Source organism: Lagenorhynchus albirostris, chromosome 2 (assembly GCF_949774975.1).
Source record: "Lagenorhynchus albirostris chromosome 2, mLagAlb1.1, whole genome shotgun sequence".
Taxonomy (NCBI): Eukaryota; Metazoa; Chordata; class Mammalia; order Artiodactyla; family Delphinidae; genus Lagenorhynchus; species Lagenorhynchus albirostris.
The window spans coordinates 78,879,913-78,951,039 of record NC_083096.1 but is presented as its reverse complement, the minus strand read 5'-3'; the positions used below and the strand labels follow the sequence as shown (position 1 = coordinate 78,951,039).

Below are 71,127 nucleotides of genomic sequence, written 5' to 3'. Positions count from 1 at the left end.
CTTCACACACTTTCCCACACAGCTTCCTCCTTACCCAAGCCTTGCAGCCGGTCTCATCTTCTCTGCCAGCTCCCCCTCCTCAAACAGCACTTCCTCCTCCAGCACAGATTCAATGAGGTCTTTGTACTCTTCACACTCTGGGGAAACAGAGACGCTGCCTCAGGGGAAAGCTGGACAGGCTGCTGGGTCACTGTCTTCAAGGGAGGAGGCAGGGTCCATCCCGGGGACTGATGTAACATCGGTAGCAGGCTCTACGCAGGGATTTCCACATCTGATTCCTCAGCCTCCCAACTACTTGGCATTTGATTCCTCCCCATGTTAGAGCTGAGGAAAGAGAAGCTCACAGGCAGGTATAATAACTTTCTCAAGATGATTCAACTGGAATGAAGCAAAGTCAGAATTCACATACCCTGAGTTCTAACTCCAAAGCTTTACCAAGCCTTGCAGCCTCTTAAGTAGAATATTAACCTGGGGCATGGAGTAGGAATTTCCCGTGTTTTGGGGAAGGCTCCAAGGACTGTAGGGCTGACAGTTGTCCCACACTGAGAGTTTCCGTAATCCCCCAATATTTCAAAGATTTTAAAAAAAATTATTTATTCATTTATTTTTGGCTGTGTTGGGTCTTCGTCACTGTGTGCGGGGTTTCTTAGTTGTAGTGAGCGGGAGCTACGCTTCATTGCGCGGGCTTCTCATTGCGGTGGCTTCTCTCATTGCTGAACATGGGCTCTAGGCCAACGGGCTCAGTAGTTGTGACACACGAGCTTAGTTGCTCCGCAGCATGTGGGATCTTCCTGGACGAGCGCTCGAACCTGTTCTTAACCACTGCGCCACCAGGGAAGTCCCTCAAAGATTTTAAAGTTTATCTGGAGACAAACTCTGTAAAAATGTGTATGAAGGGAAAAAGTCTGAAAGACATATGCTCAAAAGCTAACGGTGCTGTGTGTTAGTCTGGAGGCAGAACTAATACACAGTGTTTGCCGAGGCCTTGTTCTAGTAGATTTTAGAGAATTATCATCCTGTAATCATCACCACTACCTGAGGAGGTAGACACTAGTCCTATTACCATTACAGATGTGGAAATTGAGGCAGAGAGAAGATAAACAACTTGGGTTTAAATCCAGGAAGTCTGGCGCCAGGGTACATGCTCTTAATCACTGCACTGTGTTACCTTTACAAGAAGACGTTGGATGATATCTTTCTTCTGCAGTTTCAAAAAAAGCTGCGTTATGATTATAATAACTGATACTAAAAAACCTAACATTCCCAAACCCCAAAGCTTGTCTTTTCACATCGTTGACAAGTAGGCTTTAATTTCTACTTTTCAGCCCATGTTAAAGTTGGATAGAAAATTTTATCCCCCATTGGTTTATTGAAAAATAATGGTAGAAATTTGAAAGCAAACTCAATTTCAGGGTCAGTAAGAATCCTCCCCTTATATCCCTGTCCCTCTCGTGCCCTCGCTCCCCTGTTCCTCAGTCACTACAGCTCCATCCCTCCACTCTCTGTTATTGATGTTCTCATCTCCAGATATCTGTGGTTCACTTGGGAACAGAGAGCTTTAAACTCCTTTAAGGTAGGTGGGGTCTCCTATCACTTCTTTCTCCCTGAGTGCAGCTAGAACTGTGCTTTGCAAATGGGTGCTCATAAAAGTTTGAATTAAATCCTGACATGTTTAAGCCAACAAGGATCTGACATGTATTCCTGGCAGAGAAAAGAAAGTTTAGCGCCTGAACCGAGATCTCAGCCTCTATTCCTCCATACACTCCCACTGCAAACTTTACTCCTTTGTGCCTCAGTGTTTCCATCCTCTGCAAAATGAGGGTAAACTACCCACTTCCACCATTCTAGGAGTATAGTAAGGATGAGATTTATTTGATTTGATTGGATGATGAAGAGAAAAGAAAGTCTGGAGGGTGTTTAGGTGCTTAGAGGGAAGATGGACAATCATTTATCACTTTGGTGACTGTGAACACATAGGACTTACTGTATTTCTGCAGCTGTTTGGCCAGGGAGTAGGCAGTAGCTTGGGACATGAGGAATTTCTCTGTGAGGTCTTGAAAGTCCTGTTTGCTTTTTTCCAGCTGGGAGCGCAAGTACTGGTTGGTTTCCAGGATGCTCATTTCACTTCTCTCACCAGAGAAAGTGGTGAGAGATACTGCCATGCTGAAGCTTATGGTGGAAGAAGTAGAGCCAAAACCTGGGGAGAAGAAACCCAAACAAATAATAAATTAAAAACAAGTGATGGATTCTGGTGATGGCCGCACTGCCTGGTAAATTACTAAAATCACTGAAGCATACAATTATATTGGGTGAGTTTTATAGTATGTAAATTATACCTCAATAAGATTTCATTAAGTGAAAAAATGTATTTAAACAGGTGCAAAGAATGCAAATGTAATTCATTACTTAGTTCAGGCCAGACTTTGTCAGCATTCCACAACTGAGAATCCTTAACCACAAAAATAAGGCACAAGATGCCAAAGCTCAGAGGTCAGGCTCTGACAAGAGTGCCCGAGGGAGGACCCAGTGTGCAGGTAACCATGCGGCGTCACAGTAACAGAAATGGAAGGTGGCGCTGTCATGGAACCTTGGGAGCCCCTGTCTTCTAGTTGCCTAGGCCACACTGAGACTCAAGGACACCGGGTCTGTTCTGAAAGTCACCCCTGATGCGGACACCCGCTCAGCAGCTACTCTCAGTATCTTGTACTGAAACCACAGGTCTGTCTCTTTCAAAACTTTAATACAATTTTGTACTGTTTATTCTTGCAAGCATAGAAAACACCAAGGAATCGAGATTTTCCCAAATTCTTTCATTGTCTTAAGGACTGTCATGAAGACACTTTTCTTACAGAAAAATTGAAAACTTTTAGTTATATTAAGGGGGTAAATACACAGTCAAAATTATATTATTATTTTTAAAGGAATAAAAATGAAGTATTAGCCTAACTATCAAGGAAAGGAACAAAAATGTGCAACTTCAAAGAAAGCAGAGAAAAGAAAATAATAAAGCAAAAAATTTTTAAATGATGAATCGAATGGTTGCAAAATGTTGTGAATATACTAAAAATCACTTAACTACATACTGTAAAATGGTGACTTTTTGGTATATGTAAATTATATCTGAAAGCTCTAATAAAAAGAAGGAGTCAGTAAAGACAAAAGCAGTAGAATGAAATACACTTTAAAATCTGGTTCTTTTGAGAAAAAAAATAATGAAATATAGTAAAATTGGCAACTTTCTGGAAAATTTAATCAAAGAAAAAGGAGAGAAAAAGAAACTTTAAAAAGGAAAAGGGATAAAATAAATATGAAAACAACTTAAATTATAAATGAATACTACATGTCAACCCTTACACAAATTTTAAAATTTCAAAAAAAGAAAAAGGAAAATTGACAACTTTTAGATAGTCTTGGTGCTCTTCTTTGATTCTCTAGTGTTCTCCACACCATTTTAATATTGTGGGAAAAAAATCCTGAGTATAATACTGTGCTCCGTGTGTGCGTAATTAATTTATAAGGATTACCAGCCAGATTGTGTCTTATTTACCTTCTTGCTGGAGACCAATGTTATGGTGGCTTCTTTTCACTCACTAGGGAAGCATGGAGGCTTCTCATTAAACTTGAAATCAGGTTTGACCTCCCTGCCTCCAGTCCCACGCTCTTCTTCTCCTGTAGGTTGCTTTGTGTTTTAATCTGTATATAAGATGTTGTGCTTGTCACTTGTAAATGTCGTCCTAGCGCCACAGGGTTTCTTTCCAACTTGTCAAAGTCACTGAAATACTTTTTTTATGTTTCTTTGAAACACGCAGTGGCCACCTAATTTGGGATGACTTGGAAATGAATGCTGTTCCTTATGCCCAGAGCAGTTTTCATAGAACTCTGACTGATAGTTTGTGTTGACCCAAAGCTATTGACCTGTGGTTGTATTCTCAGCCAGAGCACAGTAAACATCAAGATCATGGGTCTATGGTTGTTGGTGGTGACCACAGCACTCCTGAGCAGTGGGATCTAGTGACATAGAAGCTGAGGTTTTAAAGAGGGGCACAGACAGGCAGGACAGAAAGTGATCTCCTGACCTCTGCTTACTTCCTAGGTATCAATTCGTCCCTGGTTTTGTGAGCCTGAGACTAGGGCAACTCCCCTGAAATATCTATCTCTTCTCGTCAGCTGCCTAGCTTTTCCAGGCTGATGGCCTACACATGTGGGACCACGGCCACCTCCATAAGTTCTACTGAACATTCATGACAAAGTGAAGGAAGGAGGACAGACTACCCAACCCGCTCGCCACCCTGCTTCTAGCCTGTAGTGTTGGTGTGTGAGATGTCCCAAATTTTATATGACTTCCATCCCTGTAAATGTATTTTAGCTTATTTTATGTCTTAGTGTCTAGTCTCCTGGAGAATGTTCTCAGTGCACGTGAGAGAAATTCTATTCTGCTCTTGTTGGGTGGAGTGTCTATAGGTGTCTGTTAGGTCATATTATTTAAATCTTCTGTCTCCTTCTGCTCTTCTGCCTGGTTGTTGTATCCACTGCTGAAAGTGTGGTATTGAAGTCTCCAATAATTATTGTTGAATTGTCTGTTTCTCCCTTTGATTCTGTCAGTTTCTTCTTCATGTATGTTGGGACGCTGTTAGATGCACTGTGTTTAAATCTATTACATCATCCTGATGGATTAACACTTTTATTGTTATAAAATATCCCTCTTTATCTCTGGTGACATTTTATTGTTGTAAAGTCTCCTATCTATTTTGTCTGGTGTTAGTATAGCCACTCCAGCTTCTTTATGGCTATTATTTGCAGAATTATATTACATTACATGGCAAAAGGCACTTTGCAGAGGTAATACAGTTGACCTTAAAATGGGGAGATTATCCAGGTGGACTGATCTAATCACAGGAACCCTTTAAATCTGGGTCAAGAGGTCAGAACTAGGGAGTTGGAGAGAGTCCAAGCTTGTGAGGGATTCAGTGAGGCTTTGCTGGCTTTGAAGGTTGGGGGAGCCACAGGCAAAGAAACAAATTCCTCAGTCCTACAGCTTCATAATTACTGCTACCTACATACATTCACTGACAACTTTAAAAATGCATTTAGAATGCGTGCTGTACAGATTCAGACGGATTCCCACTGCCTCTGACCACCCTTGTCTTCTTTCAGGTTACTGCATCTGTCGAAATTCGGGGACACAACTGCCAGGGCTTTGTTCAGCCTCTTCTCTTCTCTCACGTGTGTATGGCTCTCTGGAGCCAATGACACTGTTGAGGGCGGGGTGCTGAGCACAGGCTCCTGGTTTGCTTGGAAGCCACAGGCTCCTGATACATCTAGACTCTGAACACCACTAACCTGGAAAGCCCAGTACCCTCCTCAAGCTTCCTGTCAGCAATAAATAGATTAGTACATTCAAGCCTTGCCCTTCTGTACACCCCTGAGGCCATGGCCTCTAACATCTCAGCCACTTTTGGATGGATATGTCCCACCCCAGGGCTACTCTCCTTCCTGGAGGTTCACTTCCTTCATCCCTACAGCACATTGAGAAGCTACTGGTGACCAGCCCAAGGGCCAGCTTGCAAATCAGGGTTAAACAGTGACCTGAGGATGCTTTGTCTAGATCAGCCAGAGGTGTAGGTGAATATGCCAAGGAGATTAGTTCCAAATGTTCTACACTACAGAAACACCCCAGAACCGACTTCCCATGGAATATACAACCTGGAGCAGCGGTTGTTTCACCTCAGGCCAAGCACTAATCCCTCCAGGATCACAACCTGGCCCCCAAGGCTGCCAAGCTACTGTTTAGACAAACTCTTGAATATCTTTTATTCCAAAATCACGGCTGGGTTCTCCACAGTTTCTTCAGTTGACAGCGTCATTGCTCCTGGCTGCTAGATCTCTACATGGAACAGACTTACCTGTGCAATAAACAGTCCAGCAGAGGTAGTAAAAAGGGTGACTCTTCTAATCTTGTATGCACAATGAAGATTCCCACACATGCTCTGCAGAGGCAGAAAATAAACTGTGGCAGAGTGAATGGCAAACACATACCTTGGCCAGGAGTCAACACTGGGTACTGCACATGAAACCGCAGATACTGCCATTGAACTACGGATGTTCTAAATTCAAGGTTGGGTGCAAGCTCATAACACTCCCAATAGTTCACGTTCTGCAACCACCATATCTGGACTTGGGGACACCACAGCTCCCAACTACACTGACAGCCCTTGTGGTTTGGGAGCGTGGTGTGGAAAGAACCAACTGGACCAGAACTGCAACTAGGATCCAGTTTCTCCTCAAGGCTACAAATTCCCACCTGGGGTCTGGAATCCAAAGCTGTGCCTGTACAAAGGTCAGGGTGCTCCAATGACACCTCTGAGACTTGACTGCTAAGAATTCCCCAAGCCTAAGTTCCATAACGTTCCTCTAGCGAGTTTCCCTAGAGGGATCTTCAGGGGCCTCCATGCCTGCTGCTAGAGAACTGAGTTGAATGAATTCAGAATTCAGAAGTTCAGGCACATCAGAGGACTGCTGTTGGTCAGTTACTCCTTTGATTAGTGTGGTCCAGATGCTTTCAGGACCTTGGCTGATAGCTGAAAAGCAAACATTCGAGTGGTGCAAACCTTTGGAATTTTGTCTTCCAAAAAAGGAGGCAGGGGACGGGAGGCTCCCAGAGTGAGACCCAGGATCTCCAGTATCATAAAGGACGACGGATGTGGGAACGGGGACGGCCTGGGTGGAAAAGGCTTTCAAGGAAGGCCCCAGGGCTCTGAACGAAACTCCGGGTCTTTCCCCTAAAACCTGCGGCAATTGCAGCTTTCCCGCCTTAGTTGATGATCCGTATGCTCAGGCCAAACACACATCTCTTTTACGCCGGTCTTTCTCTCACACCACACTTCCAATTTGTCAGAAAATCGTATTTTTTCTTTGATTAATTGAGCACTTTGATCCACACATATTTTTCTTGGTCTGATTTTGGCCCTCGACTCTCCTGAGAAAGGCGTGGAGATCGATTCAACTCGCGACCCTCGGTCAGCCCAGGGTTCAGGGTTTGAGACCTTTAACCTCGGGAGCGTGGGGCCGGGCCGCGCTTGAGACTTTTCTTGGCTCCGCCGGTCCAAATCGGCCTCTTCCGGGCCTGTCCTCGAGGGCCGGGGGCAGGGCCGGGCCGCCTCCGCGGGGCCCCTCTCGCCGGGTCGGGAGCCCCGCACCTGGCGTGGCGCCGGAGGAGAAGCTTCCGGCGGTGTTGATTCAATTTGCCCGCGGCCCGCGAGACGCAGGGGCGCGGTGCGCGCGGGCGCACACGGCGACTTTGTGGTTCTCGGGCTCCCGCTGCCCTTCCGGCTCCTCTCGTTCTCCCTCGCGGGCAGTAACGTCCGGACAGGAAGACACAGGTAGCAGAAGGGCAGCCTCTCCTTTAAGTCCTGTCCACTCAGGATCCAAAAACGGTCTTGAAGAGACAGAGGGAGAGGTGGAAACAGATTAAGGGAAAAGAAGAAATCCTATGCGAATTCCTCATCTAAACGCCTGAAGATGAGGTCAGCGTCCGCAGGGACCCTGTCCTCCCGGCGCTGGTGAAGGTGAGTCGAGTTCCCCTGAGCAGTTGGCACCCACGCAGACAACCTTGGCCAGGCGACCAGCGAATAAGCAGCCCCTCCGCCTCCCCAGATGGGCAGCACTTGAACTTGTAGCACTTGAACGTCTCTCCGTTGGCTTTTGATGGATGACAAGGATGCAACAGATAGGTTTCTTTTTAATACACTTAGCGTTAAGACCACTTTAAAAGTTTTAGCAAAGAAAACAATTGCCCAGAGGTTTTAAAGTGAGGATTTTTGGGTGTGGGGAAACTAGACAAAACAACCATATACTGTCGAGAATGTCACACACTCAGGGGCACCTCAGCCGGCTTGGTGTGACCCCCAGATTGGGCCCATTTTACTTTCAACGCATTGTTTGTGGAACTCACTGAAATATGCGTTATATGTCGGAGGGGGACGACTGCAATGCGGTTTTGTAGTAAGACAGCGAGAGAGATCAGGCTCTACGCTGAATACAACAAAGCAAAGTGGGGAATTTATAGCCAAGAAGCACGGTGAGGGTTAGTGAATGGAACATTACTAAGAGGAAACATCAGGAGTAAGGGGAGATTATGGCTAAACCAAGCTAAGGGATTCTTGCTGAATGCCGGACAAAGTGATCAAGCATCAGCTGGGGTACCGGGGTGGAGGAGGAGGAGACTATCATGGCAGGGGTCTGTTTAAAATGACTTAGCAGGATTCTTGCTAAAATTGGACAATGCAAACACAAACCCTGAAGTCTGAGAATCAAGACCTAGTTGAGAAGAGAGTTCAGAGGAGCCTGACCTACAGTTTGGTCCAGGAGAGAATATGTGTCAACAATCAGAGCTCTCATACATGTTGATGTAACTATAAAGTGGTACAACCACTTTGGAAACTTTAGGCAGTTTCTTATAAAATTAAATCTCCACCCTGCCTCTTAGGTTCCATCAACTACTTCCTTAAGTATTCAACCAACAGAAATGGAAGTGGGGCGAGGGGGCTGGGGGGGGGGAATGTGCTCACAAAGACACGTATAATAAGAATGTTCATAGAAGCTTATTCATAACAGCCCAAACTGGAAACAACCCAAATGTCCAATAGCAGGAGAATGATAAAGAAATTGGAAAATATCTCTGCAATGGACTGCTCAGGAATAATACTATTTCTTCAGTCTTGTCTGTGCAATAGAGAAATTAGCTTTGCAAAATTCAGTAAATCTCCATTTTGGGGAACCAAAAGCAGTGTCCTGGGGATGGGACAAAAATTCGACCACTGTCCCCCAATTGCTGACATGACTGCCTTACTCTCGTCCCAGCTGCCTTCCAAAACAAGGAAATCCCTGCAGTATACAGCATAGGCGCCTGCACAGTGCTGCAGCGATAATAATCAAACGTGGAAGGAAAGGAGGAAAGCTCTACCACCTGGGTAGAGCTGTGTGACTAGCCAAGGCGGCTGAGACCCCTCTGTGGGAGAGCAGGACTGGCCGAGGCTCTTATTCCCTTGGTGAAGGTGTCGGGATCTGATGAGGAAGCAAAGTCAGCTGCACAGCCGGCCCCACCCTGGAGTACCCGCGGCTGAATTGACATTCAACTGTATCTCAGCAGAGGGAAAAAGGCATTCAGAATTGTTATTAGATGTGAGATCTTATGAAATCTGTTTATCGCTACAGGGAAATAAAGCAGATGATATTATGGTATAATGGTTATTCTCTAACCTGTGCTGTCCTGTAGTGTAGCCAATAGCCACATGAGAGTATTTAAATTGAAATTAATTACATATTATGAAGTAAAAAAAGAAATATTCAACATCTCCTCACTAGTGGCAGGCATTTCAAGCACTCAGTTGCCACGTGTGTCTAGTGGCCACTGTATTAGATAATGCAGATCAAGGTCATTCATCTAGCGAGTCAGTACACATAAGATTTTTAAATTTCAAGGTCCTGACTTCTCACTCAACATTATATTCATTCTAGTCCATTTGGTTCATCCCTAGTACCAGTAGCTTCTGGGTCTATACTGATCTCTATGTGGTCTCTGAGCTCTGATTAAGAGAAGGAACTTAATGGTTCCCAGGCTGGAAAAGAAGAAGCATTCCATACCCTAAGGGCTACTATTGGGCAGTGGTAAACCAGGCACAACCAGGGTTTTCTCACATCGGTCACTCCAGCCCCAGTGCTGCTCTAGATTGCCCTAAAGGCCGCCCCTGCCCAGACCTCCAAGGAATGTTTGTGCAAACTCACGAGCTTTGCTTATTAACTCTGCTATAAGCCATAATAACACCTGTTTTCTTTTTATTTAATTTTAGAATTACATCCTGCTTGTGGCAATTCATAGTGGTATTTCAGTTGTGGTAGTGAGAGGTAATTAGTTTTAAAAATAAATTTTCCAAATAAAAATGTGAATCAAAGCATGAAAAATGTCAGGTAATCAATGATAAAGGTACATGGATATGGCTAAATATGAAAGTGATCTGTTCATTAATGAACTTAAGAAAGCATGCTTTTGTCTGATTTCTATGGGATGTGCTCCCTACCTCTTTTCCCTCGAGGAGCGCTTCCTCTCGCCTGAAGTCAAGGAGGCAGGAATGCTTAGCTGTTCCCTCTAAACTTGAACACAGAAGGCACTGTCACCTTTTCCTGGGAGCCCCTCTGGGAACTCCCTAGTTCAGATCAGGAAAATCAAGGCCCGTAAAGTCATCTGGTTGGAGATGTGATTGCATCCTCTCCAGAGGCATAGAGTCTGTTTCTTTGGGAAGACTAAATGGTTCTGTTTAGTCTCTCTCTTCTTCTTCATTGCATTAATTGGTTCTGAGTGTTTTGTAGGCCTTCCTTTCAATCTTCTTTTTCTCTTTGAAATCTTGGAGGTTGAACAAGAAAGAGGGGATGCAAATCTCACTGAAGTTTTCTCAGTTACCCGTGAGCATGATGGCCAAGGGGAAGGGCTCTGGAGGCAAAGTGCCTGGGTCTGAGTGCTGGCTCTCACTGTCACGGGGGTGAGACACTGAAAAGGTTAGCTCAGCTTTTCAGTGCCTCAGTGCTCTCCTCTGCAACAAGCGGGTGGTGATATCCTACATTATCTTTTAGGGTTGTTATGTGGACTTAATAAGTTCTTGCACAGTAAAGCCCCGAGGAACAGTGCTGGTCACACAGTGAAGCTCCGAGAAATCTGGTATTATTTCCACTTCTACCTGTATCACTGCTGACTTTCAACATTCCCCAGATAAATTAGTGTTTAATGGTTTACCTGATCTCTTCTGCCCCATATTAGTGACCTGCATCTGGAAAAGTGGTTGGTTTTGATGTTGATCTAAGTGGTGATCTAACTGCAATGGGGGACTGGATCCAAATTCATCAATTTCTTGGACCTTGGACAGGCATGATGACTGTTTAGCTCATGGTAGACAATATTTTGCACATGCTTCCAGCAAGAATTTTCAATATACAGTTGGTTAAGTATTATAAGAAAAGTCCAAGTATGTACCAGTGACCCAGTCTTTTTGGTTGCTTTTGTTTGTTTGTTTGTATTGTTTGTAAGAAATCAAAGGAGGGAAATACAATTTATCTGGAAGTTGTAGAAGATTTCCTCTCTCGGTTATGGTGCAGTGCTTGTAGCAAAGCAGCATTGACCCTGAAAACAACCAAATGCAGGCTGGCTTAAAGAAATTCTGTTTGAGGTCGTTGGAGAAATACCTATGCACCTAGGACCCCCAGGAATAGCGAGAGAGAGAGAGAGAGAGAGAGAGAGAGAGAGAGAGAGAGAGAGAGAGAGAGAGAGAAGCTTATTGGAATGAAACTGATTCTCTACCTTTTCCTCTTAGCGCATTTGCCAGTTCTTGGCAAGGCACAAGCGACAGGGAAGCTGGGGACAGGGCAGCTGCTGAGGGTCAGGGACAACAGCAACACTCTAAGTAGTGTCAGAAATCTGGTAAAAAAAAAAAAAAAAGGAGGGGGAGGAGGGCCAGGAAGAAAGGAGGGGTGGAGGAGGGGAGGGAAGGGGAAAGGGAGGAGGAGAAGATGGGGCAGGAAGAAGGGAAGGGAGATGAGAAGAAGAAGAAGAAAGAAAGTAATGTGGGCTGTCCACGTATTCAGACTTAAGGAGCCAATATCCTGGAGTGGCTTGATGAGTGTGTTGGATGCTTTCTTCAGGATTTCCCCTTAAGACATTTGCAAATTAAGCCATGCGCATGTATGACGCTATGAGGGCAAGCAGAGTGTGGCTGAAAGAGAGTGGAATTTCCACCAGTATCATGGTACGAAGGAGATAAAAATGGAAGTTCAGAATTCCTCAAGGGGCAGGACCCAAGGAAACACCTCAGGGTCTCAGGTGGGAGCCCTAGCCGTCTAGAGCATGGCACTGTGAGAAAACTAGCCCTGGGCTGAGACTTCCCTGCAAATCAGCTCAGTCAAGGACTGGATTGAGGTGATCTTCCCCTCTGCTGCCTGCTGGGGGAGAGGGTGCACAATCTTCAGAGAAAGATAACATCATGACTCTATCATTTTTCACACAACAGGTTCATCCTTCAGTCACAATATTCTAGGATTATAAAGGAACAGAAGCCAGGAAACGTGGAAGTTGACTCAACAGATGATTGAGATATTGAAGTTAACAGGTAGGAACCTAAAGTGATATGTTTTAACTGTTCAGAAAATAGATGACAGGATCAGTCTTTTTCACCAACGGTAGAGAATCTTAAAGAACCAGTGGAAATTCCAGGAGCTGGGGCGTCAGCGGGGGCGACTCCTGCCCTCAGGTGCTTAGTTGTGGAACTGGAGACACTGCGTTGGATGCGGGATCCCGAAGTTAAGCGAGGGCCTCTCAGGAGTTCAGTCTTCTCGCTTGAGGGGTCGCTGGTGCTTCCCGGTTTATTGTGCGCTTTAAAACGTTGGTGACCAGGATACTGGTGGCAGGACCTAGGTTTTCATGGATGCAGCTTATAGCTCTCCGCACCGTTTCTGTAGTGTAGTGGTTATCACGTTCGCCTCACACGCGAAAGGTCCCCGGTTCGAAACCGGGCGGAAACAAATGTTCTTCCTTTCTGAAACTTTTACCTTCCCTTTCAAAAAAGCAAAACGGCCGAAAGGCAGGGGCTGAGGCAGCGGGCGCAGCTGCATTTTCCATCCCCAAGGTACAGGCCAGGAATTCCGTTGCTGCCTGAGAGCCTGCTCAGCGCTAGGAGCCAGCCCTCCTTTCTCCGCTCTGAGTCACTGCGGAGTCCAGGCCACAGCCAGCTGACCCAAGTGCGCAAAGGACAAGGCTGACTTCGGCTCATTTTTACATCCGGAAATCCCCTCACCTCCTAAGCAGGCGCCTAAATCTCCTCTACACGCTGACACCTATCATGTCTGAAAACCAAGGAGTTCACTCCTGCGAAGCACCCTTGGCTTTCCCACACCTCAGCACACGCGCGGAGCACGTTGCGTGACAGGCCAAAAGAGCACGAACCCGACGCCGCCCCGGGTGCTCGACCCAAAGACACGTAGATGAAGAATGTCACGCTCCACGAACTGAGCGGGTCAGGGAGGCAAAGGAGCCGGTAACGTGCAGTTATCAGGGGACCCGCCAGAGCCGGGTCACAGATCACGAAGTAGACGGATCCGCTCATCACCCGCTGAGAGCCCAAATGGGCCCCTAATTTAAAAGGAAACTGAGGTTCAGAAAGAGAGCATGTCCTTGCGTCGGCCGCACGTAGAGCTAAAGTTAGACTAGGATGAAACCCAGCCAGTTACCTTGTGGCCTGACCTCAGAGTCCAGAGTCGCCCAGGTCGGGAGAGCTGAAGGGTGATGAGCAGCGGGGCAGCGACTTGGGTGCCGCGCACTACCGCGTTCAGCCTAAGGGGCGCTGGGAATCGCCTTCTTTTCTGCTCGGCCCTTCTCAGAAATTCAAACTTTACTGTCACAATTTTCAAGTGGAGAGGCCAAATTTGAGAATCTGTCTCCTGCGCGGCTCCCTGGTGGTCTAGTGCCTAGGATTCGGCGCTTTCACCGCCGCGGGCGGGTTCAGTTCCCGCTCAGGGAAACCTCCTTTCGTGGAAGAAGAATCCGACTCTCTTTTCCTCCTTCATCTCAGAAACCTGATGGTTTCACAGAGTTTTCATCCAAAGACAACCTGCGATTTGAGTTCCAAAAACTCATTAAGACATTTGAAACATACAGAACACTTGAAATACAAACGTATATTCTGGACCTAACCGCGCAGAGTTAACATTTTCCCACGTTTGCTTTCTCACTCTCTCTCCATATATATGAACTGCGACGCCTTTGGAGTAACCTGGAATCCGTTCTCTCCAGGCTTGTAGAGAAACTTCAGGCGGTGTTTGATTCGGCTGTCCCCCAAGTGCAGGCCAGGCACGTTCTGTGCTAGTAGGAATCCCCCCGGACTGGCTGCCCTCCGGTCTCCTCCCGGTTGCCTTGGCGGGCAGTGGGGTCTTGGGTCAGCCTGAGCGCCTGAACCGCCTACCTGGGGAAAGGCCCTTCAGGGAAGTGCAGCTGCCCCTTGGCTGTTGCCTGGCTCCCCGGGCCCTGCAGAGGGCTGAAAGATGAAGGATCTTCCGTGTGGTGGGAGGATGAAGGGAGCAGGTGGGAACTGCGTTAAAGGGAGGGGGAAAGTTCTCAAGAGCTTCCCAGAATTGTCTGCACGGGTAGACAATTTTGTGTGCATCACAAGAGCTTAAGAACTTCTGTCTAAACACCACTTTATGTTGTCTTCCGGATTTCTAATGATGTGGAAAGCATTGCTGCCACAGTATTCTAGCGTGTACACGTCTTGGATTTATTTTCTCTTCAAAATGCTTATGGCACTGAACGGCCTAAATTTCCTCTTCTGGTTTTACTGATCCAATAAGCAAACTTTAATTTCAATAGCGATTGAAGTTCGTAAAATTTAGGACTATGTGTTCCAGTAAAATACATGTGCCCTAGAATATCTTTTAAATAAAGATTATGTCGCAGAATTCTGTAAAATCATAGCGACTTAATTATGTCAGTTACAATTTGGGAGTAAACCGTTTTAGGTGTCACCCAATATATGATTCTAACATGCATTTTACTATTAGGATTCGGTTCGAGTTGCCATTTTAAGATCTATTGTTCCCTTTAATTCTCTGGCTGATATTAAATTGAGTTAATTAATGTATAATCTTTGCTCGGAGAGTATCTATTAAGACAGGAAAAACAAAACACTGTCCAACTCGGTATAATGCAGCCGCATATTTTTATAGACTGCAGAGTGGTCAAAGTTTCACAGGTTAGGAGGAGTTGTGGGCATCTTTAGGGGATGATGGTGAACGCAGCCATCATGTCCCCTGAGGAAGAGTAAAACCCATGGCATAAGTGCTCCAGGAAGTAAGCAGTTGTCACTGGAGACCTGCTGTGTTCCTGAGGTGTTTGTTTACTATTATTATTTTTTAAATTCCTGGTTCTTGGTCACCTGCCTGCTAGAAATGAAGTCATCCATTTTCCCATTCCTTCCTATGCTTCCCGTGTTTCACTCACTGCTCCTGCCCTTAGGCTCTGGCAGGTGGACGAGCCTGACTGTGTTCCCACTGGACTGCCCCATTTGGATGCCTCAGGTGCAGGTGCAGTGGCGCAGGGACTTTGGGTTTGTTCACAATTCAACATCTCTCCTGGAAAGGGGCCTGGCACCTCATAAGCACCGAATTAAGTGCTTGGCAATTGAAGGCATTCTAATGCAAGGTCCTGACACGCTGAACAGCAGAAGACAGTGGGTAAGATTGGGGGCAGCCTAGAGTATGAGGGACAGAGAGAGACAGAGAGACACAGGCACACCAAGACAGAGAGTGAGTGAGAGCAAGGGGGGTGGGGAGAAAATGTCCTATCAGATTTAGCATGTAGAAGCTGAAGAGCTCGGATTTTTGCTCATGAGCTTCAACAGAACAACCATGGGAAGGGAAGGGAAGGCAAAAACACTAAGAACCCAGGTCTGCACAAGATGCATTACCAGGAGCAAGATCCTGTGTTCCAACAGTTTGTCTCAAATAGGATAATTTTTGTACAAATAGCCCAACACTGTCCAGGAATCATACAGAGACAGTCACGGTCATGTTCATGCACGCTGGTGATATAGCAGGGAGGCCAGTCATTAGATTGTGTGCATCCAACAAAAGCAAAAATACAATTCAGAAGATAAGGGAAGAGGAAGAAATGTCTGGGACCAGCGGCTTCTCCCCGCTCCAGTCCATAAGCTGCTTGGCAGGAAGATATCTGGGGTCATTCTCGCCAGTCTACTCTGGACCCCATTAAGTAGGTCACCACCGGAAACAATTACAGTTGTTGGAAGACCTTCTAAACATCTTGGTAGTTTAGGTGCTGAACGTATGCAATAGGGTATCTCTGGGCAGTGCCCACATCATCCTTCTACTGTACCTCTGGTTTACGTGAGTCAGGAGGGCAGCACTCTGCTTGTGAGCGTGTCAGTTAGCGATGCAGAAACTTTGTTGTGATGGCAAGAGTATGAAGAAAAGGCTCTTACTCTGCGTTAGAAAAATACATTGGGATACAAATCAGCCCACCTCCTATTTAAGTCAAGCTAGGAACACATAAAGAATGCCTTCAGCTTCTGGCAAAGGCGGAGTGATAGAAATCAGATTTACCTCCTGCCTGAAATCTCACCGCCACCCAAACCACCATCCCCAAGAAATGAAAAAGATAAAAGACATGAAATACCAGTTTTCCAGACACTGTAAACCAGGCAGCAAAGAACAGCAACCCCGGAGAGATGAGACACAAACAAGGTGAGGCCTGCCACTGGCCCAGCTTACTGCTTTCAGAGAGTTTCCAGGCTGGGTGGGCACCAGGAGGGGCATCTGAGGCCAACTCCTTGGATGGTGGAGATGAAGCTGAGTGTTGGTAGGACAGCAAGGAAGCGAGAGTTCACAGGACAAAGATCCAGTGATAAGAGAGATAGACAGAGAATCCAGGGTTATGAAAGTGTCTCCCTGGAGCACTCCGCAGAGTAATGATTGGGGTATGCTTCTGAAGAAACGGCCTGAGGCCAAGGAAAGAAACTATTAAAAAGATCATGGAAGAGTGCCTGGTGCTCACACAGGACAGGCAATTGTACTCGCTTCCCCCAGCCAGACTGGACTTGGACTACTCATAATTCGTGGGTCATTGGGAAGGACATTCAGGAAACTCTTGTTTCAGTAGTGGGAATAATGAGCCCTAGAATGACCGACCCCCAAAATCATGAAAGCAAGATCCAAAGGGATCCAACTGTTTACAAGTCGCTTAACTGTACCCCAGAACAAAACTCAAGAAGATTTAGAGGAATACCACAATAGCCAGTGCCCAAGAAGGGAAACTCTGACAATGTCTGGCATCCAATCAAAGAATGCCAGGCATGCAAAGAGGCAGGAAAACTTGAGGTGTGAGGAGGAGACTAATCAATCAAAACTGAGCCACAACTGACCTGATGTTAAAATTAGCAGAGAGGACGTTAAGACAGTTATTATGACTGTGTCGCATATGTCCCAAGAGTTAAGTAGAAATGTAGAACACATACAAATGGCCAGAATCAAACTGTAGACATGGAAATGATAACATCTGATATTATGTAATTCACCAGATAGAATTAATAGCAGATTAGACATTGAAGGGGGAATTTTTAAAAAAAAGAAAAAAAAAAGGATCGGGGAACGTAAAGCCATGAACGACTGATGGTATCCTAAAATGAAACTACATACAAAAAAAGTTTTTTAATGAACATAGCATCACTGACTGGTGAGGTATGTTTAAAAGGCCCAATATAGGAGTAAGTTGGAGTCCCTGAAAAGACCAGAAGAGAAGGAACAATTTTTAAAGAAACATTGACAGAAAAATTTCCAAAGAGCCAAATGAACACTATGAGTGCAAGAAACATGAAGCAAAACACACTTGGCCACATCATAATTAAACTGCGCATGACTCCATTGAAATAGAACAATATCTTCAAAGCAGAGGGAAAGACACAGTATATACATAAAACAAAAATAAAGACTATGTCAGATTTCTCATCAGGAGCAGTGAGAAGACAGTGGAGCTACATCTTTAAAGAACATGGAATTCTATGCCTCCTCCCCAAGAAATGTCTTTCAAAAATGAAAGTGAATAATGACATCTACAGACAAACAAATGCTGAAAGAATTCGTCACCCGCTGACCCACACTATAAGGAATGTTAAAGGAGTCCACTGACACCAGATGGAAATCTGGAGGTACACAAAGGGGCGAAGGACAACAAAAAAGGTATCTGCCTGGGAAAATACGTAAGATTTTTCTTATTATTTAAGTCTCTTTAGAAACATGGGACCGATTTTTCTAAAGTAATAACGGTGGATTGTGGGGTTTAGGACACATGCAAAGTAAGATGCATGATGACAATAGCACAATGGCCGGCAGGGAAGAAATGCGAAGAGGTGTGGCATCGCTTGAAGGCAGACTGTGGTAAGTTACAGAAGTCTGTTATAAAGCCTCAAGCAGTCGCTAAAATAAGAAAAGAAAGAGTGAGACCTAATAAGCCAGCAAAGGAGCGGAACTGGAAGCATATACGAACCATGTCAGCACTATGTGATCGAGCAACTGCTTCTCCAGGACTCTTCCCTCTAAGAAGACCTTATACAAGGGGCCAAAGATACCTGTACAAGAAGGATGACTGCAGCATTATTTGTAACCGTGAAATCGTAGAACCAACTTAATTTCAAAAGTATATGGAAAGGGTTAAATAAATACTAGTACGTGCAAACAACGGACGGAAGAAAGTCCATCGTGAAAAGGAATTCATAAACTAACGATGATAGCCGTACTCTTTCTAGGATTTCCAGGGATCTCTTCCGATCACACCTTATGTCCTCGTGTTGTGAACACGACACCGGGGACAGGAGGGTAGTAGTGGAGGACCCTTTTTCGACCTTTACAGGAAAGGATGTGCAGAGCAGAAAGAACCACGAAGACTTTACTTTCTAAAAGAGGCGAGAGAAAGGCGTCCCTGGGTGGGCTCGAACCACCAACCTTTCGGTTAACAGCCGAACGCGCTAACCGGTTGCGCCACAGAGACACACGTGCAACTCCTCGCTGTCACCCCTGTAGTGATCAAACACCGCATCCGCGCCAGGAGGAGTCACTCGCCTTTCGCAGGACAGCGACGCCGGCTCCAAAGCCTAGGACAACCGCAGACGTGGAGTCGATGCAGCGCGTTCTTCCCGTGGAAAAGCCGAGCGTCGGGCGATTCCGAAGGCAGAAGGGCAGCCGAGTGTCCCCGCCGCAGATGCCAGCGCCCCGGAAACGCCCCCGGACCTGAGCCGAGGGGTCCCCGAGGGAAGATGAAGGCCAGGTTTGGCTCCGTGACGACTCCCCATTCGCTCCGCGCGCGCCGCCCGCCCTCCGTTCGGCCGCGGTCGCCGGGGCGCGAGCCGGAACCAGGGGCTGCGGAGGCTTGGTCCAAAGGGGCAAACGCGAAGACGCGGGAAAGAAGCCGGCGAGGTGGGCACGAGGACAGCTTGACTTCCCAGGAGGCCTTTGCAGAGGCACGTGCCGGATTTGGGGAGATGAGAATTGGGGTTTGGTTTGGTTTGGTTTGGTTTGATCATCATGTACCAGAATTGAGAGGAAGGGAGTGGAAAACGGAGAGCGGGCATGAGAGAAGACTATGAATACCGACATTTGTCCAGGCACAGCGCAGTAATTGGAATGATTTTACGTCAACATCGTAAGAGCAAGAATTCTTGCCGCCGCGGGGACCGTGGCGCGCCGTGATCGTATAGTGGTTAGTACTCTGCGTTGTGGCCGCAGCAACCTCGGTTCGAATCCGAGTCATGGCAACCTCCTCTGTCTCACGTGGCACGGCGGCTCCCCTTTTACTTTGTCTTGAAACTTGCACCGGCCTGGGGGCCAGAGAGCACTGCTTTCCCCAGGCCACCTGGCGGCAGGAGGTCAGGAGAAGGGAAGGAAACCCCACCCAGGCCACTCACCTCGTGTCTGAGCAGAAGGAAACCCAGGGCAGTGGTTTCTCTTCGGTCCTGCTCCAAAATAGGGAAGCCCGGCAAGGAGCCTCTTTTGCTGTAACTGGTGAAAAATGTTGTTTCTGTGTTACTCAAAATCTGCAGGATCTTAAAGACCAGATAAAAAATTTTATCAGATAGGCGACTCCCCCTGCCTAGACCTGTTTTGCTGGTTTAATCTTGGCTCCTGGGAATCTCTGCTCCGAGGACTTTTTCAATCCTTGGCTATTGTTCCCTTTAGAGTCACCGAAGTAACCTCTCTAGTGCCTTTCTATACTCTCAAGGATTTTAAGTGCCTGTCGGCAGCCACTCAAAAGACAAACGGTATCCATCAGGATTGGACAACTGGAAGACCTTAACAGTCACCGCAGAAATGATGATAACGGTGACTACAGCACCCTCCGCCCTGACGACACAGCTAGTGGACACCAGCGAATATGTGTGATTCTTCTGCCTGACTGCATCAATGCTGGTACCCGAGAGTACCGTTAGACTGAGAGCATGACCAAAAGCGGAGAGTTGGTAAAAATCAGACACAAATGGAGATCACACTTGAAACTTCCCTGAGCAGACAAACCCGTTTAGTCATATAAGGAAGAGCTCATTTAGCTTATTTTGCAAAACAAGTGAAACTTACCTTGGGCCACTTCTTGTTTATGCCTCTGAAAATCATAAACAAAGCCTAAAACTGTTCGCCAAAATTGATGGGAGGTAACCACTTTTAACCAATTCCCTATCACGAGTAAAACTCTAATGTTATAACCAGTCACTGCGAAGGACAAAACAGCCACCGCCCCCTCATGAGATAAGTTGCTTTCTAACAGTGTAGCACCTCTGAGCCTCCTTCCATATTCCGTTGGAGTGCTCCCAGTTCCTGAACGGTAAAGCTTTTTGTGCACAGTAAACCTTCACTAATTACTGTTTCGGTGATCACGGTTGGTTTAACGTCTGCTATATCTGAACTTTGACGGTGCCTCGACATTTTCATCCACCAGATTGGACCAACAAGGGAACTCCACATCATGCTGCTGTTGTCCCATTGCCTGGACTTAGTGACTACCAGTCAGTCTCTCAGAACCATTAAAATCATTGCCATTGTCCTCTGTTTTATTTGTTAACAGTCACTGTCCAGACTCCTTTCACTTTACCTTTGCCTCTTCTAGAATGTCATGGAAATGGGATCATAGTGCACACACTCTTGCCTGCACACCTCTTCATCCTTGCACAACGTCTCTGACTTTATCGATTGTTGAGTAAAGCAGATGTCATTCCTCGTTCATTGCTGAGTTGTATTCCATGGCAGTAACATAGCACAGTCTGTTTACCATTCACTCGATAATGAGCATTTGAGCTGTATCCAGTATTGGCTATTGTGAATAAAGCTGCTTTGAAGAGTCTTTCCACAAGAGATCTTGTGGACGTAGGTTTTCATTTCTCTCGGTGAAGAATAGCTGGTACCAGGGCGTAGTATACGCTCCACTTCATAAAAACCACCAAAGCCTTTTCCAAAGCAGTTGTACCATTTTATGTTACCACCAACAATATGACGGTTGTGGTTATTCCACAACTTTGCCAAGATTGTTGGTGTTTCCTCTCCTTATGATTTTAGCCGTGCTACTAAGAGTAGTGGTATCTCAACATGGTTTTAATGTCCGTTTCTGTGACAGCTAAAAATATTGAGGACTCCTGGTATGCTTTTTTGGCCATGTGCATTATAATGACAGGCGGTGAGGGTTGTCAGCTATGTGTTGTGAATATTTTCTCCCTGTCTCTAGCTTGCTTTTCCATTTTAGTGGCCTCCTTGGATGAGAAGATACGGCTAACATTGATGAACTCTAATTTATCATTTGTCTTTGTTTTATACATTCTTTGGGTCCTGGTTAGTAAATCTTTTCCTACCACCAAATCATGAAGAATACTCAAAATGCCTTATACCTTTAACTTTTATGTCTTGGTCTATGATGCACTTCAGATTGACTTTTGTCTCTAGTGTGAGATAGAAATACAGCTGCCCCCCCTCCCAATATGGAACCTATTTCCTTTCCGCATTGAACTGCTTTTCTTGAAAACTCATTCACTAATTGAGCTATGGGTCGGTTTCAAGTCTCTGAACTCAGTCCATTTTCCAGTTGTGTACCCTGATGCAACTTGCCCACTGCTGGTCTATGTTGGGGGGAGCGGTCACAGTAACTCGTAACGTCAGGTAGTGCAAGTCTCCCCATTCCGTTCTTTTCCACACAGAGCGATACATTTTGCAACATGTAATAACTCAGGTTACCATCCCCCAGGTCAAGATATGCATGCCATCACATCATACTTCTCATTTCCTTGGGGGACACAGGCCCTCCCTCCCATGTACTGGCTGCCCCCTTGTGGCCAAAGAGCCTCTATTTTACTCTCTGGAGATAACAAACTCCCAGTTGCCTGCAGGGCAGCTGAACCATGCCAGAAAGATCTACAAGACTCGAAACAGTCGGGATTTTCGGATGCAGGGCCGGGGGCGGGGGGTAGTGGTGAGGGGGCGGCGGGAAGTTAGCTCACTTTTCAGGCCTTTGGTCTTAGTGAAAGTTTCCTTTAGTCATTCCTAACCGTGGAAAGTACAAAGCTTTGTGCTGCTTAACATTTCCTCTTCTTTCTAGGCAGAGAGAATCCCACGGAGCATACCTAATTTGCGAAATTGTTCGCTGGGTGTGATGTTGAAAACTGGCGGCTGGGGGAGAGCTCTATCATGTTTTGTTTTGTGTGAATAAAAGAAAATGAGGAAGAAGCGGAGATACAGAGAGGGGAATAATAGGCTGGATCCTGAAAAGCGATCGTAGGGTCTGGCCCTGGATGTCAGATTTTGGAGAAAGAGAAGACATTGATGAGCATATCCAGGGAAGGACTTCGTTGGAAAGAGCAGAGACTTAAGGCTATCTTATGATGTTTTCCATTCGTTTATATGTACTTCTCCTTTCCCATTGTTGTAGGTAAGGCACAGGTGAGCTTGATTCGTTCGTTGCTTTTTGGAATGCATGCTTAAACAAAAGTGACTTCCACACTTCAAATATTCATCTGTTAACCTCCTAGACTCCTCTTAGGCGCCACCACCTGTGCATTAAAAGTAAAATGGGTCCAACCTGGGGACTCTACCTGGGAAAGTGCAATTAATATTAAGGGGGTGGGTGAGAGAGAAATGAGACAGTCTCAACAGTGGTTGCTTCCCTTACTGCAGTGGTTTTCATATATGCTCCACACCCGATCGATCAATCCTTTCCTCAAGTCCTTTCCTCCTTTTCTCAAGCAGTTGAGAAAAAGAATTCAGTGAGTTGCATCCTGGAAATGCATGGATTTATGGATTTCGTGGCTAGGGAAGTTCAAGTATTCCCAAGTGGGAAGATTGGGGACTGCCTACTCACTGGTACCCGGGCCATCGTTGTCTGCTGTGTCTACTTGGTCTGGACTGGACAAGGGGACTCCACTCGCCTTCGCCAGCCAGGGGAGGACGCGGTTCCAGAGGTGGTCAACTTCATGGTGACTCCAGATCCTGAGGCCGCATAGGATTTTTCTTCACTTTCCCTCTCATGTCTCTTCTGCCTGCCCAATAAGAGAGGATTCACTGCCTCTCTCTCTGTCAGGACCCATTTGGGTGTCCCTTGTGGACAGGACTGAAGTGGGCCTCTGGTTCCCCCTAGGTGTCCCTCCTGGCTTGGGCGTCTCCGGAGCTCAGGCTGGCCCAGTACGGAACCCCCGGCTGGTGGGACCGCGGGGAGCCCAGAAGGCTACACTAGCGGTGGTGGAGGTGCGAGCCCCAGGTGGCAGGTGCCACAGTCAAACCCTATTCTTCCCCGTGCACCTCCTCCTCGGGGATGCACGGGGCAGCTGGAATAAAGCGGCCCCTAAAACTTCTCTGCCAACTGAATCCAAAGAGGCATGAAGTCCCAGAAGCGGGGAGAGGAACCTCACTGAGCAGACTCAGACTTCTTCCCGGCTGCCTCTCCTGGGCAGGCTCAAAAGAACCTGATGTCGAGGATGGAGCCAAAGAAAAGGCTTCATGGCAGAAAACCCCGCGATCTCGAGAGACATGAAAGTCTTAAATCCTAACGTCTAGATGAGCAGGGGGCCACGTTGAAATCCACCCCGTGCCCTGATCAGGAGAGTCATCTGCATGAGTTCAGAGGCCAGGAACAGGAGCGAATGTGCACATCTCTGGTTCTCAAACGGGGGCGATTTGGGCTCCCACCCTCATCCCTGGCCCCCTCTGTGACACTGGGCCTTGTCTGGACACATTTTTTATTGTTAAGACTGGGGGAAGGGGGACGGAGAGTTTCCACTTGGCATCCAGTCAGTAGAAGCCAGGGGTGTCACTAAACATGCTTCGGTCCTCAGGCGGAGCCCTCCCCCACAAAAAAAGATCCCGTCCAAAATACCAACACTGTGGAGGTTGAGAAACCCCGGTGTAGATCAATGTCCACACACTTGAGAGACGAGAAAACATGAATTCCTGACTACTGGGATGTGGGGTCTGAGGAAAACCGTGGCATCAGAGAGAACTCTAAGATCGTTGACCTGGGTATAGAGAACGACGGAGTTGTCATGGACTAAGGCGGGCAAACTGCAGGTGCACCAGGTTGTAAGGGGGAAGATCTGTTATCAAATGGCACTCGGGTCCTCTGGCCCATCGCACAGCAAAGCCAATCAACAGACACCAGGTAGTGGTAAGGAAAGTACAGCGTTTATTGCAGGGTGCCCGAGCAAGGAGAACGGGCAAAGCTCAAAAGACCCAAAATCCTGGATGGCTTTCAGGACAGTGTATTTAAAGGCAGTGTGAGGGAGAGGGTCTCAGGGTGTGTGATCAGCTTCCACACAGTTCTCTGGCTGGTTGATGGTGAGGTAACAAGGTGAAGTTTCAGGAATCAACATCATCAATCTTCTGGCTCTAACTGGTCTGGGGTCTATGTGCTTGTGGTCAGCAGTTTCCATCTGGTGGGGAATCTGGGTTCTGTAAAAACCACTTGGGAATGTGCATCAAACAGTGTTATCTATGTTCTTCAGGGAGGAACTACAGGTCCCGTGGCTCTGCTATATGACTGATATATTGTGAAAATTCTTACCAGTTCTCCTGCCCGACTGCTGTTCTTTGTTTCTGCATGTTTTCATTCCTCTAATCATTAATTCTTGGGTCAGACTTTTTGCAACTCAGGGAAGGCTCAGGAGACTGAAGTTTTTCTTTACGGAGAGCTGGGGACACGATGGGATGGGTTAACCGACAAAGCCCATCCGGGGATTGCTCGGCTTTCGATCCGGAATCCAATTTAGCGCCTTGGAGCCTGGCTGAAAAGGGTTTTCCATCCAAGCCGTCTCCGTTGCTGCATCTGCCTGAGTCCTTTTGGACAATGGAGATGCCGGCTCTCGGTGCGTGGCCCCTTCTCACCCCGGGCACATTCCCTCCCGCCTCCTCCCGGCCACCGTGCCCCTCGCACGCTCCCCGGGCCTCGCTGACCTTCTCTCCACACGCGGCCACCTCACAAAGACGCGTCACAAGGCTAGTTCTCAAGGCGAGGTGCGGCTGGGATGAGGCAACTCGCTCGGGACTTGCGGACCCGGCAGGCCCCGCGGGCGTTCGGGCTCCTTTTTTGGAGGAAGCACGGAGGGAACGGCCTTAGGGAACGATTTCTGCAACGACGGATGACCCCTCCGGAAGGCTCAAGGCCTTCCAGAGCAAAGGGAAAAGGTCACTGTAGTCAGCAGCACGAGAAAAGCCATCCACCAGCAGCTCCCTGGTGGTCCCGTGGCTAGGATTCGGCGCTTTCACCGCCGCGACCGGCTCGGGTTCGACTCCCGGTCAGGGAAACCTTTTGGGCAGCTTTCCATCCCCTGAATTGTGTTGCGGCGTGTGCCCCACACCGAGGAAAACCAGAGTGGCCGATTCCCAGGGCACCTAGGTCGTTCTCATCTCCAGGGCAGCCCTACCCCACCCGCGCCCGCACAGCGCCACATCCCCTCATCTCCACCGCACAAGTGGCTTTCCAGGGCCTCCGAGCATCTTGCTCAGGTTTACACAGCCCTGCAGAGGTTCAACTCCCTGTGGGGTTCAAACCCACGCCCGTTGCCAGCCGGGGCGCAGGTCATGTTGAGTTCTGAATAACCGAGAGAGGCCAAGCCGAGTCTTGGTGTTAGTATCAATAGATGCCCTGGATGAAATGCTTATTAGGCGCTCGGCAGAGGTGCCTGGAGGCGATATCCACGAGGGTTGAGAGGAAGGTGAGCGCTGGGTCGGATCCTGGTGGTTGTTCCACTTGTAGATTAAGCGGCGTAGGGAGTTAACATCATTTAACTGACGTAACAATGGCAGCAGGTGAAGTATGCGCAGAATGGAAAATTGTAACACTGCTGCCGTAAGCAGAAGGTAGGAGTAAAAATCAACACCGCTACGTCAAAACGATGCTACCCACCACAATCAAGTCCCACCGTTTCTACAATGGCTGTTGCATTTATACCCTGCACACTCTCCCAGGCACTGGGTGCGTTTTCCCTTTTCCCTTCGACGCTCACTCCGAAGACCTGTTGGGATAAATGTTGCGTCCACTGTAAGGCAACAGGAGAGAGAGCGAGAGCGTGGCAGGTGCTGCGGACGGAGCCTCAGAGGCAGCAGGTGGCGTGTGTAGATGATGAGACAGCGCAATGGCTGCGGGTCGGTGGGTTGGGCGCCACTGCTGAAAGGCGGTCAGTCTTGTAGGCCGGGCAGTGGGATCTCCTGTGTGTTGGGTAGGCGGGAGTGGGCGATCGGTGGCTTTTCGGAGATCGGTTTGGAAGAACAGCGAGGGGAGGGGAGGGCAGGGTGTTGACCGTGCCTGCGGGGTGCATGCTCATAGTTACCGGGCACGGGAGAGACTGTGGTCACGAAGGTAGTTTTCCCAGGACGAGGCTCGTCTACTGCACTCGGGGCGTGCTGATGTAGGGATTTGTGCTAATGAGAGATTGCGTTCGTGCTCTCCCCTGATACCTCTCGGTTCATGACAGACGACGTCTCTTCCGTGGTGTCTCGCTGCGCTCCGCTCCCCGGGCGCAGGGCGAGAGGCGCAGCCCCGGCCAGCGCTCCACAGCTTGGGAAATCGGGTCTGCACCCGCATCTTCCGGGCTTTCCTGTTTCGTGACCTAAGTGTATGGATGGGTCCTATTCTTGAGCCACGCCTCCTGTCTGTTCACAGGTGCTGGACGTGCCTTCTCCTCCAGCCTGCTGCCGGCCACGCGCGTGTGTGTGCCCGCGCCGGGACCCGCCCACTGGGCCCTGCTCTGGTCTGGGCAGTTCCCGCAGGCTGGCCGGCAGGCATCTGTAGGAGAAAGACCACGCGGCCGCGGTGTTGCGAAAGCGTGGGTACGTTGCCCGAAGGTCTCGCGCTCCACAGTCCCCTGGGGGCCAGATCGGAAAGAGGCAACCCTTCCAGGAACAAGGAGGCCCGAGGCCTGCCTTCGCAAGGAGGCTCCCGGAGCCGGTGCGCAGTATCCTTGCCTGGGCTAGCCAGCCCTTCTGGCCTTCCACCCGGCCTCGCCTTCCTCCTTCTCCTCTTCCGCCCCAGCCGTGTTCCTGCGGAGAGTTAGCGCTCCCTCCACCCGCCCCTCGGCGCCCCCCGCCCACCCCACCCCACCCCACCCCACCCCACCTCATCCCACCCCAGCCCTCAGAAATGATCTAGCTGCCTCTCCGGTGCTTACGGCGGGAGTTGGATCAGTGTTTTCCTGCAACGGGAGGAGGGAGAACCTGCGGCTGCAGGAGGCAACCCGTTCCCTTGCTGGTTCTCTGGGCTCAGCCCATCGAGGGGACTAGCTCAGGGGCCTGGGTCTCCCGCGGCCCGAGGAGCCGGCCAGGTTGGCGTCTCTCCCACTGCTCCTCAACGGGAACAGCAGGAATATCCTGTGGGGTCCACTCTTACCCAGAAGAGGCACCCGGGAAATCATCCAACACAAGGCCGGACGCTGCGCGATGGACCACTTGGGAGCAACGCTTCCGTCGGTCTGTCCTTCCCTCCTAGGGCTTTGGGGAGCGGAGAAATCATCTAGGACGACGCGCTCTTCAGCGTCCTGTCTGAGACAAAAGAGGGAAGGAGGGTGTCTTCCAAGAAGGCAGCAGCGCCGAAGCCTGTGGTCGCAGAGAGGCCTGTGGATCAAGGGCGCCCTCTCTCGACCAGGGTTATCCAGCTGCTGCGGAAAACTCACCTGGCTGAGGCCCCCTCCTCCGCCTCCTCCCCATCTTCCGCCTCCTCTGCCCGCCCCTCCTTCGCCTTCCCCTCCCCCTCCCCCTCCCTCTTCCCCCGTCTTGTTTTCTATCCTGGGGTTCCTTGAGTGCCTACCTTCCTTTGTGCCAGAGGACCTCTCACCTCCGCCGGAGGGCTGCAAAACATACAAACAAAGAAACAAAACCAAAAACATATCCTGTTGAGGGCAATTTCTTAAAGTCTTCTTGGGAATTAACTAAATGGGCACACTTGCCATTTGCCTCCCTTTACCGCCGTCCCCTCTAGTGGAGACTAAGAACGACACAAGTTGCCCTCAACAGGATTTTTTTTTTTTTTTTTTGCAGCCATCCAATACCGTGAAGAGAGCATTTTTTTTTTCTTTTTTTCTTTTTTTTTTTTAAGAGAGCATGTTTTTGAAGCTCCAAGTGTGTCTGCTGGATCTCTGCGGTTTGGAATACTTGAAACTGAAACCATTGTTACTATTATCCTTTCTCCTATCCTATTCTTGGGCTATATCGCACTTGGAGTGGGGATGAAGAAATGAAGGTCACTGAAGGACTGTAGCTGTGACGGGAGGGGCCTCAGGGGCCCAGGGAGGGGGACGTTTCTGGGGAGGAAATCGTGTGGAGATGCAGGAAGTTGCGGAGTGGGGCCTCTGACCTTGGTACGCCTGAGTTTACCGGTCTTGGTATAATTCAGGACAAGGAACGACCTGTCTATGCCAAGGATATTGCCCATGGAAAAGGGGAGAGGCAACCGAAGAAAAGCAAGCATTGGCCTGGAATCAAACCCGGTTCTACCGCATGGGAGGTGAGAATTCTACCCTTGAGCCACCAACGTTTCCACCTGTGCAGCTCGACTAGGATTCCTCTGGAAGAGGCTCGGGAAGGACTTTGAAAAGAGTTCTGAAAACAACAGGCCTCTTTGGTAGACATGCAGAACAAACTAAAAAACGAACAAACAAGAAAATACCCAGAGCAAAAGCTTGCATAGGAGGCTTACGTCAGGCAATACCATCAAGCTGTGGCTTTCACATCAAAATACTGCGGGCTTCATTTCCTCACTGACGATGCAGTCATTCTCTTTCCTCCCCCCCCCCCATCGCTTGGTGCCTCCCAAACCTGTCGAGGCAGAGGGTGGTGTGTGATGCTGACAGGGAACTCACTGGTGTGTTGAGTTTTAGCATTTGTGACTCTGAGATGCATAGGGGGTATGGATTTGTGATTTGGGAGTTGTGAGTGGAAAGTGCAGGTTTGTAGTTTAGAAAGGGGTGTGGGAATACATGTAGATCTGGTCGATGTAGTTGGTAAATGAAAGCATGATGGCCAGAGCTGGCGTGTGTCTTTGGTGTTGGGCAGAGGGCAGATAGAGCCAAAGGTCTTCAGGGTCAAGGAGATGGTTGTTTTCCTTGTTGAGTTCAAGTTTCTGACTCAGCCTCCACCTAGCTTGGCTTCTCAGCAAGAGAAGCATGACTGCACGTCTGCAGCTCCTATCTTTCAGAAAGGCATAATGGTTCCTAAGTCCCAACATGTGGGGGAGCCCCCCCGCCAGGTTCCTTTCTTCAGTGTAATTTCCCCCAGGAAAAATTGGGAAAGAAATCTCTCTGTATTTCAATTTCATCAAAGGACCAATATGTTAACCTCGACACTATTCTAAAAATTAGTCTGCTCCTTATATAACCAAAACACCAAAGCCTACGTCCCACATGCATCTCAGAGTCACGAATGCTAAAACTCAGCACAACACAGAGTCCCGTTTGGGAGATTAGATTCTCCCATATAATCAAACATTGGTTGCAAACAATAGTAATTAACCTTTTAATAATTATGATATATCACATATCCTTCCAAATGCTTTGAACACCTTAAAAAGCAGACGCATACTATTGTTATAACGGTTACAAAAATGACTCACTATTCTTGTACAAAACAACGGTGTGTTTCTTCGTTACCTCTCTTTTGATTCTGGCCCTTTCCTTCTTCTCATTCCAGTCTAATTCTGCTTCTGTTTCTTATTTCTTGCCTGGATGAGAATTTCACTTGCCTAACCTAGCAAGTTGGATTATTTTCTCAGACTCTCTAAGGTAAGAGTTTGAGGTTGAGAGTTGCAGGTATAGGGTCATAAACAAGGGATCTGGATGAATTTCCGATGTTTTTTCGGCAGGGGTCTGTTGTACGGTTAGAAAGAGCCTTTTTCAGAGTTGTGGTGTGAGCTGACGAAGCCGATATTTTGATATTTTCATTTGAATGTTCCCACTTCATGCTGTTGCCTGCTTGTAGGCCTTTTTCGCAAGGCTTTGTTCCGAGTGCCTGTCGGTCTGTGAGCTCTGTCTTTCAAAGACAACGCTGTAGGCTCATTTTGGAACCTCTTTGTTTTGCCGCCGCGGGTCCCTCGGTCGCCCTGGAGATGCTTTCTGGAGAGCCGTCAGAGGCTTGCACGGAAAGGGGCATTGGTGGTTCAGTGGTAGAATTCTCGCCTCCCATGCGGGAGACCCGGGTTCGATTCCCGGCCAGTGCAGAGTGTCTCCTCTCGATCCCTTTTCCGGCCCAGACTTTTCACCCTTGGTTTTTGCCTGCTGCACACACAAGTCCAATGACGTCGTAGTTCTGGCCACAAGGAGTACGAAGATGAGAATTAACACCCGAAGGCAGTCCTGAGCGGAAGACGTTAAGGAGCGTCTGAATGGGGACTTTGCAGAGCCCTGGGGCTGTGAGGGAGTACGATACGGCAGCAACCACCTCGCTGGCCAGTCGGTACCTTTCTACCTGCAAGTGTCCTCCACCTCCTACTCATCCTCCTTCTCCTGGCCCACTTCCTCCCCTCCTTATCCCCCTCTTCCCTTCCCCTCTCCTTCTCCTTCTCCTTCCCTTTCCCCTTTCTCTCCCTCCCCCTCTTCCCCTCCCCCTCCTCTTTCTCCTTCGCCATCTGTAATGTTCCCTCATTGGGATTTCACTTCTAATATCCCTTATTCGTTATGAACTTGAGCACCATTACATATTTGTTAACCATTTGGATTTTCTCTTATAGGTTCTCCCCCACCCCCATCCCCACCCCCAAGACCTTGGTGATTTTCTTACAGGTCTTTTTTTCTTGTTTTGTAAGAATTTATTAAATATCTTCAGTACCAGTTGATTATGCTGACTGCAAGGACATTCGCTCAAGTTGTGACGTGTCTTTTTTACTCTTTAGTCTGTGGTTTGATGAACAGAGATGCTTGATGTAGTCCAATTGATCAGTCTTCGTTAAGAACTGGTCTTTTTTTCCTACATTTTATGATATATTCTTATTAGTTATCCATTATACATATTAGTGTATGTATGTCAATCCCAATCGCCCAATTCATCACACCACCACCCCACCCCCTGCCGCTTTCCCCCCTTGCTGTCCATACATTTGTTCTCTACAGCCATGTCTCTATTTCTGCCCTGCAAACCGGTTCATCTGTACCATTTTTCTAGGTTCCACATATATGCGTTAATATACGATATTTGTTTTTCTCTTTCTGACTTACTTCACTCTGTATGACAGTGTCTAGATCCACCCACGTCTCTACAAATGACCCAGTTTCGTTCCTTTTTATGGCTGAGTAATATTCCATTGTATATATCCATTCTTTATCCATTCATCTGTCCATGGGCATTTAGGTTGCTTCCATGACCTGGCTATTGTAGATAGAGCTGCAGTGAACACTGGGGTGCATGTGTCTTTTTGAATTATGGTTTTCTCTGGGTTTATGCCCAGTAGTGGGATTGCTGGGTCATGTGGTAATTCTATTTTTAGTTTTTTAAGGAAACTCCATACTGAAGAATTGGTCTTTTTATCTTATTTTTAAACTCCTTGCTTACCCCTGAGATCATGGAAATACCCTGCTATATAACACCAACTAAAATCATTTTAGGTTTCATTTCACATTGAAATGATATTGGTTACTGTGGAGGTAGGAGTCACCTTTCATTCCCCTGTCCCCTCCCCAGTGCATGTGATTGAACTATGTGGTATAATTGTTGAACATTTAAAATGTTTTTAATACCTTTGTTTCTTGAATCCTCAATTTAATCCAATTGAATCCTCCAATTTAATCTGATTTTAAAATATTTGTATATACCAAATAAACTCAATTCTCTTAATAATTCTAGTAATTCACCTTTCATCCATGTAAATAATTATAGTAGTCATTTTCACTTCTTATACCTTTTCTTTTTTCTTGCCTTTCCTCACTGGCTAAGATCTCCATCACAATGGTGAAAAGATGTGGTCAGAGTGAGGCCTATTTGTCTGATTCCTGAGGGTTCCTGATTGGTAACGGGGGTGGGGGGCTGGGAGCCAGGGGTTTATTACCCACTATAATGTTTGCTGAAGGTTTCTTGTTTGTTTTTGTTTCGGAAGCTACCCTTAGCAGATTAGTGCTGTTCTCTTCTAGCCTATTATGCTAAAGGGTTTTTTTTTCAAAGTTAAATCAATGGTGAATTTTTTCAAATACCTCTTCTGTTTTAGTGATTATGATTTCCCTCCTCTACGTTGTTAATGTGGTGAGTTAGATTAATTTATTTTCTAATGATAATCAACTGTTTTCCCAGGATAAGACCAATTTTTCACAATTAAAAAATGTATTGCTGGATTCAGTATTTTTTTAACATTGCAGCAATAAGACAGGTCTGTAATTTATATTTTTCACATTGCCTTTGTAGGGGGTTGTTGGTTTCAACATAAACTCATAAAATAAAGTTGGAGAAATGTGCCATCTTTTAATTCTTTTAGAATTTGTTTGCTTTGGAGTCATTTCTTCTAATGAACTTTTTTTTGGTCCTGGAGCTTTCTTTGAAGGAAGATTTAAAAACTCTGGTTTAAAAAATGTAATGCTTGTAGGACTAGTCCATTTTATTTCCCTAAACTCACTATTGGAATATGTTCATTTCCTCTAAATTTTTAATCAGTTGTCATATATGTGTTTATGATATTCATTTATCATTTCCTTATGTCTTTGAGTTCAGTAGTAATGGCTTCCTTCTTTCCTCTCTTTTTTTTAAATCTATGTATATTTCTTTTTATTTAGAATTTCCACAAACTGTGAAATTGGGGTTTGAGATAATTTTTTTAGCTCTCAAGGATTTTGGAGACCTCTGCTGACATTTAAGAGCCGTACAATGCCTAAGAAGAGGCACTGGAAGTATTTAAGAAAACACTCTCCTGTGTCAGTCCCACATTCGCCTCCCACTCTGGGCTATTATTTCTTTAAAATATTTGTAAAAATTTTAAAAATTTCAAAAATACGAAAAGTACAAAAAATAAATATGCATCCCTCACCTAATTTTAAATGATGTTATCCTTTTGCCATGTTCTTTTTAGAATTTTCATAAGAACTAAAAATACTGCAGATGTTGCCGAACTTCTCCTCACCTCCTTAATCACTTTACCCCATTCTCCCATTTCCCTTCTAGAAATAACCATCCTCCTGATGCTGGTGTGACATCTCTTTACATGTTTTGGTACATGACAATAAATGATTAAAGACATATATAATATATCCATCTATTTTTTTGTTTTAAGAATTTATATGAACACCATCATACTATGTCACCTTTTGTCACTTGATCTTTTTCACTCAACTTTGTTTTTCAGTTATATCCATATTGATAGATAGAACTAGTTCATTCATCTTAATAGCTGTAGAACAGTCCACAGAAAGTATAAACCAGAGTTTATGTATCCTTTCCCCTCAGAGGACCATTGGGTAGTTTACATGTTGTTTTTTTTTTTTTTTTTTTTGCGGTACGCAGGCCTCTCACTGCTGTGGCCTCTCCCGTTATGGAGCACAGGCTCCAGACGCTCAGGCTCAGCGGCCATGGCTCACAGGCCCAGCCGCTCCACGGCATGTGGGATCCTCCCAGACCGGGGCACGAACCCACGTCCCCTGCATCGACAGGCGGACTCTCAACCACTGCGCCACCAGGGAAGCCCAGTTTACATGTTTTTATAAGTACATGCAGTGCTTCAGTGAACCTTCTTGCACATGTCTTCAGAAGCACACGTGTGGGGGGCCTTCTTGCCTCTTAACAGTTTTATCAGTTTTAGTAGTCTTTTCAAAGAGGCAACCACTTACTTTTTCACTTCTGTAAATTTCTAATTCTTAAATTCTAATTCTTCTAATTCTTAAATTCCTGGTTTTCTACATAATTTCTGCACTTATCTGCTTCTGTTGTTGTTGTTATCCTTTCTTGTAACTTTCTGAAGTGGAGATTTAGCTCACTAGCGATCAGTCCTGATTTTCATAATTTACATTTAAATCTGTGTATTGTCCTCTAAAGACCGGTTTAGCTGCACCTTGTGTGTATACACAGTATTTTCCATTTTGTTTGATTCAGAATATTTTCTAATTTTCATTTTCATGTCTGCTTTGATACAAGTGTCGACAAAAATTCTATTAACAATCAAGTTAAGAAGAAAAAAGAGGATTTTATTCGAGTCAAACTGAGGATTATAACCTGGCAGAGAGACTCTCAGAAGCTCTGAGAACTGTTCTGCCTGTTAGAAGTGGAAGGCACAGTCATGTACATTTCTGAGACAAAAGGTCATACATCCAAATGACATACTGACATTTTACATAAAGTTCACCAAAGATACATAGTCCAGGTAAGCATGTACAAAGCAAGCAGGAAGTCACTTGACCACTTACGAAGTTGGGAAAGAATGCTAATCTTTTAAGAAGTTACATTGCTAGTGTCTGAAGAAATGGGGGCGGGGGCGGGGGTGGGGTGAGGGGACAATCTCTGCAGTCAATGGGGCATTTACACCTCTGAGGAGGTCTGGTTATGGTATAATGCAGATGGACTTTTCACATGAAAGTGGGGAGAGAGGAGGCCCAAGAGGACAGAGAGAGAGAGAGAGAGTTTTATGCTTAAATTTTCTCAACCTGCTTTAAAATATAAATTTCATTTCATCACAAGGATTGATAGAATTGTTAAAATTCCAGATGCATGAGATTTCGTTCTTATGTGTTAAAACTGAATTCTAGATGCTAATTGCTTCTCTTGAAATGTTATTTGTGGATACCTCTACAGCCCTAGGATGAATATATTTTCCTCTGAATATAGTCTCCTCTGATAGACTCCTGGGGTTCGTTAGCAGCTGGGAAACAACACACCAAGTTGATGTCTTATGGTTTCCCAGACTACCCAGGCTACGAGTACTCAAGGCTAAATCCGCTAGAGGTTGAGTCCGTGGCTACTATTTCTCATGAACTTTAAAACTTCCTTATTCTTTACACTGTCTGTGGCACCAAGGCTGCCTGGTCCAAAGAGCCCTGGGATTTGAAGGGGCAGGACTAGATCGGATGACCCTTACCCCTGAGGGCTTAAGACTTTGGGGTCCCACCTTAATGTAGGGAGGACCTCCTATAAGACTTCTCAAGTTAGCCTGGGATTAAAACTTGGCTTCTGTGTTCCTTGTGCCCAAACAGAAGATGAAATAAGCTATCCTGGCAATTCACCTCAGAGTGTAAGCAGCTTTGAGGCTTCTTTTCCTTTTTTTTGCACTGGCATTGCACTGGCACCTGCAAGCGTTAGTGGCACGCTTGCCATCTACCTTGAGTCTATGCTTTTTAAAGCTACTGATGAAGCTTTAAAAAACAGAGAAACGGGGCTTCCCTGGTGGCGCAGTGGTTGGGGGGGTCCGCCTGCCGATGCAGGGGACGCGGGTTCGTGCCCCGGTCCGGGAGGGTCCCGCGTGCTGCGGAGCGGCTGGCCCCGTGGGCTGTGGCCACTGGGCCTGCGCGTCCTGAGCCTGTGCTCCGCAGCGGGACAGGCCGCAGCGGTGGGAGGCCCGCGTACCGCAAAAATAAACAAACAAACAAAAAATAAACAAACAACAACAAAAAGCCCTCTTCATTGAAATTGAAGTAGACTGTATTCTCTTACTTTGAAAACTATACCTTTATAATCACCAAGGATGAATTTAGAATTCCTGGACTTCTTGGAGTGACACACCAGAGAAATGAAGCATAGTGAGGCCCTCCACCACTGCTTGCCTACTGACCTGCTGGAACCAGGTTTTGTCCTGCACCTCCAACACGTCCATGCTACATCCACTAGCTCTCCCTAAAAGCAGCCTCTTGACACTGCACTGCCCACAAGCTCTAGGTCTGAGTACAAAAGGAAAAAAAAAACCACACACACACACACACAAGTGACTTTTGCCCTCAGTTTGACAATGCCAAGAAGAAAGATCCAAAAATTTTACACATGAACCAAAAGACACTTGGGCAAGGGATTCTGGGATTCTTTGCACATTTTGGGAACGTCTCCTTGGTTCCATACAATCTTTGCCTAATGGAAGAAGGCACGGCCAGAAGAGGGCCACAGTGGGGCCCATGGCAGATCTCTTCTGCCCTGACTCCAACCACAATATTGGCTAGACCAGCATGTGAACAATGGTAGCATTAACATTCCCCAAGCAACAGTGGTGTTGCCAACCATTTTATTGGGAGGCTGTGACCTAAGAACAGAAGAAAACAAAGAGATCAGAATAGAGCACTGGGTGGAAAAATCTCTGTTTCAGCTAATCCGGGGTATTGTGCCAGTTGTCCAGAGCCCTTGAACTGAGATGGTAACGAGCTACGGCAATTCGCCCCCCCGGGGGTTTGATTGCTGGCAAAGTTTTGTAAAAGGTATTTAACATCAACAGATTGGCTACAGAGTGGATAAAAGAACAGTCTGTGTCCTACAGAATTGCCAATGATATATGGTAAGAATACTCTCCACACACTGTTTTTCATAATAAAATGGCAGAACCAATTTATTATTCAACAAGTATGTAAGGTTTAAATGTATATTAATATTTTCCGACAATGAAAACGCACTTGTTAAAAAAGAGACAATTCTGATGATTCAAATGATGTTACTGATAAAAATAAGAGGTCACCATTACTGAACATTCGTGGCACTGTTACACACAATTCCTTATTTGAAGCTCAGAACTACCCAAGGAAATGTTTAACCTGTGGTGGAGATGAGAGGTCCCCTGACACAAGGAAAGGTAGGCACTCAGGTAAGGTAGAAAACAAAGAAGGGGGAAGACGAAGGGGGTGAGGAGGAGGGGAAGACGAAAGAGGAGGAGGGGGAGGGGTCGGGAGGAGAAAGGGGAGGAGGGGGAAGAGGAGAAAGAGGAGGAGGGGAGGAGGGGAAGAGGGGAGGAGGAGGAGGGGAAGGAGGAAGGGGAGGTGGAGAGGAGGGGGAAGAGGAGGCCTCAGCCAGGTGAGTTTTCCGCAGCAGCTGGATAACCCTGGTCGAGAGAGGGCGCCCTTGCTCCACAGGCCTCTCTGCGACCACAGGCTTCGGCGCTGCTGCCTTCTTGGAAGACACCCTCCTTCCCTCTTTTGTCTCAGACAGGACGCTGAAGAGCGCGTCGTCCTAGATGATTTCTCCGCTCCCCAAAGCCCTAGGAGGGAAGGACAGACCGACGGAAGCGTTGCTCCCAAGTGGTCCATCGCGCAGCGTCCGGCCTTGTGTTGGATGATTTCCCGGGTGCCTCTTCTGGGTAAGAGTGGACCCCACAGGATATTCCTGCTGTTCCCGTTGAGGAGCAGTGGGAGAGACGCCAACCTGGCCGGCTCCTCGGGCCGCGGGAGACCCAGGCCCCTGAGCTAGTCCCCTCGATGGGCTGAGCCCAGGGAACCAGCAAGGGAACGGGTTACCTCCTGCCGCCGCAGGTTCTCTCTCCTCCCGTTGCAGGAAAACACTGATCCAACTCCCGCCGTAAGCACCGGAGAGGCAGCTAGATCATTTCTGAGGGCTGGGGTGGGATGAGGTGGGGTGGGGTGGGGTGGGGTGGGCGGGGGGCGCCGAGGGGCGGGTGGAGGGAGCGCTAACTCTCCGCAGGAACACGGCTGGGGCGGAAGAGGAGAAGGAGGAAGGCGAGGCCGGGTGGAAGGCCAGAAGGGCTGGCTAGCCCAGGCAAGGATACTGCGCACCGGCTCCGGGAGCCTCCTTGCGAAGGCAGGCCTCGGGCCTCCTTGTTCCTGGAAGGGTTGCCTCTTTCCGATCTGGCCCCCAGGGGACTGTGGAGCGCGAGACCTTCGGGCAACGTACCCACGCTTTCGCAACACCGCGGCCGCGTGGTCTTTCTCCTGCAGATGCCTGCCTGCCGGCCAGCCTGCGGGAACTGCCCAGACCAGAGCAGGGCCCAGTGGGCGGGTCCCGGCGCGGGCACACACACGCGCGTGGCCGGCAGCAGGCTGGAGGAGAAGGCACGTCCAGCACCTGTGAACAGACAGGAGGCGTGGCTCAAGAATAGGACCCATCCATACACTTAGGTCACGAAACAGGAAAGCCCGGAAGATGCGGGTGCAGACCCGATTTCCCAAGCTGTGGAGCGCTGGCTGGGGCTGCGCCTCTCGCCCTGCGCCCGGGGAGCGGAGCGCGGCGAGACACCACGGAAGAGACGTCGTCTGTCATGAACCGAGAGGTATCAGGGGAGAGCACGAACGCAATCTCTCATTAGCACAAATCCCTACATCAGCACGCCCCGAGTGCAGTAGACGAGCCTCGTCCTGGGAAAACTACCTTCGTGACCACAGTCTCTCCCGTGCCCGGTAACTATGAGCATGCACCCCGCAGGCACGGTCAACACCCTGCCCTCCCCTCCCCTCGCTGTTCTTCCAAACCGATCTCCGAAAAGCCACCGATCGCCCACTCCCGCCTACCCAACACACAGGAGATCCCACTGCCCGGCCTACAAGACTGACCGCCTTTCAGCAGTGGCGCCCAACCCACCGACCCGCAGCCATTGCGCTGTCTCATCATCTACACACGCCACCTGCTGCCTCTGAGGCTCCGTCCGCAGCACCTGCCACGCTCTCGCTCTCTCTCCTGTTGCCTTACAGTGGACGCAACATTTATCCCAACAGGTCTTCGGAGTGAGCGTCGAAGGGAAAAGGGAAAACGCACCCAGTGCCTGGGAGAGTGTGCAGGGTATAAATGCAACAGCCATTGTAGAAACGGTGGGACTTGATTGTGGTGGGTAGCATCGTTTTGACGTAGCGGTGTTGATTTTTACTCCTACCTTCTGCTTACGGCAGCAGTGTTACAATTTTCCATTCTGCGCATACTTCACCTGCTGCCATTGTTACGTCAGTTAAATGATGTTAACTCCCTACGCCGCTTAATCTACAAGTGGAACAACCACCAGGATCCGACCCAGCGCTCACCTTCCTCTCAACCCTCGTGGATATCGCCTCCAGGCACCTCTGCCGAGCGCCTAATAAGCATTTCATCCAGGGCATCTATTGATACTAACACCAAGACTCGGCTTGGCCTCTCTCGGTTATTCAGAACTCAACATGACCTGCGCCCCGGCTGGCAACGGGCGTGGGTTTGAACCCCACAGGGAGTTGAACCTCTGCAGGGCTGTGTAAACCTGAGCAAGATGCTCGGAGGCCCTGGAAAGCCACTTGTGCGGTGGAGATGAGGGGATGTGGCGCTGTGCGGGCGCGGGTGGGGTAGGGCTGCCCTGGAGATGAGAACGACCTAGGTGCCCTGGGAATCGGCCACTCTGGTTTTCCTCGGTGTGGGGCACACGCCGCAACACAATTCAGGGGATGGAAAGCTGCCCAAAAGGTTTCCCTGACCGGGAGTCGAACCCGAGCCGGTCGCGGCGGTGAAAGCGCCGAATCCTAGCCACGGGACCACCAGGGAGCTGCTGGTGGATGGCTTTTCTCGTGCTGCTGACTACAGTGACCTTTTCCCTTTGCGCTGGAAGGCCTTGAGCCTTCCGGAGGGGTCATCCGTCGTTGCAGAAATCGTTCCCTAAGGCCGTTCCCTCCGTGCTTCCTCCAAAAAAGGAGCCCGAACGCCCGCGGGGCCTGCCGGGTCCGCAAGTCCCGAGCGAGTTGCCTCATCCCAGCCGCACCTCGCCTTGAGAACTAGCCTTGTGACGCGTCTTTGTGAGGTGGCCGCGTGTGGAGAGAAGGTCAGCGAGGCCCGGGGAGCGTGCGAGGGGCACGGTGGCCGGGAGGAGGCGGGAGGGAATGTGCCCGGGGTGAGAAGGGGCCACGCACCGAGAGCCGGCATCTCCATTGTCCAAAAGGACTCAGGCAGATGCAGCAACGGAGACGGCTTGGATGGAAAACCCTTTTCAGCCAGGCTCCAAGGCGCTAAATTGGATTCCGGATCGAAAGCCGAGCAATCCCCGGATGGGCTTTGTCGGTTAACCCATCCCATCGTGTCCCCAGCTCTCCGTAAAGAAAAACTTCAGTCTCCTGAGCCTTCCCTGAGTTGCAAAAAGTCTGGCCCAAGAATTAATGATTAGAGGAATGAAAGCATGCAGAAACAAAGAACAGCAGTCGGGCAGGAGAACTGGTAAGAATTTTCACAATATATCAGTCATATAGCAGAGCCACGGGACCTGTAGTTCCTCCCTGAAGAACATAGATAACACTGTTTGATGCACATTCCCAAGTGGTTTTTACAGAACCCAGATTCCCCACCAGATGGAAACTGCTGACCACAAGCACATAGACCCCAGACCAGTTAGAGCCAGAAGATTGATGATGTTGATTCCTGAAACTTCACCTTGTTACCTCACCATCAACCAGCCAGAGAACTGTGTGGAAGCTGATCACACACCCTGAGACCCTCTCCCTCACACTGCCTTTAAATACACTGTCCTGAAAGCCATCCAGGATTTTGGGTCTTTTGAGCTTTGCCCGTTCTCCTTGCTCGGGCACCCTGCAATAAACGCTGTACTTTCCTTACCACTACCTGGTGTCTGTTGATTGGCTTTGCTGTGCGATGGGCCAGAGGACCCGAGTGCCATTTGATAACAGATCTTCCCCCTTACAACCTGGTGCACCTGCAGTTTGCCCGCCTTAGTCCATGCCAACTCCATCGTTCTCTATACCCAGGTCAGCGATCTTGGAGTTCTCTCTGATGCCACGGTTTTCCTCAGACCCCACATCCTAGTAGTCAGGAATTCATGTTTTCTCGTCTCTCAAGTGTGTGGACATTGATCTACACGGGGGTTTCTCAATCTGTTCAGTGTTGATATTTTGGACGGGATCATTTTTTGTGGGGGAGGGCTCCGCCTGAGGACCGAAGCATGTTTAGTGACACTCCTGGCTTCTACTGACTGGATACCAGGTGGAAACTCTCCATCCCCCTTCCCCGAGTCTTAACAATAAAAAATGTGTCCAGACAAGGCCCAGTGTCACAGAGGAGGCCAGGGATGAGGGTGGGAGCCCAAATCGCCCCCGTTTGAGAACCAGAGATGTGCACAGTCGCTCCTGTTCCTGGCCTCTGAACTCATGCAGATGACTCTCCTGATCAGGGCACAGGGGTGGATTTCAACTTGGCCCCCTGCTCATCTAGACGTTAGGATTTAAGACTTTCATGTCTCTCGAGATCGCGGGGTTTTCTGCCATGAAGCCTTTTCTTTGGCTCCATCCTCGACATCAGGTTCTTTTGAGCCTGCCCAGGAGAGGCAGCCGGGAAGAAGTCTGAGTCTGCTCAGTGAGGTTCCTCTCCCCGCTTCTGGGACTTCATGCCTCTTTGGATTCAGTCGGCAGAGAAGTTTTAGGGGCCGCTTTATTCCAGCTGCCCCGTGCATCCCCGAGGAGGAGGTGCACGGGGAAGAATAGGGTTTGACTGTGGCACCTGCCACCTGGGGCTCGCACCTCCACCACCGCTAGTGTAGCCTTCTGGGCTCCCCGCGGTCCCACCAGCCGGGGGTTCCGTACTGGGCCAGCCTGAGCTCCGGAGACGCCCAAGCCAGGAGGGACACCTAGGGGGAACCAGAGGCCCACTTCAGTCCTGTCCACAAGGGACACCCAAATGGGTCCTGACAGAGAGAAAGGCAGTGAATCCTCTCTTATTGGGCAGGCAGAAGAGACATGAGAGGGAAAGTGAAGAAAAATCCTATGCGGCCTCAGGATCTGGAGTCACCATGAAGTTGACCGCCTCTGGAACCGCGTCCTCCCCTGGCTGGCGAAGGCGAGTGGAGTCCCCTTGTCCAGTCCAGACCAAGTAGACACAGCAGACAACGATGGCCCGGGTACCAGTGAGTAGGCAGTCCCCAATCTTCCCACTTGGGAATACTTGAACTTCCCTAGCCACGAAATCCATGCATTTCCAGGATGCAACTCACTGAATTCTTTTTCTCAACTGCTTGAGAAAAGGAGGAAAGGACTTGAGGAAAGGATTATTCGATCGGGTGTGGAGCATATATGAAAACCACTGCAGTAAGGGAAGCAACCACTGTTGAGACTGTCTCATTTCTCTCTCACCCACCCCCTTAATATTAATTGCACTTTCCCAGGTAGAGTCCCCAGGTTGGACCCATTTTACTTTTAATGCACAGGTGGTGGCGCCTAAGAGGAGTCTAGGAGGTTCACAGATGAATATTTGAAGTATGGAAGTCACTTTTGTTTAAGCATGCATTCCAAAAAGCAACGAACGAATCAAGCTCACCTGTGCCTTACCTACAACGATGGGAAAGGAGAAGTACATATAAACGAATGGAAAACGTCATAAAATAGCCTTAAGTGTCTCCTCTTTCCAACGAAGTCCTTCCCTGGAGATGCTCATCAATGTCTTCTCTTTCTCCAAAATCTGACATCCAGGGCCAGACCCTACGATCGCTTTTCAGCATCCAGCCTATTATTCCCCTCTCTGTATCTCCGCTTCTTCCTCATTTTCTTTTATTCACACAAGACAAAACATGATAGAGCTCTCCCTCAGCCTCCAGTTTTCAACATCACACCCAGCGAACAATTTCGCAAATTAGGTATGCTCCGTGGGACTCTCTCTGCCTAGAAAGAAGAGGAAATGTTAAGCAGCACAAAGCTTTGTACTTTCTACGGTTAGGAATGACTAAAGGAAACTTTCGCTAAGACCAAAGGCCTGAAAAGTGAGCTAACTTCCCGCCGCCCCCTCACCACCACCCCCCGCCCCCGGCCCTGCATCCGAAAATCCCGACTGTTTCGAGTCTTGTAGATCTTTCTGGCATGGTTCAGCTGCCCTGCAGGCAACTGGGAGTTTGTTATCTCCAGAGAGTAAAATAGAGGCTCTTTGGCCACAAGGGGGCAGCCAGTACATGGGAGGGAGGGCCTGTGTCCCCCAAGGAAATGAGAAGTATGATGTGATGGCATGCATATCTTGACCTGGGGGATGGTAACCTGAGTTATTACATGTTGCAAAATGTATTGCTCTGTGTGGAAAAGCACGGAATGGGGAGACTTGCACTACCTGACGTTACGAGTTACTGTGACCGCCGCCCCCCAACATAGACCAGCAGTGGGCAAGTTGCATCAGGGTACACAACTGGAAAATGGACTGGGTTCAGAGACTTGAAACCGACCCATAGCTCAATTAGTGAATGAGTTTTCAATAAAAGCAGTTCAATGGGGAAAGGAAATAGGTTCCATATTGGGAGGGGGGGGCAGCTGTATTTCTATCTCACACTCACACAGAAGTCAATCTGAAGTGCATCATAGACCAAGACATAAAATTTAAAGGTGTAAGGCATTTTGAGGATACTTCGTGATTTGGTGGTAGGCAAAGATTTACTAACCAGGACCCAAAGAATGTATAAAACAAAGACAAATGATAAATTAGAGTTCATCAACGTTAGCCGTATCGTCCCATCCAAGGAGGCCACTAAAATGGAAACGCAAGCTAGAGACAGGGAGAAAATATTCACAACACATAGCTGACAACCCTCACCGCCTGTCATTATAAAGTATAATGAGCTCCTCCAGCCCAGTAACAAGTTTTTCAAAGATCAAAAACCCCACTTTTTATCAGATGGGTTAAAAAATATGGACAGATACTTCAGAAAGGAAGATATGCACATGGCCAAAAAAGCATACCAAGAGTCCTCAATAATTTTAGCTGTCACAGAAGCGGACATTAAAACCATGTTGAGATACCACTACTCTTAGTAGCGTGGCTAAAATCATAAGGAGAGGAAACACCAACAATCTTGGCAAAGATGTGGAATAACCACAACCGTCATATTGTTGGTGGTAACATAAAAAGGTACAACTGCTTTGGAAAAGGCTTTGGTGGTTTTTATGAAGTGGAGCGTATACTACGCCCTGGTACCAGCTATTCTTCACCGAGAGAAATGAAAACCTACGTCCACAAGATCTCTTGTGGAAAGACTCTTCAAAGCAGCTTTATTCACAATAGCCAATACTGGATACAGCTCAAATGCTCATTATCGAGTGAATGGTAAACAGACTGTGCTATGTTACTGCCATGGAATACAACTCAGCAATGAAAGAAGAATGACATCTGCTTTACTCAACAATCGATAAAGTCAGAGACGTTGTGCAAAGATGAAGAGGTGTGCAGGCAAGAGTGTGTGCACTATGATCCCATTTCCATGACATTCTAGAAGAGGCAAAGGTAAAGTGAAAGGAGTCTGGACAGTGACTGTTAACAAATAAAACAGAGGACAATGGCAATGATTTTAATGATTCTGCGTGACTGACTGCGTAGTCACTAAGTCCAGGCAATGGGACAACAGCAGCATGATGTGGAGTTCCCTTGTTGGTCCAATCTGGTGGATGAAAATGTCGAGGCACCATCAAAGTTCAGATATAGCAGACGTTAAACCACCGGTGATCACCAAAACAGTAATTAGTGAAGGTTTACTGTGCACAAAAAGCTTTACCGTTCAGGAACTGGGAGCACTCCAACGGAATATGGAAGGAGGCTCAGAGGTGCTACACTGTTAGAAAGCAACTTATCTCATGAGGGGGCGGTGGCTGTTTTGTCCTTCGCAGTGACAGGTTATAACATTAGAGTTTTACTCGTGATAGGGAATTGGTTAAAATGGTTACCTCCCATCAGTTTTGGCGAATAGTTTTAGGCTTTGTTTATGATTTTCAGAGGCATAAACAAGAAGTGGCCCAAGGTGAGTTTCACTTGTTTTGCAAAATAAGCTAAATGAGCTCTTCCTTGTATGACTAAACGGGTTTGTCTGCTCAGGGAAGTTTCAAGTGTGATCTCCATTTGTGTCTGATTTTTACCAACTCTCCGCTTTTGGTCATGCTCTCAGTCTAACGGTACTCTCGGGTACCAGCATTGATGCAGTCAGGCAGAAGAATCACACATATTCGCTGGTGTCCACTAGCTGTGTCGTCAGGGCGGAGGGTGCTGTAGTCACCGTTATCATCATTTCTGCGGTGACTGTTAAGGTCTTCCAGTTGTCCAATCCTGATGGATACCGTTTGTCTTTTGAGTGGCTGCCGACAGGCACTTAAAATCCTTGAGAGTATAGAAAGGCACTAGAGAGGTTACTTCGGTGACTCTAAAGGGAACAATAGCCAAGGATTGAAAAAGTCCTCGGAGCAGAGATTCCCAGGAGCCAAGATTAAACCAGCAAAACAGGTCTAGGCAGGGGGAGTCGCCTATCTGATAAAATTTTTTATCTGGTCTTTAAGATCCTGCAGATTTTGAGTAACACAGAAACAACATTTTTCACCAGTTACAGCAAAAGAGGCTCCTTGCCGGGCTTCCCTATTTTGGAGCAGGACCGAAGAGAAACCACTGCCCTGGGTTTCCTTCTGCTCAGACACGAGGTGAGTGGCCTGGGTGGGGTTTCCTTCCCTTCTCCTGACCTCCTGCCGCCAGGTGGCCTGGGGAAAGCAGTGCTCTCTGGTCCCCAGGCCGGTGCAAATTTCAAGACAAAGTAAAAGGGGAGCCGCCGTGCCACGTGAGACAGAGGAGGTTGCCATGACTCGGATTCGAACCGAGGTTGCTGCGGCCACAACGCAGAGTACTAACCACTATACGATCACGGCGCGCCACGGTCCCCGCGGCGACAGGAATTCTTGCTGTTACGGTGTTGACGTAAAATCATTCCAATTACTGCGCTGTGCCTGGACAATTGTCGATATTCATAGTCTTCTCTCATGCCCGCTCTCTGTTTTCCACTCCCTTCCTCTCAATTCTGGTACATGATGATCAAACCAAACCAAACCAAAACCCAATTCTCATCTCCCCAAATCCGGCACGTGCCTCTGCACAGGCCTCCTGGGAAGTCAAGCTGTCCTCGTGCCCACCTCGCCGGCTTCTTTCCCGCATCTTCGCGTTTGCCCCTTTGGACCAAGCCTCCGCAGCCCCTTGTTCCGGCTCGCGCCCCGGCGACCGCGGCCGAACGGAGGGCGGGCGGCGCGCGCGGAGCGAATGGGGAGTCGTCACGGAGCCAAACCTGGCCTTCATCTTCCCTCGGGGACCCCTCGGCTCAGGTCCGGGGGCGTTTCCGGGGCGCTGGCATCTGCGGCGGGGACACTCGGCTGCCCTTCTGCCTTCGGAATCGCCCGACGCTCGGCTTTTCCACGGGAAGAACGCGCTGCATCGACTCCACGTCTGCGGTTGTCCTAGGCTTTGGAGCCGGCGTCGCTGTCCTGCGAACGGCGAGTGACTCCGCCTGGCGCGGATGCGGTGTTTGATTTCTATGGGGTGAGAGAAGGATTTTGTAGGGGTGTCCCTGTGGCGCAATCGGTTAGCGCGTTCGGCTGTTAACCGAAAGGTTGGTGGTTCGAGCCCACCCGGGGACGTCATTCTTCCGCTTCTTTTAGAAAGTAAAGGCTTCATGGGTCTTTCTGCTCTGCACATCCTCTCCCGTAAAGGTCGAAAAAGGCTCCTCCACTACTACCCTCCTGTCCCCGGTGTCGTGTTCACAACACGAGGACATAAGGTGCTATCGGAAGAGGTCGTCTGGAAATCCTCGAAAGAATACGGCTGTCATCGTTAGTTTATGAATTCCTTTTCACGATGGACTTTCTTCCGTCCCTATTTGCACGTACTAGTATTTATTTAACCCTTTCCATATACTTTTGAAATTAAGTTGGTTCTACGATTTCACAGTTACAAATAATGCTGCAGTCATCCTTCTTGTACAGGTATCTTTGGCCCCTTGTACAAGGTCTTCTTAGAGGGAAGAGTTCTGTAGAAGCAGTTGCTCGATCACATAGTGCTGACACGGTTCGTATATGCTTCCAGTTCCGCTCCTTTGCTGGCTTATTAGGTCTCACTCTTTCTTTTCTTATTTTAGCGACTGCTTGAGGCTTTATAACAGACTTCTGTAACTTACCACAGTCTGCCTTCAAGCGATGCCACATCTCTTCGCATTTCTTCCCTGCCGGCCATTGTGCTATTGTCATCATGCATCTTACTTTGCATGTGTCCTAAACCCCACAATCCACCGTTATTACTTTAGAAAAATCGGTCCCATGTTTCTAAAGAGACTTAAATAATAAGAAAAATCTTACATACTTTCCCAGGCAGATACCTTTTCTGTTGTCCTTCGCCCCTTTGTGTACCTCCAGATTTCCATCTGGTGTCAGTGGACTCCTTTAACATTCCTTATAGTGTGGGTCAGCGGGTGACGAATTCTTTCAGCATTTGTTTGTCTGTAGATGTCATTATTCACTTTCATTTTTGAAAGACATTTCTTGGGGAGGAGGCATAGAATTCCATGTTCTTTAAAGATGTTGCTCCACTGTCTTCTCACTGCTCCTGATGAGAAATCTGACATAGTCTTTATTTTTGTTTTATGTATATACTGTGTCTTTTCCCTCTGCTTTGAAGATATTGTTCTATTTCAATGGAGTCATGCGCAGTTTAATTACGATGTAGCGAAGTGTGTTTTGCTTCATGTTTCTTGCACTCATAGTGTTCATTTGGCTCTTTGGAAATTTTTCTGTCAGTGTTTCTTCAAAAATTGTTCCTTCTCTTCTGGTCTTTCCAGGGACTCCAACTTACTCCTATATTGGGCCTTTTAAACATACCTTACCAGTCAGTGATGCTATGTTCATTAAAAAACTTTTTTTGTATGTAGTTTCATTTTAGGATACCGTCAGTCGTTCATGGCTTTACGTTCCCCGATCCTTTTTTTTTCTTTTTTTTAAAAATTCCCCCTTCAATGTCTAATCTGCTATTAATTCTATCTGGTGAATTACATAATATCAGATGTTATCATTTCCATGTCTACAGTTTGATTCTGGCCATTTGTATGTGTTCTACATTTCTACTTAACTCTTGGGACATATGCGACACAGTCATAATAACTGTCTTAACGTCCTCTCTGCTAATTTTAACATCAGGTCAGTTGTGGCTCAGTTTTGATTGATTAGTCTCCTCCTCACACCTCAAGTTTTCCTGCCTCTTTGCATGCCTGGCATTCTTTGATTGGATGCCAGACATTGTCAGAGTTTCCCTTCTTGGGCACTGGCTATTGTGGTATTCCTCTAAATCTTCTTGAGTTTTGTTCTGGGGTACAGTTAAGCGAGTTGTAAACAGTTGGATCCCTTTGGATCTTGCTTTCATGATTTTGGGGGTCGGTCATTCTAGGGCTCATTATTCCCACTACTGAAACAAGAGTTTCCTGAATGTCCTTCCCAATGACCCCTGAATTATGAGTAGTCCAAGTCCAGTCTGGCTGGGGGAAGCGAGTACAATTGCCTGTCCTGTGGGAGCACCAGGCACTGTTCCATGATCATTTTTTTAAATTAATTTATTTATTTTTGGCTGTGCTGGGTCTTCATTTCTGTGCGAGGGCTTTCTCCAATTGCGGCGAGCAGGGGCCACTCTTCATCACGGTGCGCGGGCCTCTCACTGTCGCGGCCTCTCTTGTAGAAGAGCACAGGCTCCAGATGCGCAGGCTCAGTAGTTGTGGCTCACAGGCCTAGTTGCTCTGCGGCATGTGGGATCTTCCCAGACCAGGGCTCGAACCCGTGTCCCCTGCATCGGCAGGCAGATTCTCAACCACTGCGCCACCAGGGAAGCCCCCATGATCATTTTAATAGTTTCTTTCCTTGGCCTCAGGCCGTTTCTTCAGAAGCATACCCTAATCATTACTCTGCGGAGTGCTCCAGGGAGACACTTTCATAACCCTGGATTCTCTATCTCTCTTATCACTGGATCTTTGTCCTGTGAACTCTCGCTTCCTTGCTGTCCTACCAACACTCAGCTTCATCTCCACCATCCAAGGAGTTGGCCTCAGATGCCCCTCCTGGTGCCCACCCAGCCTGGAAACTCTCTGAAAGCAGTAAGCTGGGCCAGTGGCAGGCCTCACCTTGTTTGTGTCTCATCTCTCCAGGGTTGCTGTTCTTTGCTGCCTGGTTTACAGTGTCTGGAAAACTGGTATTTCATGTCTTTTATCTTTTTCATTTCTTGGGGATGGTGGTTTGGGCGGCGGTGAGATTTCAGGCAGGAGGTAAATCTGATTTCTATCACTCCGCCTTTGCCAGAAGCTGAAGGCATTCTTTATGTGTTCCTAGCTTGACTTAAATAGGAGGTGGGCTGATTTGTATCCCAATGTATTTTTCTAACGCAGAGTAAGAGCCTTTTCTTCATACTCTTGCCATCACAACAAAGTTTCTGCATCGCTAACTGACACGCTCACAAGCAGAGTGCTGCCCTCCTGACTCACGTAAACCAGAGGTACAGTAGAAGGATGATGTGGGCACTGCCCAGAGATACCCTATTGCATACGTTCAGCACCTAAACTACCAAGATGTTTAGAAGGTCTTCCAACAACTGTAATTGTTTCCGGTGGTGACCTACTTAATGGGGTCCAGAGTAGACTGGCGAGAATGACCCCAGATATCTTCCTGCCAAGCAGCTTATGGACTGGAGCGGGGAGAAGCCGCTGGTCCCAGACATTTCTTCCTCTTCCCTTATCTTCTGAATTGTATTTTTGCTTTTGTTGGATGCACACAATCTAATGACTGGCCTCCCTGCTATATCACCAGCGTGCATGAACATGACCGTGACTGTCTCTGTATGATTCCTGGACAGTGTTGGGCTATTTGTACAAAAATTATCCTATTTGAGACAAACTGTTGGAACACAGGATCTTGCTCCTGGTAATGCATCTTGTGCAGATCTGGGTTCTTAGTGTTTTTGCCTTCCCTTCCCTTCCCATGGTTGTTCTGTTGAAGCTCATGAGCAAAAATCCGAGCTCTTCAGCTTCTACATGCTAAATCTGATAGGACATTTTCTCCCCACCCCCCTTGCTCTCACTCACTCTCTGTCTTGGTGTGCCTGTGTCTCTCTGTCTCTCTCTGTCCCTCATACTCTAGGCTGCCCCCAATCTTACCCACTGTCTTCTGCTGTTCAGCGTGTCAGGACCTTGCATTAGAATGCCTTCAATTGCCAAGCACTTAATTCGGTGCTTATGAGGTGCCAGGCCCCTTTCCAGGAGAGATGTTGAATTGTGAACAAACCCAAAGTCCCTGCGCCACTGCACCTGCACCTGAGGCATCCAAAAGGGGCAGTCCAGTGGGAACACAGTCAGGCTCGTCCACCTGCCAGAGTCTAAGGGCAGGAGCAGTGAGTGAAACACGGGAAGCATAGGAAGGAATGGGAAAATGGATGACTTCATTTCTAGCAGGCAGGTGACCAAGAACTGGGAATTAAAAAAAAAATAATAGTAAACAAACACCTCAGGAACACAGCAGGTCTCCAGTGACAACTGCTTACTTCCTGGAGCACTTATGCCATGGGTTTTACTCTTCCTCAGGGGACATGATGGCTGCGTTCACCATCATCCCCTAAAGATGCCCACAACTCCTCCTAACCTGTGAAACTTTGACCACTCTGCAGTCTATAAAAATATGCGGCTGCATTATACCGAGTCGGACAGTGTTTTGTTTTTCCTGTCTTAATTAGATATTCTCCAGGCAAAGATTATATAGTAATTAACTCAAATTAATATCAGCCAGAGAATTAAAGGGAACAATAGATCTTAAAATGGCAACTCAAACCGAATCCTAATAGAAAAATGCATGTTAGAATGATATATTGGGTGACGCCTAAAACGGTTTACCCCCAAATTGTAACTGACATAATTAAGTCGCTATGATTTTACAGAATTCTGCGACGTAATCTTTATTTAAAAGATATTCTAGGGCACATGTATTTTACTGAAACACATAGTCCTAAATTTTACGAACTTCAATCGCTATTGAAATTAAAGTTTGCTTATTGGATCAGTAAAACCAGAAGAGGAAATTTAGGCCGTTCAGTGTCACGAGCATTTTGAAGAGAAAATAAATCCAAGACGTGTACACGCTAGAATACTGTGGCAGCAATGCTTTCCACATCATTAGAAATCCGGAAGACAACATAAAGTGGTGTTTAGACAGAAGTTCTTAAGCTCTTGTGATGCATACAAAATTGTCTACCCGTGCAGACAATTCTGGGAAGCTCTTGAGAACTTTCCCCCTCCCTTTAACGCAGTTCCCACCTGCTCCCTTCATCCTCCCACCACACGGAAGATCCTTCATCTTTCAGCCCTCTGCAGGGCCCAGGGAGCCAGGCAACAGCCAAGGGGCAGCTGCACTTCCCTGAAGGGCCTTTCCCCAGGTAGGCGGTTCCAGCGCTCAGGCTGACCCAAGACCCCACTGCCCGCCAAGGCAACCGGGAGGAGACCGGAGGGCAGCCGGTCCGGGGGGATTCCTACTAGCGAACGTGCCTGACCTGCACTTGGGGGACAGCCGAATCAAACACCGCCTGAAGTTTCTCTACAAGCCTGGAGAGAACGGATTCCAGGTTACTCCAAAGGCGTCGCAGTTCATATATATGGAGAGAGAGTGAGAAAGCAAACGTGGGAAAATGTTAACTCTGCGCGGTTAGGTCCAGAATATACGTTTGTATTTCAAGTGTTCTGTATGTTTCAAGTGTCTTAATGAGTTTTTGGAACTCAAATCGCAGGTTGTCTTTGGATGAAAACTCTGTGAAACCATCAGGTTTCTGAGATGAAGGAGGAAAAGAGAGTCGGATTCTTCTTCCACGAAAGGAGGTTTCCCTGAGCGGGAACTGAACCCGCCCGCGGCGGTGAAAGCGCCGAATCCTAGGCACTAGACCACCAGGGAGCCGCGCAGGAGACAGATTCTCAAATTTGGCCTCTCCACTTGAAAATTGTGACAGTAAAGGTTGAATTTCTGAGAAGGGCCGAGCAGAAAAGAAGGCGATTCCCAGCGCCCCTTAGGCTGAACGCGGTAGTGCGCGGCGCCCAAGTCGCTGCCCCGCTGCTCATCACCCTTCAGCTCTCCCGACCTGGGCGACTCTGGACTCTGAGGTCAGGCCACAAGGTAACTGGCTGGGTTTCATCCTAGTCTAACTTTAGCTCTACGTGCGGCCGACGCAAGGACATGCTCTCTTTCTGAACCTCAGTTTCCTTTTAAATTAGGGGCCCATTTGGGCTCTCAGCGGGTGATGAGCGGATCCGTCTACTTCGTGATCTGTGACCCGGCTCTGGCGGGTCCCCTGATAACTGCACGTTACCGGCTCCTTTGCCTCCCTGACCCGCTCAGCTCGTGGAGCGTGACATTCTTCATCTACGTGTCTTTGGGTCGAGCACCCGGGGCGGCGTCGGGTTCGTGCTCTTTTGGCCTGTCACGCAACGTGCTCCGCGCGTGTGCTGAGGTGTGGGAAAGCCAAGGGTGCTTCGCAGGAGTGAACTCCTTGGTTTTCAGGCATGATAGGTGTCAGCGTGTAGAGGAGATTTAGGCGCCTGCTTAGGAGGTGAGGGGATTTCCGGATGTAAAAATGAGCCGAAGTCAGCCTTGTCCTTTGCGCACTTGGGTCAGCTGGCTGTGGCCTGGACTCCGCAGTGACTCAGAGCGGAGAAAGGAGGGCTGGGTCCTAGCGCTGAGCAGGCTCTCAGGCAGCAACGGAACTCCTGGCCTGTCCCTTGGGGATGGAAAATGTAGCTGCGCCCGCTGCCTCAGCCCCTGCCTTTCGGCCGTTTTGCTTTTTTGAAAGGGAAGGTAAAAGTCTCAGAAAGGAAGAACGTCTGTTTCCGCCCGGTTTCGAACCGGGGACCTTTCGCGTGTGAGGCGAACGTGATAACCACTACACTACAGAAACGGTGCGAAGAGCTATAAGCTGCATCCATGAAAACCTAGGTCCTGCCACCAGTATCCTGGTCACCAACGTTTTAAAGCGCACAATAAACCGGGAAGCACCAGCGACCCCTCAAGCGAGAAGACTGAACTCCTGAGAGGCCCTCGCTTAACTTCGGGATCCCGCATCCCATGCAGTGTCTCCAGTTCCACAACTAAGCACCTGAGGGCAGGAGTCGCCCCTGCTGACGCCCCAGCTCCTGGCATTTCCACTGGTTCTTTAAAATAGATTCTCTACCGTTGGTGAAAAAGACTGATCCTGTCATCTATTTTCTGAACAGTTAAAACATATCACTTTAGGTTCCTACCTGTTAACTTCAATATCTCAATCATCTGTTGAGTCAACTTCCACGTTTCCTGGCTTCTGTTCCTTTAGAATCCTAGAATATTGTGACTGAAGGATGAACCTGTTGTGTGAAAAATGATAGAGTCATGATGTTATCTTTCTCTGAAGATTGTGCACCCTCTCCCCCAGCAGGCAGCAGAGGGGAAGATCACCTCAATCCAGTCCTTGACTGAGCTGATTTGCAGGGAAGTCTCAGCCCAGGGCTAGTTTTCTCACAGTGCCATGCTCTAGATGGCTAGGGCTCCCACCTGAGACCCTGAGGTGCTTCCTTGGGTCCTGCCCCTTGAGGAATTCTGAACTTCCATTTTTATCTCCTTCGTACCATGATACTGGTGGAAATTCCACTCTCTTTCAGCCACACTGTGCTTGCCCTCATAGCGTCATACATGCACATGGCTTAATTTGCAAATGTCTTAAGGGGAAATCCTGAAGCAAGCATCCAACACACTCATCAAGCCACTCCAGGATATTGGCTCCTTAAGTCTGAATACGTGGACAGCCCACATTACTTTCTTTCTTCTTCTTCTTCTCATCTCCCTTCCCTTCTTCCTGCCCCATCTTCTCCTCCTCCCTTTCCCCCTCCCCTCCCCTCCTCCACCCCTCCTTTCTTCCTCGCCCTCCTCCTCCTCCTTTTATTTGATTGCCAGATTTGTGACACTACTTAGAGTGTTGCTGTTTTCCCTGACCCTCAGCAGCTGTCCTGTCCCCAGCTTCCCTGTCGCTTGTGCCTTGCCGAGAACTGGCAAATGCGCTAAGAGGAAAAGGTAGAGAATCAGTTTCATTCCAATAAGCTTCTCTCTCTCTCTCTCTCTCTCTCTCTCTCTCTCTCTCTCTCTCTCTCTCTCTCTCCTCTCTCTCTCTTGCTGATCCTGGGGGTCCTAGGTGCATAGGTATTTCTCCAACGACCTCAAACAGAATTTCTTTAAGCCAGCCTTTATTTGGTTGTTTTCAGGGTCAGTGCTGCTTTGCTACAAGCACTGCACTATAACCGAGAGAGGAAATCTTCTACAACTTCCAGATAAATTATATTTCCCTCCTTTATTTCTTACAAACAAAACAAACAAACAAAAGCAACCAAAAAGACTGGGTCACTGGTACACACTTGGACTTTTCTTATAATACTTAACTGACTGTATATTGAAATTTCTTGCCGGAAGCATGTGCAAAATATTGTCTACCGTGAGCTGAACAATCATCATGCCTGTCCAAGGTCCAAGAAACTGATGAAGTTGGATCCAGTCCCCCATTGCAGTTAGATCACCACTTAGATCAACATCAAAACCAAACACTTTTCCAGATTCAGGTCACTAATATGAGGCAGAAGAGATCAGTTAAACCATTAAACACTAATTTATCTGGGGAATGTTGAAAGTCAGCAGTGATACAGGTAGAAGTGGAAATAATACCAGATTTCTCGGAGCTTCACTGTGTGACCAGCACTGTTCCTCGGGGCTTTACTGTGCAAGAACTTATTAAGTCCACATAACAACCCATCTGGGTTGCCATCAAGTGCTGCCCATCTGGGGAGGCGGAGGGGCTGCTTATTCGCTGGCCGCCTGGCCAAGGTGGTCTGCACTGGCGCCAACTGCTCAGGGGAACTCGACTCACCTTCACCAGCGCCGGCACGACCCGGTCCCTGCGGACGACGACCTCATCTTCAGGGTGACTTTAGATGAGGAATTCGCACAGGATTTCTTCTTTTCCCTTAATCTGTTTCCACCTCTCCCTCTGTCTCTTCAAGACCGTTTTTGGATCCTGAGTGGACAGGACTTAAAGGAGAGGCTGCCCTTCTACTACCTGTGTCTTCCTGCCCGGAGGTTACTGCCCGCGAGGGAGAACGAGAGGAGCCGGAAGGGCAGCGGGTGCCCGAGAACCACAAAGTCGCCGTGTGCGCCCGCGCGCACCGCGCCCCTGCGTCTCGCGGGCCCCTGGCCAATGAACCCACGCCGCCCGAAGCTTCTCCTCCGCCGCCACGCGAGGTGTGGGGCTCCCGACCCGGCGAGAGGGGCCCCGCTGAGGCGGCCAGGCCCTGCCCCCGGCCCTCGAGGACAGGCCCGGAAGAGGCCGGTTTGGACCGGCGGAGCCAAGAAAAGTCTCAAGCGCGGCCCGGCCCCACACTCCCGAGGTTAAAGGTCTCCAACCCTGAACCCTGGGCTGACCGAGGGTCGCGAGTTGAATCGACCTCCACGCCTTTCTCAGGAGAGTCGAGGGCCAAAATCAGACCAAGAAAAATATGTGTGGATCAAAGTGCTCAATTAATCAAAGAAAAAATGATTTTCTGACAAATTGGAAGTGTGGTGCGAGAGAAAGACCGGCGTAAAAGAGATGTGTGTTTGGCCTGAGCATACGGATCATCAACTAAGCCGGGAAAGCTGCAATTGCCGCAGGTTTTAGGGGAAAGACCCGGAGTTTCGTTCAGAGCCCTGGGGCCTTCCTAGAAAGCCTTTCCACCCAGGCCGTCCCCGTTCCCACATCCGTCGTCCTTTATGATACTGGAGATTCTGGGTCTCACTCTGGGAGCCTCCCGTCCCCTGCCTCCTTTTTTGGAAGACAAAATTCCAAAGGTTTGCACCACTCGAATGTTTGCTTTTCAGCTATCAGCCAAGGTCCTGAAAGCATCTGGACCACACTAATCAAAGGAGTAACTGACCAACAGCAGTCCTCTGATGTGCCTGAACTTCTGAATTCTGAATTCATTCAACTCAGTTCTCTAGCAGCAGGCATGGAGGCCCCTGAAGATCCCTCTAGGGAAACTCGCTAGAGGAACGTTATGGAACTTAGGCTTGGGGAATTCTTAGCAGTCAAGTCTCAGAGGTGTCATTGGAGCACCCTGACCTTTGTACAGGCACAGCTTTGGATTCCAGACCCCAGGTGGGAATTTGTAGCCTTGAGGAGAAACTGGATCCTAGTTGCAGTTCTGGTCCAGTTGGTTCTTTCCACACCACGCTCCCAAACCACAAGGGCTGTCAGTGTAGTTGGGAGCTGTGGTGTCCCCAAGTCCAGATATGGTGGTTGCAGAACGTGAACTATTGGGAGTGTTATGAGCTTGCACCCAACCTTGAATTTAGAACATCCGTAGTTCAATGGCAGTATCTGCGGTTTCATGTGCAGTACCCAGTGTTGACTCCTGGCCAAGGTATGTGTTTGCCATTCACTCTGCCACAGTTTATTTTCTGCCTCTGCAGAGCATGTGTGGGAATCTTCATTGTGCATACAAGATTAGAAGAGTCACTCTTTTTACTACCTCTGCTGGACTGTTTATTGCACAGGTAAGTCTGTTCCATGTAGAGATCTAGCAGCCAGGAGCAATGATGCTGTCAACTGAAGAAACTGTGGAGAACCCAGCCATGATTTTGGAATAAAAGATATTCAAGAGTTTGTCTAAACAGTAGCTTGGCAGCCTTGGGGGCCAGGTTGTGATCCTGGAGGGATTAGTGCTTGGCCTGAGGTGAAACAACCGCTGCTCCAGGTTGTATATTCCATGGGAAGTCGGTTCTGGGGTGTTTCTGTAGTGTAGAACATTTGGAACTAATCTCCTTGGCATATTCACCTACACCTCTGGCTGATCTAGACAAAGCATCCTCAGGTCACTGTTTAACCCTGATTTGCAAGCTGGCCCTTGGGCTGGTCACCAGTATCTTCTCAATGTGCTGTAGGGATGAAGGAAGTGAACCTCCAGGAAGGAGAGTAGCCCTGGGGTGGGACATATCCATCCAAAAGTGGCTGAGATGTTAGAGGCCATGGCCTCAGGGGTGCACAGAAGGGCAAGGCTTGAATGTACTAACCTATTTATTGCTGACAGGAAGCTTGAGGAAGGTACTGGGCTTTCCAGGTGAGTGGTGTTCAGAGTCTAGATGTATCAGGAGCCTGTGGCTTCCAAGCACACCAGGAGCCTGTGCTCAGCACCCCGCCCTCAACAGTGTCATTGGCTCCAGAGAGCCATGCACACGTGAGAGAAGAGAAGAGGCTGAACAAAGCCCTGGCAGTTGTGTCCCCGAATTTCGACAGATGCAGTAACCTGAAAGAAGACAAGGGTGGTCAGAGGCAGTGGGAATCCGTCTGAATCTGTACAGCACACATTCTAAATGCATTTTTAAAGTTGTCAGTGAATGTATGTAGGTAGCAGTAATTATGAAGCTGTAGGACTGAGGAATTTGTTTCTTTGCCTGTGGCTCCCCCAACCTTCAAAGCCAGCAAAGCCTCACTGAATCCCTCACAAGCTTGGACTCTCTCCAACTCCCTAGTTCTGACCTCTTGACCCAGATTTAAAGGGTTCCTGTGATTAGATCAGTCCACCTGGATAATCTCCCCATTTTAAGGTCAACTGTATTACCTCTGCAAAGTGCCTTTTGCCATGTAATGTAATATAATTCTGCAAATAATAGCCATAAAGAAGCTGGAGTGGCTATACTAACACCAGACAAAATAGATAGGAGACTTTACAACAATAAAATGTCACCAGAGATAAAGAGGGATATTTTATAACAATAAAAGTGTTAATCCATCAGGATGATGTAATATATTTAAACACAGTGCATCTAACAGCGTCCCAACATACATGAAGAAGAAACTGACAGAATCAAAGGGAGAAACAGACAATTCAACAATAATTATTGGAGACTTCAATACCACACTTTCAGCAGTGGATACAACAACCAGGCAGAAGAGCAGAAGGAGACAGAAGATTTAAATAATATGACCTAACAGACACCTATAGACACTCCACCCAACAAGAGCAGAATAGAATTTCTCTCACGTGCACTGAGAACATTCTCCAGGAGACTAGACACTAAGACATAAAATAAGCTAAAATACATTTACAGGGATGGAAGTCATATAAAATTTGGGACATCTCACACACCAACACTACAGGCTAGAAGCAGGGTGGCGAGCGGGTTGGGTAGTCTGTCCTCCTTCCTTCACTTTGTCATGAATGTTCAGTAGAACTTATGGAGGTGGCCGTGGTCCCACATGTGTAGGCCATCAGCCTGGAAAAGCTAGGCAGCTGACGAGAAGAGATAGATATTTCAGGGGAGTTGCCCTAGTCTCAGGCTCACAAAACCAGGGACGAATTGATACCTAGGAAGTAAGCAGAGGTCAGGAGATCACTTTCTGTCCTGCCTGTCTGTGCCCCTCTTTAAAACCTCAGCTTCTATGTCACTAGATCCCACTGCTCAAGAGTGCTGTGGTCACCACCAACAACCATAGACCCATGATCTTGATGTTTACTGTGCTCTGGCTGAGAATACAACCACAGGTCAATAGCTTTGGGTCAACACAAACTATCAGTCAGAGTTCTATGAAAACTGCTCTGGGCATAAGGAACAGCATTCATTTCCAAGTTATCCCAAATTAGGTGGCCACTGCGTGTTTCAAAGAAACATAAAAAAAGTATTTCAGTGACTTTGACAAGTTGGAAAGAAACCCTGTGGCGCTAGGATGACACTTACAAGTGACAAGCACGACATCTTATATACAGATTAAAACACAAAGCAACCTACAGGAGAAGAAGAGCGTGGGACTGGAGGCAGGGAGGTCAAACCTGATTTCAAGTTTAATGAGAAGCCTCCATGCTTCCCTAGTGAGTGAAAAGAAGCCACCATAACATTGGTCTCCAGCAAGAAGGTAAATAAGACACAATCTGGCTGGTAATCCTTATAAATTAATTACGCACACACGGAGCACAGTATTATACTCAGGATTTTTTCCCCACAATATTAAAATGGTGTGGAGAAAACTAGAGAATCAAAGAAGAACACCAAGACTATCTAAAAGTTTTCAATTTTTCTTTTTCTTTTTTTGAAATTTTAAAATTTGTGTAAGGTTGACAGGTAGTATTCATTTATAATTTAAATTTTTTTCATATTTATTTTATCCCTTTTTTCTTTTTAAAGTTTCTTTTTCTCTCCTTTTTCTTTGATTAAATTTTCCAGAACATTGCCAATTTTACTGTATTTCATTATTTTTTTCTCAAAAGAACCAGATTTTAAAGTGTATTTCATTCTACTGCTTTTGTCTTTACTGACTCCTTCTTTTTATTAGAGCTTTCAGATATAATTTACATATACCAAAAAGTCACCATTTTAAAATATGTAGTTAAGTGATTTTTAGTATATTCACAACATTTTGCAACCATTCGATTCAGCATTTAAAAATTTTTTGCTTTATTATTTTCTTTTCTCTGCTTTCTTTGAAGTTGCACATTTTTGTTCCTTTCCTTGATAGTTAGGCTAATACTTCATTTTTATTCCTTTAAAAATAATAATATAATTTTGACTGTGTAGTTACCCCCTTAATATAACTAAAAGTTTTCAATTTTTCTGTAAGAAAAGTGTCTTCATGACTGTCCTTAAGACAATGAAAGAATTTGGGAAAATCTCGATTCCTTGGTGTTTTCTATGCTTGCAAGAATAAACAGTACAAAATAGTATTAAACTTTAGAAGGAGACAGGCCTGTGGTTTCAGTACAAGATACTGAGAGTAGCTGCTGAGGGTGTGTCCCCATCAGGGGTGACCTTCAGAACAGACCCGGTGTCCTTGAGTCTCAGTGTGGCCTAGGCAACTAGAAGACAGGGGCTCCCAAGGTTCCATGACAGCGCCACCTTCCATTTCTGTTACTGTGACGCCGCATGGTTACCTGCACACTGGGTCCTCCCTCGGACACTCTTGTCAGAGCCTGACCTCTGAGCTTTGGCATCTTGTGCCTTATTTTTGTGGTTAAGGATTCTCGGTTGTGGAATGCTGACAAAGTCTGGCCTGAACTAAGTAATGAATTACATCTACATTCTTTACACCTGTTTAAATACATTTTTTCACTTAATGAAACCTTATTGAGGTATAATTTACATACTATAAAACTCACCCAATATAATTGTATGCTTCAGTGATTTTAGTAATTTACCAGGCAGTGCGGCCATCACCAGAATCCATCACTTGTTTTTAATTTATTATTTGTTTGGGTTTCTTCTCCCCAGGTTTTGGCTCTACTTCTTCCACCATAAGCTTCAGCATGGCAGTATCTCTCACCACTTTCTCTGGTGAGAGAAGTGAAATGAGCATCCTGGAAACCAACCAGTACTTGCGCTCCCAGCTGGAAAAAAGCAAACAGGACTTTCAAGACCTCACAGAGAAATTCCTCATGTCCCAAGCTACTGCCTACTCCCTGGCCAAACAGCTGCAGAAATACAGTAAGTCCTATGGGTTCACAGTCACCAAAGTAATAAATGATTGTCCATCTTCCCTCTAAGCACCTAAACACCCTCCAGACTTTCTTTTCTCTTCTTCATCCAATCAAATCAAATAAATCTCATCCTTACTATACTCCTAGAATGGTGGAAGTGGGTAGTTTACCCTCATTTTGCAGAGGATGGAAACACTGAGGCACAAAGGAGTAAAGTTTGCAGTGGGAGTGTATGGAGGAATAGAGGCTGAGATCTCGGTTCAGGCACTAAACTTTCTTTTCTCTCCTAGGAATACGTGTCAGATCCTTGTTGGCTTAAACATGTCAGGATTTAATTCAAACTTTTATGAGCACCCATTTGCAAAGCACAGTTCTAGCTGCACTCAGGGAGAAAGAAGTGATAGGAGACCCCACCTACCTTAAAGGAGTTTAAAGCTCTCTGTTCCCAAGTGAACCACAGATATCTGGAGATGAGAACATCAATAACAGAGAGTGGAGGGATGGAGCTGTAGTGACTGAGGAACAGGGGAGCGAGGGCACGAGAGGGACAGGGATATAAGGGGAGGATTCTTACCGACCCTGAAATTGAGTTTGCTTTCAAATTTCTACCATTATTTTTCAATAAACCAATGGGGGATAAAATTTGCTATCCAACTTACTGACATGGGCCGAAAAGTAGAAATTAAAGCCTACTTGTCAACGAAGTGAAAAGACAAGCTTTGGAGCGTGGGAATGTTAGTGTTTTTTTTGTTGTTGTTGTTGTTGCTTTTTCGGTACGCGGGCCTCTCACTGTTGTGGCCTCTCCAGTTGCGGAGCACAGTCTCCGGACGCGCAGGCTCAGCAGCCATGCCTCACGGGCCTAGCCGCTCCACGGCTTGTGGGATCTTCCCGGACCGGGCACGAACCTGTGTCCCCTGCATCGGCAGGCGGACTCTCAACCACTGCGCCACCAGGGAAGCCTTGAATGTTAGGTTTTTTAGTATCAGTTATTATAATAATAACGCAGCTTTTTTTGAAACTGCAGAAGAAGAAAGATATCGTCCAACATCTTCATGTAAAGGTAACACAGTGCGGTGATTAAGAGCATGTACCCTGGCGCCAGACTTCCTGGATTTAAACCCAAGTTGTTTATCTTCTCTCTGCCTCAATTTCCACATCTGTAATGGTAATAGGTCTAGTGTCTACCTCCTCAGGTAGTGGTGCTGATTACAGGATGATAATTCTCTAAAATCTACTAGAACAGGGCCTCGGCAAACACTGTGTATTAGTTCTGCCTCCAGACTAACACACAGCACCGTTAGCATTTGAGCATGTGTCTTTCAGACTTTTTTCCCTTCATACACATTTTTACAGAGTTTGTCTCCAGATAAACTTTAAAATCTTTGAGGGACTTCCCTGGTGGTGCAGTGGTTAAGAACGGGTTTGAGCCCTGGTCCGGGAAGATCCCACATGCTTCGGAGCAACTAAGCCCGTGTGTCACAACTACTGAGCCCACCGGCCTAGAGCCCATGCTCCGCAATGAGAGAAGCCCCCGCAATGAGAAGCCCGCACAATGAAGCGTAGCCCCCGCTCACTACAACTAGAGAAACCCCGCACACAGCGACAAAGACCCAACACAGCCAAAAATAAATGAATAAATAAAAATTTTTTTAAATCTTTGAAATATTGGGGGATTACGGAAACTCTCAGTGTGGGACAACTGTCAGCCCTACAGTCCTTGGAGCCTTCCCCAAAACACGGGAAATTCCTACTCCATGCCCCAGGTTAATATTCTACTTAAGAGGCTGCAAGGCTTGGTAAAGTTTTGGAGTCAGAACTCAGGGTATGTGAATTCTGACTTTGCTTCATTCCAGTTGAATCATCTTGAGAAAGTTATTATACCTGCCTGTGAGCTTCTCTTTCCTCAGCTCTAACATGGGGAGGAATCAAATGCCAAGTAGTTGGGAGGCTGAGGAATCGGATGTGGAAATCCCTGCGTAGAGCCTGCTACCGAGGTTACATCAGTCCCCGGGATGGACCCTCCCTCCTCCCTTGAAGGCAGTGACCCAGCAGCCTGTCCAGCTTTCCCCTGAGGCAGCGTCTCTGTTTCCCCAGAGTGTGAAGAGTACAAAGACCTCATTGAATCTGTGCTGGAGGAGGAAGTGCTGTTTGAGGAGGGGGAGCTGGCAGAGAAGATGAGACCGGCTGCAAGGCTTGGGTAAGGAGGAAGCTGTGTGGGAAAGTGTGTGAAGTGGGGAAGCCCAGGCTGATAGAATAAAGAGCAAATCTATGCAAGGAGAAGGGCAGAAATGTACACGGCAGGCCCAGAACTAGACAAAGACAGCCTGCGGGGCTGTGGGAACTGGATGGTGGACTAGTTAGGCCTCTGGATTCTCCCTCAAATACTATATGAATCAAATGGAGACACATGCCTGGGTTGGAATACTAGCAATGTGGCTTCTAGCTGTGTGACCTTGGGCAAATGTACTTAAGTTTCCAGTGTCTGAGTTACCTCAGCTACCTCATCTGTAAAATGGAAATATGAACAGTGTCTACCTCAGAGAGTTATGAAGATTAAATGCATGATTACCAGTGGTTAGAACCCTCTCTCACACATGTGAAGCTCTCAACAAATATTTACTGTAATTATTATACTTGTTCTTACTTTTTATAAGTGTGGCGATTGTCATCTTTTTTTAATATTAGATTTGGTTTTTTTTTTAATTAATTAATTAATTTATTTTTGTGGTACGTGGGCCTCTCACTGTTGTGGCCTCTCCCGTTGCGGAGCACAGGCTCCGGACGCGTAGGCTCAGCGGCCATGGCTCACGGGCCCAGCCGCTCTGCAGCATGTGGGATCCTCCCGGACTGGGGCATGAACCCGTGTCCCCCTCATTGGCAGGCGGGCTCCCAACCACTGCACCACCAGGGAAGCCCTAGATTTGTTTTTTATTAGTTATGCAGTCCTGACTTAAGGAATCCATGCTCGCAAAGGAGTCCTGACCCCTGAGAGGGGCTTCTTGATGGTGGCTGCCCCAGGTTATGCAGCCTCAGGGCTGGGCCTCTGTAAGACTAGGTCCCTGGGGTGGTCGCAGCCTGGGGACTGCGAGGACCTCTGCTCTTGACAGGCCCGGGGCTTGGCCATGGCTGGCAAGGAGACACTCCTAATTTCCAATACATTTCATGATAATAATGTTTCTCCTCCCCAACTTTGATTTTTTTTTTCTAAGTATCAGACAATGTGGAGTGTTAACTGGGAGGGGCATTGAGTAGATAGATAATTGAGCAGCTGTTGCCTACAAAATGAATTATTAATTTGCAAGGACCAGCATTGCCCATCCTTAGAGAGTTTCAAACATAGGGTAGATTGTGGCATTTAAGACGTCTTTTAACCTTGGTTAAAATGAAATCTGAGAAGCTCAATTGTTTAAGACCCACTAAAGCAGAGATATTTGATTGAAGGAGGCCTAGGTCTGGAGCCCTGTTTCTCCCTGGTCTCTGCCTTTACCTCCTCTGACACTTTATAGGAACTCTAAGGAATGGAGTTTGAAAGACAATCTGTAGAAGATCACTTAGTGGTGAGGAGATTCAGGCATCAGATGGGGTAGATGACAATGTCTAGTCTAGCATTAGGATTACGTGGTTCTAAGTATTAACTGATTGCCTACTTGGGTGTATACACGCTACTGTGTACTGTTAAGTTGGATAATACGGCCCTGTCTCCAGCCTCACAGAGCCCACATTCTAGATTGGAATCTATGAGAAATATTTGTACAATAATTAGAAAACTGTGAAATCCCACATAGAGTAATGCAATTGTTACTCAGAATTTTAATTGTTACTCTTAAGTGCCTCCTTACTAATTACGGCTTATCTTCTTGTCATTCAAAGGAATGCTCTTCATCTTGACCCTCTCACTGATTTTTCTTTTCATCCTTTCAATTAGTATCAGATGTACCTGTCCAATACTTCTGTACCTGACTTCCGCCCACACACACTTTCTGCATAATGCTTGATGTTGCATATGACATTGAAATGGATGTGGACTGAAGTGAGGAACTGAAAGGGCTTCTTTTTAAAGCAAAATTAATAAAAAAGAAAGAGACAAACCCAATGTTATTTTACTCATTCCCTCTGTCACAGGCAAGGCACACAACCTGTGCAAGAATTCAACATGGGGAATTTCTTACGAGTAATCTAAGAGCTATCTCTGCTGAAATTCCCATAACTTATCATTCATGACTTTCACTTTTACTTTTCTTTCCCACTCTAGGAGATATGATCCCCTAATTCAGGCTCAGGCCCGAGAACTGACCCACTTACGACAGAAGCTACAGGAAGGGAAAGGTGTCTGTTATTTTTTCATGCAGCATGCAAAGGACACAGTCAAGTCTTTTGAGAGTCTCCTCAGGAGCACTGACGTTACCTACTACCAGAGACAGAGATTCTGTGAGCTACTGGCCCAAGGAATCCAGCTGGCAGAGAGACTTGCCAGCAAACTCACCACTGGTAAGTTGGCTTACAGGTGTCTGAGGACCCTTAGCTCCTCCCAAGGCCCTAGCCTCACATAAGACTCCGTGCCTCCACGACTCTAAGTGTGACTTTTTAGCCAGATGCCCTGCTGTTTTGTGCCAGTCTCAGCCAAAGGACAGTGACGCTGTCAGCTAGATAAAGCTGGGGGTCCTCCCCTGGGCCCGAGGCAAGCCCCCACAGACAGTTCCCGTTTTGGAGCCAGTGTTATGGCTGGACCAACCCTTGTGGTTCTTATTATGATTGCAAGATACACCTCAGCAACAACCGTCAGGGAACTTTGAGGAATATGAGTGTATTCCTCACACTTCCTGGAGGGAACACGGCTCCCCCAGGGCCGCCCAGTGAGGTCAGGGGTAGAGAGGGAGACAGCACAGGCCTGTGGTTCTGTGCATGCAGAGGTCCCCTGGTCCAGTCAGTTGCTTAGAAACGGTGGTTTCTCCTAAAGTATTTACTCCTCAGTGGCTGCTGCAGGGTCTGTGTGAGAGGAAGAATGGGACTCACAACCATGGCGCATCAACCAAGTTGGTGGGGGAAATGAAGGTTGCAGCTGAAGAAGTACAGAATACAGCCGGGCAAGTGTCCTGTGTGCTGGGGAACAGGACGCATCATGGGGACGATTCACCACACCAGCAACAGTGTTCATTGTTGCTCAGGAAAGCCTGCCAGGCTACTCCTCTAAAGACACGACCTGAGCCCTCCTGGAATAATTCTTTCAGAGCGTTATGAACAAACATGTAGGTATAAAAAAATAAATAAAATTCTAAAATTCTAAATAAATAAATAAAGTAAACCCCCCTCCCAAAAAACAAAAAAAAAACAAACATGTAGGGTATTATGGCTCTGTTAGATAGGCCCTTGTATTTGTAAGGCATGAAATGGGACCTGCTCAATTTCCTACTAGCCGTCTCTATTTTTGGTTCACAGGAAATCATCATGATAGGAAGGATGAAGACGGACAGGAGCCACTGGCACCCAGGTAACCCTGAATGATGAAAGGGCTGTTAATGGAATGGTGAAATCTAGAGAGGATTCCAGAAGCAAGAGACCCAAAGACCAAAGGTCCCAGATCCAGGAGAAACCAGAAACTGCTGATTGTACCTATTTCATTTGTTCATCATACAATGATACGTCCTATTAATCCATGTTTTCTGTTCTCTTTGCAGTTCTTGTATTAGTTACCATTTCTTAGTAATTCCTCAAGCTAAGTTAACTAGAGTCATTCTGACCTAAAGGTAAACCAGCCAGAGATCCCTGGTTTCTATTTTCTAAAAACCTGCATGGTTAAAAGCTAAAGTGAGATGCCTATCTGGTTTCTGCACAGTTTCCTGAGATATGTTGGCAGATGTTTCATAGCCAGAAATATCTTGAAAAATAAAGTCAATCATATCAAACATTTAGAGAGAGAGAGAGAGAGAGAGAGAGAGAGAGGTCTAAAAGCTGCAAGAGCCCTAGGAGGTTACATTGCCTCAGCAGCCATTATTCAATGGACTCCTTCATATACTATTACATAAAATTTGTCCACAGCATTTTAAAGCCAATATTACAGGTCTCTGTGTGTTCGATGTGTCAGAGTGTATTTTAGAGGAGTCGTTGAGTCTACTTCCTCATCCGCGTTATGAGGTCAGTACACTGAACACTTGCTGCTCTCTCTCCTACCCCAACTCCAGGCACCCTATAACCCCAGTCAGAAGTGGATTGTTACGCTTTCTCTCTCTGAGAGGATGGCCCCTTTGGTTTCTGGGGCCTCTTCCATGAGCTTCAGATCAGGACCAGCTGTGAGGCTGTGCTTCCAGGTTGCCTTAGTTTAGTCTCCTGTCTCGCCTGCCCTCCACCCTCCCTCCTCTCCATTCCCCACCCAGGCTCAGCAGGGGGCTCCAGGAGGAAGAAGTGAATGAAGTCCTGGAGGACTCACTGGATGAAAGGTATCTGACTCATTCCAGTCTCCACGACTCGCACCAGCCTCCCAGCAGCAATGCCTTTGTGTGTGATGTGCAGGAGGCGACCTCTGCTGTGGATGTAGCCAGTGAGTACTCCCAATTAAAGAGAATAACCCCCAACAACCAGAAGACTGAATAATAAAGCTCTGGTAGCTTTTACATGCTCACCACCTCTGTCTACGCTGATTGAGGTCATCTCTGCAGGCAGTCCCTAAAAACTAACCTTGAAAAAGTGATTAGGCTGAACACAGTTCTGGGTCCAAGGTTTAAGTACAAAAACTTACTCACTCCTTGGTGAGTCTGGTCATTTGCATTGTTCCTGGTCCACTCCTCACCTCCGTCCCTCTGTCCCCCACTGGCATATGCAAGCTGAGGAACCCCAGGCAAACCAGAGTGCAGAGAGTGAAGGGATCATGGCAAACTCTCTGCCACCCTTCAACACATGCACGGAATCTGTCTAATAAACTTCCTTCTTTAAGATGAAGCATCTTAGCTTTTCTGAATTGTTCTTGCTATTTATAGTTCCGGAACAGTGTCCCTTAGGCTTTTCTAGCTGTCCAAGGATATTGGCAGTCTTGGCCATATTTGGGGCCCACTTATCATGGTTCCTGAGTTCAAGCACCAGTGTCCATCTCCCCTCGGGTGGCTTGTCTCCCCATAAGGTTCCATCTAAGTACTAGAATATCGGTGGTGTCCCTAAGGCCAAGGCTCTGATCTTGGCAACACTTGGGTAAATGGCCAGGGTTCCCATTCTTTGTGCAACACAAGATTTGGTGGGGTTATTTTTGTTTGTTTGTGGGTTTAGTCTCAGGGCAGTATTCTAATCTAAACCAACAGCTAGCATATCTACTAGAGAAATGGCTGAATCTAGCAGCAATGCCACTAGCATGCCCCTTTCCAAAAAACCAACCCAAACTAGCCAGTGAAGCTCCTCCATGAGTAAGAGCCCCTGGGTTAACAGACTCATTGCTGTGTGTGTGCACACTAAGACCTCAACTTTCATCTCCTTTCCCCTACTTGAATGACTTTCCTTTGGGGACAAAAGTTTGGATTGTTAGAGGACAATACATTTTATATTCTCTTCTAGGCATGAAACTATCTTAATTTGCTCACTGTTAACTGGGTTTTTCATAGTGATATAAACCACATCAGGTTTTGTCTTTTTGCCAGAGATGGGTATAAGTACATGTCTTTTGTTACTCAGTCCATTCCCTTACAAAGGTATCTTCACTCCTGCTTCCCATTTCACCCTGTGGTGCAGAGGGAGGTCTTTGCCATCTCTTAAAGATGTTCAGTCATAAATCAGATGGGAGAGGTATTTAGGAGAGAGGAATACCTTCCTAGTACCCACAAAGTCATACTGAAGAGGGGGCCACTCCTTTCCCAGTGCCAGACAAGACCTACTCAGAGGCCTTCAGTGTTTTCCCACCTTGTGTCAACCTCCCTTATACTTCCCAGATCCTTGTGTAGGAGGTGGCTGTATGGAGTGAGCTTGGCCCTGGGCCACGCTTTGTTTGAAAGCCTAAGGGCTCTTAAAGGAAGCTACCTGGTGTTCCCTGGTGAGAAGATGAATTGGCAGAAGAATGGTGAAAGGCAGGGATCTTGCTGAGAGGCCCCAGCCACCCCATTACTGATAGGATTTTCCACCTTCTGCGTCATTCCATGTTCTGGGGGAATGGCTGCAGTAGATGAGATCCAGAACCGGTGCCAGCAGCTGAAGGAAATCCTTTTCATCAATGCCAGCCTTCCAGAAAAGCTGGAACATCCTCTCAGCATTCCTGACCAAAGAAATGGTAGGGGAGGCCCAAGCTTGCCTCCTTCTGGCCATGTGTATCTCTCTAAGGACCAGTCTCCTGTGCAGGGCTTCACAGACTTCAAGAGCTTTGATATACCTTACTTCACTTACTTCTTATAAATGGCCCAGCTAGGCAGGTGGGGCAGGTACTATTATTCTTACTTGATAGGTGAGTAAGTAGGCTCTGATAGATTTGCCCCAAGGCTGAGCTATGCCTCCATCCTAGAGCTGTCTGACCCCCAAAGCCATTCTTGTGACTCCTGTGCTGTATACTTTCTGCTCCTCTCCTCTTGTGTGATCGTCATTCAGCAGAACTCAGGTTTCTGAGCTCTTTTTCAAGCAGAGTGAGGGTCTCCACGGCTGCCATCCTCACCCCTCCCTTTTGTCATGGTTAGTCTTCATGGCCCCCAAGGTGGTTCTTGTTCCCACATCCTCCTCTTAGACGGCATTCACACAGAGGCCATCATTCCACAGTCTTGTGCTGGGACAGTGACCTGGCCCCTTCCCACACCAAAGCAGCAGCTATTTAATGGGAAAAGGTTTCTTTCTAATTGCAGCTGCTAGGTGTGATAATACGTATGAATGTTTTGGCATTTGTTAAGGGCCATGTGAAAGTTAAGCTTCTGCCCCATCACGCTGAAGTCCCAACCCTTGAGTGCCCGTTTTGTTCTGAGCCGAGACAGAAGCACAGGACAAGGAACTGCAGAAAGCATCCTCTTAAGCAAATGTGTGTAACTTGTCTAAACTGTGATTATTTCCTGGAACAGGATGCACTTCTCACTTCTACAGGCAGATCTTGGAGTCCACTGCCCAGCTGTACAATGAAAACAGACATCAGGAAAGAAAATCAGAGCCTTCTGGCTCACCTGAGTCATATTCCAGAGGTAAGTGGTCAAAACCCACAGGGTGAGATCACTCTCAGATCTCTCTTTTCTCTTGCCACATCTGGGTATCGAAACAAAAGATGATGATGGGGAGACCAAAACTATTTCACAACCGAGAATTCTCATAGTTTTTTCAACCTAGAAAGGTGCTCCCTCTACAGGTCCCCAAGACTCCAGGCTCCAGGAATGAGTAGCTCTGGGAAATCCACCACTTAGTTACAAAATTCACCCTATTATTGAAGCCTGGATTCCAGTCCCAGGTTTCTCAATTAACAGGTCATGTGGCTTTAGTTACTACTTAACCTCTTGACCTACTGTTTCCTCATGGGCAAAGGAACTGTACCTGAATGGTATATAGGTTCTGGTACCAATTCCAACGTGGTAAGGGAGATTTCCCCTTCCACAGGTTAAGGGTTAAGCATTCAGGCCTTCAGGACTGCCTCACACCCCCATACCCTGTCCATTTCTGAGGGCAGTTGAAAGCCCATGTTGTTACCTGTACTTCTGACTGACTGGCTAGAAATCGGAGGATATCACCACCCCCTCCTCAGGTTCGATTAATTTCCTAGAATTGTTTCTCACAGAACTCAGAGAAACATTTTACTTACTATCAATAGATTACCGGTTTATTATGAAAGGATATAACTCAGGAACAGCAAATGGAAGAGATGCATAGGGCAAGGCAGCGGGGAAGGGTGTGGAGCTTCCACGCCCTCGCAGAGCAAGCCACTCTCCCAGCACCTCCATGTGTTCACCAACCCGGAAGCTCTCACAGCACTAAAAACCCTCCCAGGAGGTCAGGAGCTGGGACTGGAAGTTCCAACCCTCTAATCACAAGGTGGACCTTCCTGGCAACAAGCCCCCCACATTCCTTGCTTTCCAAAGGTTACCTCATTAACATAACACAATAACCTTTATCCCTCCATCACTTAGGAAATTCCAAGGGTTTTAGGAGCTCTATGCCAGAAACAGAGATGAAGACCAAATATACATTTCTTATTATAAATCACATCACACAGGTGGTGTCTGAGAGCCTCCTGGTTTCACATTCCAGGGCTGTTCCCTTGGCACCACCCTCCTATTTAAAAGGAATCGGACATGGATTTAGGAGCCAGATTTCCATTCAAAATATCCTCTCTTTCCTGTTTCTGAATGTGCATGCTTGAAGCTAGGCACATCTCTCCTGAGAGGTGTGAAAGGCCTTCATTTTTCTCCACAAGTGTAGAATGGAGAGTAAACTGATACTGAGGAGGAGGTGGTAGGGATCTAGCTAAAAGCTGCTTAAAGCTAAAAGCTGCTTCAAGGTGCAGCAGCTTTGAGCAGGGCTATCAGTATTTTGAGCTGGTGGGGGCCTAAGTTCCACACCACAGTGCAGACAGTATCTTTCAGAGGACTTTCCCTCTAACCTGCTAGCACAACTTTCTCTTTCCAGACTGTAGGCTTACCACCATAGCTTATCCACTCAACTGCATTCAGGTGGCACGTGACCTCTTTCCTCTCTTAGCTCTCAATCAAACCTCAGTTTAGTATCAGCAGAACCTGACAGAAAATTCTCAGTTTTTGTTTCCGTTTTCTGTTTCAGGTAACAACTAATGCTGGAACTATGAGACGTTCTGTCTTATTTCAACAAAGCGTAGTCACAAACATTTCCCCAGTTGATGAGAAAAACAACAAAACAAGCAAAAGTCCAAATCTGAAAGGAAGAGCAAGATTTCACAGCCACTCCAGACTTTTACTCCAAATGGATAGTTTGATTACAGAAATCACAGCCCTTCAGCCTGCAAATGTGATAACTGCCTAAAGGACACCAAT

At 47.4% G+C, this 71,127-nt stretch overlaps 7 non-coding genes across 7 annotated transcripts; 4 read left to right on the top strand and 3 right to left on the bottom strand.

The window, feature by feature from the left end:
* The first annotated feature begins 12,491 nt into the window (after window positions 1-12,491).
* TRNAV-CAC (transfer RNA valine (anticodon CAC)) lies at window positions 12,492-12,564 on the top strand. The gene has a single exon. It is a non-coding gene; the product is annotated as a tRNA-Val (tRNA).
* A 5,954-nt stretch (window positions 12,565-18,518) lies between these two features.
* TRNAN-GUU (transfer RNA asparagine (anticodon GUU)) lies at window positions 18,519-18,592 on the bottom strand. Its single transcript has one exon. It is a non-coding gene; the product is annotated as a tRNA-Asn (tRNA).
* Window positions 18,593-19,283: 691 nt separating this feature from the next.
* TRNAH-GUG (transfer RNA histidin (anticodon GUG)) lies at window positions 19,284-19,355 on the top strand. Its single transcript has one exon. It is a non-coding gene; the product is annotated as a tRNA-His (tRNA).
* Window positions 19,356-30,197: 10,842 nt separating this feature from the next.
* Window positions 30,198-30,268, top strand: TRNAG-CCC (transfer RNA glycine (anticodon CCC)). The gene has a single exon. It is a non-coding gene; the product is annotated as a tRNA-Gly (tRNA).
* Window positions 30,269-45,476: 15,208 nt separating this feature from the next.
* TRNAH-GUG (transfer RNA histidin (anticodon GUG)) lies at window positions 45,477-45,548 on the bottom strand. The gene has a single exon. It is a non-coding gene; the product is annotated as a tRNA-His (tRNA).
* A 685-nt stretch (window positions 45,549-46,233) lies between these two features.
* TRNAN-GUU (transfer RNA asparagine (anticodon GUU)) lies at window positions 46,234-46,307 on the top strand. Its single transcript has one exon. It is a non-coding gene; the product is annotated as a tRNA-Asn (tRNA).
* A 6,246-nt stretch (window positions 46,308-52,553) lies between these two features.
* Window positions 52,554-52,626, bottom strand: TRNAV-CAC (transfer RNA valine (anticodon CAC)). Its single transcript has one exon. It is a non-coding gene; the product is annotated as a tRNA-Val (tRNA).
* Window positions 52,627-71,127: the final 18,501 nt, after the last annotated feature.